A 54,460-nucleotide genomic window follows, 5' to 3' on the forward strand; every position below is an offset into this window, starting at 1 on the left:
CTAGCCTTCGGCCTTTCCCGGTATGAAAGGCCCCTATATTCCAAAACTCGATTGAGTCTTCGGACAAGACCTTGTTCGGCGCATAACTGGGCTTCGCCCGGTGTAAACTTCCCAACAAGCATTGTAGCTCTGGCTTCGACTTCAGACACCGACAAATCTGGAGAAGGTCAGGAAGCGTAAGCAAATGACAGTGAAGTTAAAATCCAAAAAAAATAATAGCAGAAAAATTTGTACCCGTGAAGCCGTGCACGGAAGGATGAGGACGGTAGAGCCCCTCAGGCCCTTTCTCCCCAAACTCTGGGATACTCCAGTCCCGGCTAAGGGGCCACATTCCACCGGCTACAAACTCCTCTACGAGGCCACGAGTGGATAAATACTTCGCATACCTGGCGAAGGCCTCGAGAGTTGTCCGCTGAGACACTTTCAAACGCACGTCTGGAGCGCGGTTTCCCTTTACTTACTCGCATTTTGAAACAAGGAATTCTTCTGGATCTACTTTGTGGTAGAACCACCACTGTATCCAGTCGTTCGGCCATTTGTTTTTGTACACAACGACAGGCGTGGATAACCCAGCACGGTAAGCAAAGTTCAGGCAACCATAATGCGCCTCGCTCTGGACGCCACGGGCGAACACTGGCTTTGGCTGGTGATGAAGCCGATGAGCAGCAGCGAAGACCTTGGCCGACGCTTTCGCTCCCTCAGACTGAGCGGCCCACACAAAAAGCTCCATCCTTACAATAGCATTGGGTGTGAGCTGGTGAAGGTAAACTTCGAATAGTTTCAGCACCTTAACAACCATGTCATTGCATGGCAAGCGAAGACCTGCTCGAAAATAATGAACAAATACAAACGCTTAGTCGTCAGAAGGCTCCGATGTCTCCTGATTCCCGGGGAGCCTGACTTTTGATACATCGCTGATCAATGCCTCTTTCACGAGGTTAACCAGCACTTCGTTGTCCACCTTAGACTACCCAATCCAGTATGTCTTTGGGCAAGTTGACTTGGCCTTCGGTGCCATTGGGATGAACAGAGAAGCCTTGGACGGGGAGATACTCAGAGGACAGTGAGGGGCTTCGTACGAGAGCAACAGCTTGAGCCACAGGCCGGTATTTATAGCAAAGAGGGCAGCGGTTAAAACGAGGTGCGTCAGAATTTGAATCGGCGAGGGAGATGATGTTTGGGTGCACATCGAAGGCATTAAATGCATGACAACAAAACAGTTACTTAGGGGCTGCATGGTCATACTGTAAAAAAAATTAATATGTGAATTGCCGAAGTGCATCCGCCCCCGCAAGTCTTCGACGGGCCGAAGGGGACAGCGTTGAGACGCATCTTGAAGACTACAGGTTCGGCCCATCGAAGATGAACCTTACCTGTAGGGGGCTGCTGTTGGGGATGATCTCCCACCCCCCCCCCCCCCTTCGGAGGATAGCTCAAAGTCTGCTGGAGGCTTCGCACTCTTGTCACTGCATGTTTGTTTTAAGGACTGCAAGTGAAGGTAACGAAGATCGCAAAGTACTCTCGATCGAAGGTTGTAGGCGTGCCCGCAGTCCCGGCTTCCCGTGTTGGCGAAGGCGGTGGCGAGCTTCCGGCAGAAAGCCGAAGGCTACACCAGCAGTTTTGTTGACTGGAGTGGGCGAAGATAGCAGTGTGTCTTTGACCTGGAGCCGAAGACCAGCTCGTGGCGCCGGAGTGGAGAACCCTTCGGTGGGTTTCGGGGGACCGAAGACCATGACTGGATAGCAGGACCCGCTTTAACTGTCTGGGGCAGAGTTGTGATTATGTAAATATACTTGATTGTACCATAATGCCCCCGAATATTTCAAGAATGTAACAGATAAGAGGGTAGAAACTATAAACCACGCATGGAGTGATTGAGTACAGGTTATAATAGGGTCATACTGTATCCGAGCGAGGAATCGAAAAACAGTTTTACCTCAAGCACGTGTCACCTCAAGAACCCTTCGATATTCTCTATAAGCGAAGGTCCACCTTATCTAGAGCTTCGGTCCCAACAGACGGCCGAAACTGGATGAACCTTTGCGCCCATGAAGATGACCAGACCATTTGCCAGCCCGGCCAGTTCACGTCGTGGCCCATCGCCGGCCCGCCGGCCCTGCTGCCCTTCAGATTCTTCAGGGTTGCCCTGACGGGCCCGGCCATCGGCATCTCCAACACTTGGAACCTCTGCATTTGCTTCCTCGAGCTCTACGGCTACTTCCGTTAGATGTCTGATATTATCGAGCAGGCTAGCTGCTTTTGTTATTACGAGTGACATCCTCCCATCCATATTTGGGTGATGGTACCGTTGCTTTGACCCTGACCCAATCACCAACCTGCAAATAGAAATCAAAGATGAGGATCCGGCTTATTTGCTGTGCTAACAGAAAAACTGAGAGTGGCTCCAAGAAAAATGTTAAGGTTTATACCTTAAAGTTTTCGATCTTTTACATGTCTGATGGATCTGCCTGCCATGGTGCAGACCGATTGGGGATATCAATGATGAGCAGACCATCACTCTCAATGTCAATTATTTTCCCCACACTGTGATGAGTCTCACCACCCCAGACATATCTGGGCTCTACAACAGATCTCTTTACACATACTTGATCACCAATCTGGAAAATTTACAGACACGACAACACCACACTAAGCAAAACCAAAACAGGCCACCAAGATGTCACAGAAGCATGAATATATGCAAGGCCAGTTCGTCACTTGATGGCAATAAGAGATTAAATGGTAGAGTAAAAAAAAAACCTTAAAGGGTTCAACATGTTCGACCTCCTCTGGTTCACACAGCCATGGGTTGGATAAATAGCAAAGACCCAATAGAAGACTCCTGTCAGGTCTGATGGAGTATACAATACCGACACTTCCAGGAGTAATAGACTCCATGCCATGTACAGCAACCGTCAGTGAGGGTCGAATCCGAACCCAGCTGCCAACCCTTATATTCTTCAACCCTTTCGATTTCAGCAGGATCGGCTCTCCATCCCCTAGAAGCTCCTGGAAAACCAACCCTCAAGATTCCATCATCATCAACACAGAGAACCGTCCCAATGCTATCCCGCGACTGACCGCACCATCCAAATCTGTCAAGAGGATATGAGATGGTGATTCAAAAATGGCAATTTTCAGTGCCAAACAGATAACCCGATAAGCTCACTGCAGTTATTGTTTCCGTGGATGTTTCACAAGTTATTAGGCTGGGCCACCACGCATGCAAGTGCCAGAAGCCGAGGTGCAGGGGCCTGAAGAAGGCTGTGGAGGTCGACATTCAGCTCGAGAGGGAGGAGTGCGTGCGTTGCCGTCCCTTGCCTGCGGCGCCATCGGCGCTTCTTGCGGCGGCGAGGCCGCGCCCCGTGGAGCTCGGGGACGAGCACCGGGACCTGGAGGTCCACCTCCACAAGATGGCGCCGCTGTACTTGTTGAGCTTGGGCTCATCGCAGACCGCGGTGGCGTGTACGTGTTGGTGGTCGGCTTGCGGCGTGGGGACGGAAGGCGGTGGGAGGTGCACGGGACCGTAACAGCATCTCCCGTGGCGCAATCGCTGCGTCAAGCCGGCAATGAAATCACATTTCTCCGCCGTCGATTTGTTTGTTGCCCTTTGCATCTGTGCTCTATAAACGGATCTGGCACATGTTGAGAATCCATACCTTGTGTTCTTATCTAACTCCGATTCTCCCGCTGATGTTCACGTGGTTCTCAAGTAGATTCGAGGTTTGGGGAGGCCTGTTTCGTTTTTTTCTCAGGGAAGTCGGCTGTTAGCTCGGGCAGAGCAGTGAGCGCACCGGTGTCGCCATTTGTGCGCGGCAGGGGCGAAGGCGAGAGGCTTCCTGAGCCTTCCAGGGCGCACGATGGGGTGCTCACCAGCCAATCCAGATCCAACGGTCTACGAATTATTGGTGACGTGGCTCAACCGTTGATCGGGAAAGCCACGCGCTTTAAGTTATAAGATATTATATTACACTACTACTGTACTTGCTCGATTGCTTTTCTTCTCATTACACACGTACAAGCTATACGACACTATTTTGGCAAATATTTGCACCCATATACGTGCGTATAATATATATATATATATATATATATATATATATATAAAGAGAAATAAAAAAGAAAAGAAAAGAGATCGAGCAAGTACATGAATAAATAGATTGATTGATCTCATGATATGATTAAGCATGCATGGCAGTAAGTACAATTAAGGAAGCAAATAATAATAAGCTACTCGCTTAATCGATCGATAGATCTCTGATACGGCGGCTCGAACTCGAATGGATATATGTAGGTGTCGGACTCGATATCTTGCATCATGTGATTTGTCGGAACGGATGGATTGGATCGCCGGCCGGAGTATTAAAACAAGAGTGGATTGAATCTAGTTGACGGTGATCTTGCCGACCATTCCCGCTCCTTGGTGCGGCTCGCAGTAGAAGCCGTACGTGCCTGGGACGGTGAGGGTGACGGAGTAGGTCTCGCCTGGGGCGTTGAGGTACTCCTCCTGCGAGATCTTGGAGGCTTCGACGCCGCTGGGCACTTCGTCGTCGTCGAAGACGACGTTGTGCGGGAAGCCGGCGTTGTTCTTGAAGGTGATGGTTTCGCCGGCCTTGACGCTGAACTCGCTGGGCTCGAAGACCAGGACGCCTCCGTTGGCGCCCAGCAGCACCTCCTGCGCCATGGCGCCGCCGGCCAGCAGGGCGCTGGCGGCCACGGCCACGGCGGCAGTGCCGGCGACCTTGCTGAGGGAGGCGCGCACGGTGAAAGAGGAGGAGGCCCTCCTGGGGACGGCGCGGGAGGGCGCCCGGACGGCGGCGAAGGAAGGGGCGGTGACGGCTGCAGAGGAAAGGGAGGCCATTGCTGCTATCAGCGAGCTCTACCTCTAAGGTAATTAACTAGCTAGTGTCAAAGGCCGGGCGGCAGGAGCTCTACATATATAATACTCCGTAGCAGCAGCAGCAGCAGCAGCTAGTCGAAGGAGGAGCTGCTGCGTGGATGAGACCATGAATCAGCTGCGTGGTCACGGAGCCATGCCACCTGATTCTCTTATCCCGTCCCATTGCCTTTGTGGCTGCGCATGCGTGCATCAGGATCAGATGTCTCGACTAATGTGTGGTGGAGATCGATCTGGACGTGTGGTGGACCAGGATTCGTCAAATGCTGATGATTTATGCACTTTCGAGAATTTCTTACGGTATTATATGTAGTCTGTGATAGGGACGGACTTGCATGTGTTTATCATCATATCATTGTGCCAAATTGAAGATATAATCTCTTGGGCCAAGACTGGAAAGGAAATAGTGGGCCAGCCTGCCCGCCCACTGAAGACGAACGAGGCCCATCCCGCCCGGCCAATTCCTGTCTACGTCCCTTCCTTCTTCCCATCTTCTTCCTCCCCTCTACCTGGCGGTTGGCTGGATTCAATTGGTGGCGATGGAGTCCCTGTTCGGGTTCTGGGAGGCTCAGTCGCAGCAGTGGAGGAGGGGCGGCTTTGACTCGCTCAACCACTTGGGCCACATCTCCCTCGCCGTGCAGTCCCACCTCAAGCACGTGAGTCCCTCTCCTCCTCCTCCTCCTCCTCCTCTCTTCCTTGCCCACGGATCGGGATTGGGGTTGGTGTCCCAACTTGACTCACCTCCAAAGGCTACTTGATTGAATTGCTGCAGGTGTACATGATCCTGTGCTCCGCACTGGCCTTCACCTCACTCGGCGCCTACCTTCACATCTCCCTCAACATCGGTGGCACCCTTTCAATGGATAAGGGCTTGTGAGAAGAGCTTCCAAGAACTAAAAAATAGACTAATCATAACCTCAATGCTAACCTTGCCAGATATTCACAAGGATTTCATGGTATTCTGTGATGGCTCTAGGCAAGGATTAGGATGTGTCCTAATGCAAGACGGTAAAGTAGTTGCCCACGCATCCAGACAGTTGAAAGAGCATGAGAAGAACTACCCAACCCATAATTTGGAACTAGCAGCCATGGTGTATGCCCCTAAGATTTGGAGACACTATTTAATTAGAAATAAGTGTGAGATATTCACGAATCACAAGAGTTTAAAGTATATCTTCACCCAACAGGATTTAAATCTAAGACAAAGAAGATGGTTGGAATTAATAAAGGACTATAACCTAGATATCCAGTATCATCCGAATAATACCAATGTCGTAGCAGATGCCCTTAGCAGGAAGGCTCATTGCTACAACCTCAAAAATAAAAAACAAAGGCGAGCTACTTGAGGAAATTTAACGACTAAACCTCTAAATAGTTAATTAAGGTTATGTCAATACCTTGATTGTCCAACCCAACTCCGAGAAGCTCAGGAAGAAGATGAAGAGCTATAGAGAATCAAGATCCAAACCGGAGAAAGTAAAGCACCTGGATTCCGAATAGATGACCAAGCAATTTTATGGTACAAGGATAGGATCTATGTTCTAAAAAGAAGAATTTAGGAAACTCATTATGGACAAAGCCCATAACTCTGCCTATTCAATTCACATGGATTGACAAAGATGTTCCTAGACTTAATATAGAAATACTAGTGGTCAAGAATGAAGAAGGATATTGCTAAATTCGTCGCATGTTGTGACATATACCAGAGAGTTAAGGCAGGACATCAGATGCCAGCATGATTGCTGCAACCACTCCCTATCCCAGTTTGGAAGTGGGATGAAATTGGATGGACTTTGTTGTTGGATTACCCCATACTAAGAGAGGACATAATTCCATATGGGTCATAGTAGACCGTCTGACCAAGGTAGCTCATTTTATACCAGTAAGAATAACTTATGGAGGAGACAAGCTAGCACAGTTATATGTTGACAATATCCTCAAACTTCATGGTGTCCGAAGTAGGTATCAGACTGCTGTCCTCAAATCACCGCAAGATTCTGGAAAAGCCTACATGCCATACTAGGAACCAAGTTGGACTATAGCTCAACCTATCACCCACAAACCGATGGTCAGACAGAAAGAGTGAACCAAATTCTAGAAGATATGCTAAGAGCTTGTGTGCTCACATATGAGAAAGATTGGGAGAAAAGTTTATCTTATGCGGAGTTCTCTTATAACAACAGCTATCAGACGAGTCTGAAGATGTCACCCTTCGAGGCGTTATACGGGAGAAAATGCAGAACCCCTTTTATGTGGTCTGAGGTCGGAGAACGCTGTATCTACGGACCAGCTCTGATAAAGGAAGTTGAAGAGCATGTAACTAGAGTAAGGGAAAATCTTAAAGCAGCTCAAAGCAGACAAAAGAGCTACACCGACACTAGGAGAAGGAATCTTGAGTTCGAGGTGGGAGATCATGTATATCTGAAGGTATCACCGATAAGAGGCACACGAAGATTTTGAATTCGAGGTAAACTAGCATCCTGGTATATTAGACCTTATAAGATACTAAACAGGATAGGTGCAGTGGCATATCGTCTCGAACTCCCAGAAGAAATGGCAGAGATTCACAATGTCTTCCTTATATCACAGTTGAAAAATTGCCTAAGGATTCCTGAAGAACAAGTACAGTTAGAAGTGATGGACCTTCAACCAGACCTACGGTACCAAGAGAGGCTAATAAAAATATTAGATACAACAGAACGACAAACCAGAAGATCAGTGGTCAGATTCTATCAGGTGCGATGGAGCAACCACACTAAGCCTGAAGCTACCTGGGAGCGTGAAGATGATCATAGAAAAGAGTTTCCCTATCTCTTCGAAGAAGAACTTCAAATCTTGAGGAAGACATTTTCCTAAGTAGGGTAGGTTTGTCACACCCGTATTCTCCCAGAAGGAAAAAGATTTTTTTCTCTCTCTCTATCTCTCTCTCTCTCCCCCGTGACCCGATGCCACTTCTTGCTCTGCGTTGCGCCGCGCCGCGCCGTCTCGTCGCCGTGCGTCGCAGGCAAACATCGCACCCCGCACCGCCTCCTCGTGCCCCGTGCCTCGCCTCACCTCGGGGCCTGCGCAGCCGCTATCGCCCCTCCTATAAGATGCACAGTGCTATTTCCTTCTCCCCCATCCGCACCATACCACCCCTCTCCCTCACCTCCCTCTCTTTCTCTCCGAGCACCGCCGCCGCCATCGCTCCGAAGCCGTCGTCGGTGAGCTCCACCGCATCCCCCCTCTCTGCCTTCCTCCCTAGAGAAGCGTACCTTAGCCACCTTCTTCATCGTCGCCAGCTGCCACTTCTTCGCTGTCGCCCCGACCCCTCGGCCAGATCCACCCCCACCTAGGCCGGATCCGGCCACCGGCACCTTGTTCCTCCAGTCAGCGGAGCATGCCAATGTCCTCTGTCGGTGCGCCACCGTCGTGCCATGCCGTTGCCTCTCTCCCTCTCGCCCTCTCGCTCTCCCTGTCAACTGCCAGGTCGGCTCCCCTCTCCCTCCCTTATTTTTCTCTCTCCCTCACTGACAGGTGAGCTGTTGAGTCGAGCCGACCCGAGCCAAGTTGATTCCAAAACCAGAATATTCCAGGAATATTATCTCATTTTCTTTTTTCCTGATTTTCTCTCCCGACAAAACTTCTGAAGTCCGTTTCTCCTCCATCCTAACTCTGTTTTCAACAATTCTTCCACCGATATTCATCTAAATTTGAAATATACCCAATCATGTCAATTCCATAACTTTTGTAATTTATTTAGTTTTAATATAATCATTTGATTGATTGTTTATGTGTGCGCTTTTGTCGTATGTTACGATTGTTAGAGTAAGTCGCATTTGAGGAAGACCCAAAGGATCCAAAGTTTGAAGAAGGAGCAAACGAGAACTTCAACAAAGGCAAGTCCTACACCATTGATCATGTTGATCCTATATTTTCAAATATAAACCGTAGAGCCATTGTTTGCAATTATAGGGATATGCATGCTTAAGTTAATGACTGTAATTTTGAAGAATGTGCTAATATACTTATGACCTAGCTTGTTTATGCCATACCTTGATATTGTTACCTTTATTCTGTTGAAACCCTAGAAGATCTCCAACATCAACTATAATGATTGTTTGGATGAATGATTATTTACTAGCATACTTAGGATTGCTTTGCTCAAAAGAAAGAACCAGGATATGTACATATGTTAATCATGTCTTTTCAAAAATATGAAGTGTTGTGTGCTTGATGTGTGTGCGTGTGAGATTTGTGTTCCTGGAGAACTCTAGTGTGTTGTTGATAGGGGGTGAGTAAGGTACCCCACAAAGGTGGGAACTACCTTGGAGCAAGGTTCGCCTTTTGTGGTGTTCTTGCTGGGAGACACTTGTCTCAGTCGTATAAGGATTAGTTCGTTGTGACATCCTACCTAATATCAAATCGTACAACCACATGACCTGAGTGGGCAGAACTTGACCCAACCCCTCCAACTTAGTTCGATACCCACTCGAAGGCCGTAGCAGCAATATGGACCAGAAGAAGACTTGGGTAGTACGTACCCTAAGGTCCGGCTAATGATATTGTTAAGGCTATGTCAAAGCATTGAGATTGCTAAGTAGTCCTTTCTGTGGATCTTCTAAGACCCCTGGTATCTTAGTGCCCCATGGGTGGATACTGTGACTACGTTGTGAGGTCGTTGCGTCTTGTTATGACAGTTTCACCAGTTGCTAAGGTTGGAGTCTGTGCATATCTTGCGGATAAAGTGTACAACATCTGCAGAGTGTTAAACCTATCCGGATAGCCATGTCCTCGGTCAAGGACATGCTATAGTTCAGTCACAATGATTAGCTTTTTGGCGTCAGTACCTCCTCGGCGTGTGAGTGGGCAGTATGCTCGTGCTTTCAAAAAGGGTTGGCTATGTGCCTTAAGTATCCTGGACTGTGTGTCCATCGACAAAAGAAGTGTGGGAACTGGTAGGATGTAAGTATCTCCCATAAGGCTGACGACCCCCATAAGCTCGACTTATGAGTTATCCTCAAAAATGCTTTTAAGATAGTCATTGCAAATTGAACCTTACATTAAAAACTAGCTTTCTGCAAAACCTAAAGACTCTACAGCCTTATCCTTGATCTACCTATATGCATCTAATATCTCCCTTTGAGGTAGGACTTGTTGAATACCTTATGTTCTCACTCTTGCTATTTGTGGACTCAGATGATCCAGAGGCTGACTTTGTCGAAGAAGAAGATGAAGAATAGAGAAGTTGATTTCGTCTGCACTCAAGTTGCAGGGCATGGGTCGTTTTTGTGTTATTTTCATTGTGCTGTGAGGCTTTATTTAATTATGCCTACAAGTCTTTATTGTAATGAACTCTGTGTTATCCTCAAATATCGTACTTAATCGTTGTATGCCTGTGATGTCTACTTCTGTTGAAAATATATGTGTACCTGCTACTGATTCAGGAACTGATATAAATTACATAAGGTGACCCGAAAGAGGGGTCTGACAAGTTATACCTATCCAGGTGAGGTCCGGAAAGAAGTGGAAGAGCTCGATCACCAGTCGTTGGCTCTCCTACAGCGGATGGCTGCTACGACGGCCATCTTCCTCCCAGTCCCAGCCAGCACGCTGCTCCGGCGGCCTCCTCCTCGTCTAGCCTTGCATGTGCACGGTCGTTGTCGTCATCGTCTGCCCGTACCCACCAGCGCCCGAGGCTATTAGAGCATCTCCAAGAAACTAGCTATCTCACCCTCCATCCATGCTGATCGTCAAAACGAGCTATTTCCCGTCCAACGTACACACCAAATTGATGGGTTCGCCATCCGCCTCCTCCCGCATGCCAAATTTGGCGTGCCTCCCTCCCACGCCATCCTCCGTATTCCTCTTTCTTCTCCTTGAGCTGCACCTCCTCTAAGAAATGCGCCGCCATAGGCAGTGCGGCCCCTCCTCTCCCCGGGCCATGCCCCCTTCGTTCCCGAGTCCGACCACTGGGTTAACCGGACCTTCCTCCTGGGCATCTGGTCAGAGAAGTCGACCCCGGTGGGGAAGGCGCTGAGCGGGGCGCCGGTGAGCGTGCTGCTTGGCCTGGCGGCCAGCAGCTCCGGCGTCGTGGCGGCGGATGGCCCGGCCTCCCGCGTGGTGCTCGACTACCAGGTGCCGCTCGCCATCCCGCTCCTGCTCTTTAGCGCCGACCTGCGCCACGTCCTCCGCTCCACCGGCGCCCTCCTCCTGGCCTTCTTGCTCGGATCTCGTACGCACGCATTCTCTTCTTGCATTCCTTTCATTCCCATCTGCTTCGCGAGTAGTTTGCTGATCATGATGCTCTGCTTGCTTTGCAGTGGCGACAACGATGGGCACAGTGGTGGCATTCCTGCTTGTCCCGATGCAGTCGCAGGGTCCAGATAATTGGAAGATCGCGGCAGCCACACTGGTGGAGGTAATCAGGATGTTGTTGCTCTGCCTTTCGTTCTCTCAGAACCTTACTGCATCATCGACCCATGTAAATTTTTTCTCGTTTGCCTCGTCAGCAGTCAACTACGTTGCTGTTTCAGAAGCTCTTGGGGTTTCTCCATCGGTGCTGGCAGCAGGGCTAGCTGCTGACAATATCATCTGTGCGCTCTACTTCACAAGCCTCTTTGCATTAGCTGCTAAGATTCCTGCAGAAGATTTGCGGACAACAGGTCCAAATTGTTTTCTTAATTCCCAGTTCCATATATACGCAGATTCGGACAGGGAAGTTAGTGCAATGCAAGGCTTACATCTTTGGCTTGATTCTCAAGAAAAAAAAATGAGGAAAAAAGGCATAGCTTTGCATTTTGTTGGGTCTAGGAACTTTGCTTTCATCCACCATGCGCATAGTCTGACATTCTACACATTTGAATTCTAAGGACCTTTTGATCCTCAGGACATGGTCAAGGGCGATCCCTATCGTTAGCTGGTGACAAGTTACCTGTTCTGCAAAGCGCCATGGCCATGGCGGCGGCATTTGCCATATGCAAAACAGGGAAATATGCGAAGTAGTTGTTATTGTCTGCATTTCACTGACCTCCCTGCATGGGATTCAATTCTATTGAATTGGCAGGTGTTCTTTGCTGTTGTTGGAGCTAAGAGCATCTCCAACTGAGCCCTCTTCTCACCCTCTATCCTATATTTGAGAAAAAAACGATGAAAATCGGTCTCTAACCGACCCCCCTATCCGACCCCCTTTATTTAAGGAGCCCTCAAATCTCCTCCATCATCCTCTACATCTAGGGACTCCTCATCCAACCCCTTATTTGGGAGAGAGGGGGAGAGAGAGGGGGGGAGAGAGAGGAGAGAGAGTTACCAGATATTAATAAAATAGAGGTGATTCGAATATAGGGGGTCAAATATGAGGGGTCGGTTGGAACACGTTGAGAAATAAGGGATGAAATCTGCATGAGGAACCCCTAAATAAGAGGAATAGGGGGTCAAATATGAGTAGTTGGTTGGAGATGCTCTAATGGAAGCATCGGCAATGTCATCAGCACAGCACCTAGCATATTTGCATTCGCATTTGTGCAAATCGCGGTACACCTCTTGTTGATTCTTGGCGCCGGGAAGCTGCTCAGATTTGGCAAGAAGCTGCTGCTGATAGCGTCAAACGCCAACGTGGGTGGCCCGACCACAGCCTGCGGGATGGCGACCGCCAAGGGCTGGAGTTCTTTGATGGTTCCAGGGATCCTTGCGGGCATTTTCGGAATCGCCATCGCCACCATCCTCGGAATCGGTTTTGGTGTGTTCGTCCTCAAATACATGTAGTAGGGATGACAATCGGATACAGTAATTGCTCATTCATACTCGTACATATCAGTTTTTGCTTAATGTCTACGGGTGAAGAGCGAAGAGCGAGGACCAAACCCATCGTCCGCAGGTATACCCATTTACCTATAGGGTGGCAGCGTGGCGCGGGGTGGCACGACAGAGCGGACGGTGGTGCGGGGCTATGCGACATGGCGGGAGCGGGGTGGTGGCACAGGGCGGCGAGGGCCATATAACACCCTGAATTTTAGTATTTTAGAAAATAGCAAAATTCGCTCTAAGTTAAAAAAAAATTAATTATTAAACTAGTATAAAATTAAGAAAATATATATTTGAATATGTATATACTTGTATGTGTGTATTCAAATATATTATTTGGACTAAGTATTCCAAATAGCACCAAGTTAATTTCTGAATTAATCATTGCAATAAATGGATCATATGCATTGTTGGTTTAGTTGTTCTTATGGTTTTTTGCGTGGTGATTTGAATTTGAACGTCTCTCAAATTCAAATCTATTTCTTAGATTCTTTTCAACTGAAGTTCAATTTGAATTCAATTCATTTTCATTCAAACCTCTCTCACATATCCCTTTTTGAATCAAACTAAATTCAAATACTCCTATTTGAATTTAATCTCAAATATCTCAAATCCTGATTCAATCAAATCTTTGTCAAATTCATCGATTTGGTATTCAAATGCAATTCGAATCATTCGAGTTATATTCGAATACTTTCCAGTTCATTCGCTTCGCCAATTCAATCCAGTTCGTTTCCATTCGATTCAATTTCTAAATTCGAGTTCGACTCTCTTAATTCAAATTCTCCTTCTAAGGTCATTTCGATTTCTAACTCAAATCCAATTTGAATCATCCAATTTCAATCCAATCCAGTTCAATTGAATCATCATGTATTCGAATTCAAGATTCGGGTACATTCATTCAATCGTCATACGTCTCAATTCAACTTCAATTACATACAATTCAAATACATCTATTTGAATCATCACACATTCCAATTACAACACCATGCATTCCAATTTGGTTTATCCGAAGCCATTTCAATTCAAATCATTCCTTTGAATCATTACATATTTACAAATTCAAATACATTGTTTGAATTCATCATCAAGATATTCTCTCTCTGCTGATCTCTCACTGTTGTCTCTCTCTCATCTCTCTCTATGCTAATCTCTCACTGTTGTCTCTCTCTCTCACTTTGATCACCGACCAAACCAGCCCATCCCCTCCCTCTGTGCTCTCTCCCTGATCCTCCCACCATGGGCAGCAGCCCATGCTCCCATGCTCCTCTCTCTCTCCCTCTGATCTTTCCACCGGGAGCCCAAAACCGAATTCCCCTCCTCCTCTCCTTGCTTCACCTGCAACCCATCCCCACGCCATATACAAACGAGCACACGCACAGCACAAGCACAGCAGCAACAGCACCGCATCGCCCTCAGCTCCTCCTCACGTCGCTGCCGCTGAGAATGCCATAGCCGCGTGCTGCTCCTCCCTGGTGAGCTCCGCCGATACCCCGGGCACGGTCGCCCTTCCCTGCTGAGCGCCACCCGTGCCGCCGTGCCGCGCTCAGCCACGGTGCCAGGCTGCCGTCGCCGCTGAGCTCCTCGCCTCGGCCCACCTTCCTGTTCTGCCCGGCCGTAAAGCCACCACGCCGTCCCGCCGCGGAGTTGCCGTCGCTTCTCCACTGCGCCGCTTCCCATCGCCGTGAGCTCAAGCCATCTTCGGTGAGCACCCCCTTCCCTTGCTCCTCCTTGCCCCGTCTTCCTCTGCTCTTGCGTCGCCACTGCATTGGCCCATGCCGCCAGCAGCTTGGCCGCACTCCAGCGCGTCGCGCCACCCCTTCACCACAGAGCCGCCGTCCCGACGCGCTCCTCTGCGGCGCACGCTCCTGCGCGCCGCGTGCGCCGGCGCCTCCCTCTCCCTCCCTCCCTCTCTCTCTCTCTCTGTGTCTCCGTGACCGTGAGCTGGCCATGGAAGCACCACAGGCCTCCTGCCTTATATCCTACACGCGAGCCCCACAAGTCCATGGCCTCTGTCCACCATGGACTGCCCACTGATGCTCCCCTCCGGTCCACGGGCTATGCACCATGTTCACAGCGCAATGCAGTCACGGTCCATGAATCCGGTTCATGGTAGACTCCACTAACAGCTCACTCCGGTTCACCAATCCCGTAGACCGAATCCGTGAAACAGTGACATTTTCCAATTTTCAGGATTTCTATTCCGGCAAATCTTCCGACGTCTATAACTCCTCCATTTTAATCCGATTTTGGCGATTCTTTTGCCGATATTCTTCTAAAATCATAATCTTCATCCCTGCCAAATCTTGTAATGTTTGGAGTTTATTTAATTTTCTCGTTCAATAATTATTTCGTGTCGCGGCGTTTAGTCTAGATTTAGATTTCATCTTTTAATAAATAAAGTGAGTTAGATAATTCCATAAATATGTTTAGGATATAATCATGTATAAGTTGCTTATATTAATCTAGCTTAAGTGTATATTAATCATCATATGAGTTAAAGGGTAGTTTTTAGATTAATCTTTTAATCAATGTTGCAATATATTGTTATTTCATGTGATAGGTTATAAATTAATCTTAGCTCAATTAAGGTAATTAATTAGCCCATGTAACTGATAAATAAATAGATATTAGTCATAGAATATGATAGAATAATTTAACATTGATAATTAATTAATTGAATAATCTTTTGATAATTAATTAATTAGATTCAAATGATAGATTAACTTAATTAATTAATTACATGCTTGCTTTTATGATATCAATAAATATAACTTAATTAGTGTGGCAATTAAATAACACTAAGTAATTAAGTTTAGTTGCTAAATAACCATATTTAGTGCTATAGATTAGAATGTTTAATCTGACACTTAAGCACTTATAGTTTAATCCCCTAGGGTTGTACTTACGTATATATGTATACATGCTCGTATACATATAAACGTAAGTATTACACATACATTCATGCATGTACACGTGCACTCATTTACACGTAGAAACCCTAATTGTCGCCTTCCGGCAGTTAAGCTAATAAATGCTCACCCAGTTAATCATGATTTGTTTAGGTTTTCTCTTAGATTAATAACACAACTAAGTTAATAGTTTAGCCTAGCTTCGCAAGATTATCCCCTTTTTCTCTGTGTATTAGCTTCGTGTTGCTTAAGAGTTGCCGATCGTCTTTCACTGGGTTTAGCTTTCGTCGTTTTCCCTCAGTCGTTCTTCTTCTACCTTGTTATTTCTTGATTTTATTTTGGTGTTCATTGCTTAGTCGTTGTGCGCTTTTCGTCGTTAATCTGCGTAGGCTCGAAGTCAAGGTTCTAAGCAAGAACGCGAGGAAGGAACTGAAGGCAAGATCTAGCGATGAAGAACCCCGGAAGATTTGAACGATAAGACCAATCATGAATTGACCCTTCAGGAAGGCAAGTCCTATCTCATTGATCATACTGAACCTATAGTTTTCAAATAATATACATGATCAACTAAAATTAGATTTATTATCGCATGTGCTATATATTGTGTTTTCTTTCAAACTACTTGTAGTAGTTAATCCTGTCAACACTGTCATGCTTTACATGTCATCATCCAGAATACATATCACCCTAAAAATACCTATTATTGAATATATTAACAATAGGTGACGCCTTGATATCTAGCATGCTAAGGATTGAATACATCTCCTCGGAGATGTTGCTTTTAAAATACGTATCTTCGGAGATATCGCTTTTAAAACACCTCTCCTCAGAGACAAGATTTATTGTTATCAATGACAACTCATATACCATGCCTCCCTGATGGTTGTGAATTCCATGATGGTCGTGAAATCCTTGATGCCATATGGGACATGGATGGTGATGTGTAAAAATGGGTGAAAACTGTTTTGGCACGGGCAGGTAGAGTGGTCCTCCGGGGAGGATACTCTTGGGGGCTTGAGTTACATGATGGTTTTTATTGCCCATGAAGATGCCTAGCCCGGTCGCTTAAGGACTGAGTCTTGCGCCATCATGCTTAGCCACCCCCGTGCAACCATACGTCCTGTATGGGTATGACTTGATTTTTCTTTTATTGGACTGAGTTGGGCATCATACCAGGAGGCTGAGAGCAACGAGCAGTCAAGGGTCCATATATCCCACTATTTGGAGGTTTCAGGGACTGGCTTAGGCTTAAAAAGGGATGCTGGCCTTCGGAACATGCAGCTCTGGGACTTGGTGTGTCTCGTGGAAAAGCTCGGCAGGAAAGGTGTTTGGAGAGTCTCGGTATGATTCACTCCTCCGCTAGCTATGGTTGGAGGCTGAGCATATCATATGGGTAAAGCTGTACAACCTCTGTAGAGTGTAAATCTATTCGAATAGCTGTATCCACGGTCATGGACATGCAAAGGCAGAACCTTTTTGACTAGACTCCAGGTGCGTGTGTCTTGATGAGTGAGTGTGTGGACTAGATGTCCGTGTGATGAGGTTTCTGGCTCGATCCGTCAGAAGCTGTGTGGTACTAGAGGTATACCAGATGTGATCAAAGGGACTGCGGAGTGAGGTGTAGCCCCTCCTAGGACAAAAAACCCCTAGATATAACTTGTTACCTTGATTCTGGTTTTAAAACTGTTTCGATAGCTTTGTTACCAGGTTACCTTCTAATACGTTGGGGACTTGAGGTGATACTCAGTACCAACAGAAGATGCCTGCAGTTGTTTTCAAAAGCTTCATTATATTTATTTCAAAAGGTTAACAGTGGAGAATATAATTGGATACCTGCATAAAACCTGTTTTACACTTAAAACTATACCGTAAAGCCTTATCCTTGAAATATCCATTATGCATCTATTAACCCCCTTGAAGTAGTATAGGACTTGTTGAGTACCTTCTGTACTCAGTCTTGTTGCTTTCAGATTGTTGAGATGGAGATCAATCTTAACCCAGATAAAGTCAAAGAGAAGAAGTCTAAGGTCGCGTCCGCACCCAAGTTGCCTGTGGCAATGGGTTGCATTGTCGTTTCGCTCCGCTATGCTGTAGGTTCTTCTATCTGGCTGGTCTGCTGTGGATTTTTGTCCACCAAACCATCTTTTCGCATTTTAGGTATTTATTTTACTTATTTGTATTCGAAGTATGTATTTGATATCATTCTGTTGAATTATGTGCGGATTAGCTACTTGATCCAGAGATTGATACAGGAGGCATAGGGGAACCCAGGTTTCGGGGTCCTGACAGGCCAGGGGATGGTTCTACTTATGGGCGACTGGGGGGGGGGGAGTTGGACAGCTGGCAATGGGTGTTTATATGGTGTGAATGTGGAATGTAGGATTTAGAGGAATGGGTCTATTTGTCATAGATTTATACAGGTAAACAACTGTGAGTATGTCTTATTCATACCCGTGTACCCGTCAGGTAATATTTTTCATCCATAAATATAGCCGTAAGTACCAAATACTATACATATCCGGTCCTATTAAGGGATTTACCTACGAGTAAATAGGTAATTGGGTAAAATTGCCATCCTAAGCACATGAAACCAGGATGTGTTCTTCTCTCATATGAAACTGGTACCACTTGAGCTCATTCACCTGTAGGCTGTTGCAGCAATCTGATCTTGCTCTGGCCCTCACTTTTTAGAATTCTCTGCAATTTGTCGTCTGGGGTCTGATTCTCTATGATATGAACCACTTACAATACGATTCCCGGGAGCAATAACATAGTCTATATTCTTTTGTTAGATATCCATCCATTAGTAAGAAAACATAACAACAATGTTTAATAAGCACAATGTTGACCTTTTTCTTCCAAGATGCAGTTCCTTCATCCAGCACAGAAACATCATTCCCATTTCTTACTTCATTCGATGTACCACCACTCTATCGTTGGCCTCCAATTTCCCAAAATTGTGACACAATTATATTGCCCTCTACCAATAGTATCAAACAATGAAATGTCAGTAATCATACCAAATGAGTTGAGTAATTGCACTTGGTACTGCCTATACAGGGTTCAATTTGAATTGCTCCTACCAAATTCCTTGTACATAATGGTAAAACAAGGTACACATCGTAAATGCACTAACATGTTCAACACATACTGGTCCATACGCAATCCTATATCATCTGCAGAGAACAAATGTCTTGTGTCCAGTCCATTTGCAGACCCTAAACCCGTCTGCAGTCCTGTAAAGCTCTGATTGGCAGCTACATTGCCCTACATAATGTACAATAAAAAAACAAAATTTTATATGTACTCAAAATAGTACACAATGATAGGGTGTTCAGGAAATTGAAACTTTCAAATGTGCCTACAACACGTCTTTGCGAACTCTACTTCTTCACCGGTCTCCAGTCAACCAGATGAATGGACACTTGAAGATGAATCCAGATCACAACAACCACCATGGACTGACAGCTGCCCATCATCATATTTCACCACGCTGCTATGACCACATGAACTGCACATCATTAGGTTGTACATTGCTCCAACTGTGTTTACAACCAACCAAATAATAAGTAAATGTACCTACGCTGATAAAAAACCCACCTGTAATAGTCCGACCCTCATCATCGTCATCTTGCTCATTAAAAAATTCGTCAAAACCTCCGGATCAAAATATTCTCTTTCTAACCAAAACACAAATAAGAAAAATATTGTAATGTGGTACATACCGCTCCTTCTATCATCAGTCACAAAAACACATACTTGGTGTTAGTTGCATTGTGAAGAAAACCATTACATTGCATACGTTGTGTTACCGTGCGTGAGCTTGATGGTGTTTCTTCCACTACCGGATGCCCCTCCAATCTTAACAATTGTTACCAATCTTAACGCACCACTACAATTTTGAATTGTTGTCACTAAAATAGAAGTTCATCTCTCATGTGAAAAATCTTACCTTGTCGCTGGATTATGAAACGAGGACACCTGGAAGGGGATTGGTGCTGTGACATGACGCCGGTCGCAAGGAATTGAGCTTTAAAGGAAAAATGTTTTGAAATCGACTGAGTTTCATGCATGGTAAACCATTACAAAACTAGCACATTGAGTTTCATTCAAGCTGTACCTCGATGAACCATAAGACGCATAGAGCGCTTCATCTCGCAAGATAGACCCGGTACAGTCTGTTCTAGATCTGATACAGTTGCAAGTGTCACTGTCACAAACACAAAATTGGTAAACAATCAACTGCAATAACAATGAACCGAAACGCCGCTCCACCTTACCAAAATAACACATAAGCATCATACTCACCTTCGCTCCACCAGTGAGCCGACTTCTCAGTGACCAAGCTTTGAAACTTCTCCACTTTGATGATGCTGAAAAAGAAGCAAGATCAAAAGGAACCGCGCTGCCGTCCACAGCCGGAGAAGTAGCGCCTCTGTCTTCCTTCCGTGGAGCACGCAAAGACCTTCGAACCCACTCGCTCCACGATAAAGTCTCCAAGAAGGCTGGACTGGAGTCCAAATGCTAGACAGATCGAAGCGAAATAGCCTCTTTGCGTCGCCATCGGTTGGAGAACGAACACTCATCCTACCTCTGCGATTAATATTTTGTTTCGAAATTCGAATATTCAGACCGGGAGAATGAAGCTTCGGCCAGGATGCAGGCGTTCGCATCCATACTCTTGGCACGGGAAACGATCCCATGCCTACCTTGATGCACCTCCGGTCATCAAACCATATACTATATATATGCTCCACTGTTCACTTATACATGATGGGATATAATTCCTGCCACCTGAACATGCCCCTTGACAATGGCTCACATCTTGTACCGCCCCTGGACGGGCAGGAATAGGATAGAGACATCCGCAGTTACCGGAAATAGAAAATCCTTACTAGACAAGGCAGCCCTCATCGCCAACATCTCTCGCCTTGAGTCAGAGATAATCTCCTGTTGAGTCGGATGTAAATCCCACACTCTTGCAAATCCGCTGTAGAGGCATGCCTTTTATGCAACTCAAAAATTGATGAACCAAGTGATTTGACTCTGCTGCAGTATTAGAACAGCTCTCTAAGCCAACCAAGATTAGTTCCAGTACAATCTCTGCATAGTTGTTTGTAGTGAGCACTTGAGCCATATTGTTGTATAATTATTTTCCTTAAGAATAATATATAAGGCACGGATGGATACCAACCGAGAAAGAAATTGTTGGTATACTATTAAAGTACAATACGAATGAATCTAAAGATAACATTATTAAAATTTATTTTTCTTTTTATATCATATAACCATCTTGGCTTTTAAATTCGGAACTGTAGTTTGCTTTCCAAATTCGGGCCTCTGTGGCGCTCTATCGATCGATCGATCTATCTATAAATAAATAATACTCCTAAATTGTGACAGCTGCTGTGCGGTTGAATCCGCGCCGTTGGAGATGGATCGCGGAATGAAATCGGGCCATACATGGTACCTACCCTCTCAACACAGGTGGCTAGCTGCATCCGATCCGTCAGCTCTTAAATTAAAATAAAATGCAGATGTGCCTGTAGGAGGATGAGCCACGAAACAAACCAACTACTCACTCACTCACTCAAGTAGTTCGGCTGGCCTCGAGCACGGGGCTCCCTCCTTGTTTTGTGTCGAGTATGCACGGGGATGGTAGGTGTCATGAGTGGTGTGCATTCCTCCTCCCCTCCCTGCCTTCACTTGGATATATACTTGGATTGACGAAACAGCAACGACCTGACAAGACCGAGAAATGGAGGGAGGCAGCAGAGTAGTTGTATTGACGAAGCCATAGAAGGCACCAACCACAGCAAGCTAGCTACCTCGCTCAACCCAACCAAGCCAAGCCAAGCCATAATAATTAATACAATAATGGAAGTGGCCGCCGGTACTAGCAGCAGCGACGCGGCCGTGCTCGTCGCCCTGGCCGCCGTCCTCCTCGTCCTCACGCTGTCGGTGCTCACCACCAAATTTCAATGGCCCCGAAGCAACAGCAAACTGCCCCCGAGCCCAATGGCACTCCCGCTCATCGGCCACCTGCACCTCATCCGCCCGCCACCGCACCGCGCCTTCGACCGCATCCTCGCCCGCTACGGGCCCCTCGTCTACCTCCGCCTCGGCCCCTCCACCCACTGCGTCGTCGCCGGCACCGCTGAGGCCGCGCGCGACCTCCTCAAGTTCGAGGCCAGCATCCCGGAGCGCCCGCTCACGGCCGTCACGCGCCACCTCGCCTACGACTCCGCGGGCTTCGCCTTCGCGCCCTATGGCCTGCACTGGCGTTTCATGAAGCGCCTCTGCATGTCCGAGCTGCTCGGTCCGCGCACCGTCGACCAGCTGCGCCCCGTGCGGGAGGCCGAGCTGGCCGCCGTGCTGGGGGCGCTGCGCGCCGCGGCGGAGCGGGCCGACCCCATCGACGTCAGCCGCCAGCTCATCCGCATGTCCAACAACGCCATCATGCGCATGGTGGCCAGCGCGCTGCCGGGCCACATGACGGAGGTGGCGCGGGACTGCGCTAAGCAGGTGGCCGAGGTCGTGGGGGCCTTCAACCTCGAGGACTACGTCGCACTCTGCCGCGGATGGGACCTGCAGGGGCTCACGCGGAGGACGCGCGAGGTGCGCGACAAGTTCGACGCGCTGCTCGAGATCATGATCACGGGCAAGGAGCAGGAACGGCGCTCGCCGACGACCGCCAAGGTAACCAAGGACTTGCTGGACATCCTCATGGACGCGGCGGAGGACGAGAACGCCGAGGTCAAGCTCACCAGGAAGAACATCAAGGCCTTCGTTCTCGTGAGTTCCTTCTAGTTGCATTGGCTTCTGTCTTCGATCTCTGCGAGATACTCCACTATATAATAGTGTCTGCATGCTTTAACTCTATATATGATCTATATATATCGCGCCTCACTGCAGGACATCTTCACCGCGGGGTCAGACACGACGGCCACCAGCGTGGAGTGGATGCTCGCGCACCTGATCAACCACCCGGCCTGCATGGACAAGCTGCGGGCGGAGCTGGACGCAGTGGTGGGCACGTCACGGCTGGTCGGCGAGAATGACGTCGCGCAGCTGCCGTACCTGCAGGCCGTGTTCAAGGAGACCCTGCGCCTGCAGCCGCCGGCGGTGTTCGCGCAGCGGGAGACCATCGAGCCGGTGCACGTCCGAGGCTACACCATCCCGCCCAAGACCTCCGTCTTCTTCAACATCTTCTCCATCGGGCGCGACCCGGGGTGGTGGGAGGAGCCCCTCGAGTTCCGACCGGAGCGCTTCATGCCCGGCGGCGCCGGCGCGACCGTGGACCCCAAGGGGCAGCACCTGCAGCTCATGCCGTTCGGGAGCGGCCGCCGAGCCTGCCCCGGCATGGGCCTCGCCATGCAGGCCGTGCCGGCGTTCCTGGCCGCGCTGGTGCAGTGCTTCGACTGGGCGGTGCCGCTCCCGCAGGGTCAATCCAAGGCGCCACCGTTGGACATGGAGGAGGCCGACGGGCTTGTCGCCGCCCGGAAGCAGCCGCTCGTGCTCATCCCCATCCCGCGCCTCAATCCGCTCCCCACAGCAACAGCTAGCTCCGTGAACTGATCGAGGGCCTCAGTGTCCTCCCCGGAAGACTCTTGCGCCATTATGGATTGAAAGCTGAATTATCACGAATTTTGCATTTGAATTTTGTGCAATTCGGAATAAAACCATATCTATAATCTAAAAAAAACTATATCTATATCACACCGGGAACCAGCCGGGTTCCGATCATAATTATAGTCATGGTTTGGATTTTTGCCCAAATCGGACATCAGCCTGAATGTATCATTTTCAACAGCACACGTGAGCAGCAAGCCAGCCACTGCCTTTTCAGATGATTTAGGCCCTGTTTTACGTCGGATTTAAGCTCTATTTTATACTAAAATGAAAACAGCTCTATAAATTTCTGAAGTTAGAAATACCTAATTATAAGAGTTCTTAGATCACTCCTAATGGTAATGTTTTTAGACATTAATTAGATGTCCACTAAATAAAAAAAGAATGTGGTAAATAATTTAAAGATAAAAGAAAATAAGATTATTTCTTATAGGAAAAACTAATTTTTTGAGCAATCCTAAATGATTATAAAACAATAAATTATTTTGAAAAACCTTAAGAAACTATCAAACACATGTCTACATTAAAAACTTATTTCTTAATATCAATTTCTTACTTAGACATCATCTAAGAAACAAAACCCTATGCAAACAGGCCCCTGTTTCGCATGGCCTGAGTTTCTGAGTCGTAGGGCAGAATTCAGAGCGAGTAGTGCTAGAAACTTTCTTCCAAAAAAACGAGAACAGTACCCAAAGACTTGTGTCTTATCGCAATACAATGCCAATGTCATTGCGAACTAAAGCAATCGAAAAAAAAAAATCAGACTAAAGCTGATTATAGATACACCGTTAAGCAACCAAATGCTCAGGCAGAAACTCTAGATATGTAACAATCAGCTTGTCATCAGATGGAACATTGCATAGTACTAATGTGACTGACAAGCACAACAGGTCCTAACAGGGTATAGCAGGCAGCGTCTCGACTAGTGCAGCAAGAGTGACTTGCCCCAGAGCTTCACAATCCCAACGCAGCACTGCATGATACAACATACAAGCCATCCATCAGACCTCTGTAGATAGTACAACAACATTTAGAGCGTAGAAAAATAGAAGATGTAATTGCCCCTAGGGGCATTTGCAACCCGTATCCACATCATTGAGGACATATCAGAATGCAGAACACTGCTTTTATTCGAATTCAAATGCCAAATAATGTAGCACACATCCCAATGCATTCCTCAATGGTGTTGATCAGAAGTTCACATGCCCCTGCGCCTGTAACTCCATATACTAAAGCCTATTTAACCCCGTAATCTTGTAAAATCAGAGACACCCCCCCCCCTTCTTTCCTCTACTCATTGATGCTGTCATGCAGGCGGTTTTGCCACCATGCACAACCACATGGTGCTTACTAAGCAAATAAAAAAATATAAAAACTTATTCATTGTCTCTCTATTTCTTCTCATAAGAAGTTAAATCCCTGCGTGGCCACCGGCTGCGTGCAGATGCCGTGCACAAGCAAGACAGTGCAAGAACATGGCGAGTTGGCTGGCATAGTATGGCAGTGCAGATGGCATGGATCGTCAGGTCGGGTAAAACCACTGCTGCTCAAGGTCCACAAAGCAAAGAAGACCATGGTTGGGCTCAGGCTGGACCAGTGAGAAGTTAAATTTCCACCGATAGTCAAGAATCAAGGGAGGAAACTACCAATTCGAGCTGGATTAGCGCCATATCGTCTGCTTAAAAGATTGGAGATGAGGTTCATAAAAACCAGCAGTCACTTGCTGATTAATACTTCTTAGTCCCAACTGGCATGCACAATACAGGTAGGCTTTTGGTCGAACTATATGCTATCTTGAATGTATTTGTGATTGCAAGCAAGAAGAAACACAACCGTAGGACAAAACAACAGGAAAAGGTTAATAACCATTAGAATTTTGACTTATTGGCAAGGACCGTGTGTTTCAAAAGAAAAAAAGGTCACAACTTGGGTTTATTATTTTTGCTTTCTTCTTTGGTTAGGATTTAAATAATTGACCACACAATGTGTCAGCTTCCCTCCATGGAATTATATTACAAAATGAACACCCAATATTTGCTACATGATAAAGTTGGAAATGATAAACCACTATATAGTGATGCAACATGCAAGAGACTAGTGTTCAGCCAAAGCAAGTAAAGGTTATATACTTATATGCATTTACAACTTATACACATGATAGAACATGGTCCGCAATTTGCTTAAAAGAACATTAAAAACCATGCTGAGGCACTATACTCCAGGTCCCCAGCATTTGTTTACAGCTAAGCTCATGTAGATTGGGAAGGAACTTACCATCTGCTGAGTTACCCTCGGTAGAGCCTAGCCTTACTTGTGAAGAATACTCTTCTTGGGCATTTTAGGCTTCCTCTGGATATGGTTCTGAAAAATGGAAAAGTATGAGCAAAATTAGAGGACACAAGGAGAGAAAAACATACTTATCTAAAGAAAGAAACAGAAAGGAACCTTTTGTCTTTCTAGAGCCTCAACATCTGTCCTCTCCTTCCAATTGCTCTTACGCAGTTTAATAGGGCGGTTCCCAACATATTTTCCTGAAAGAAGTTTGTTCAGAAGTAACAAGGGAAATTTTCAATCAAAATATGCAGATAAGTGGCAGCAACTGAATCTGTAGAACATATTATAATACAAACCATTCATTTCTTTTATTGCTGCAGCCAGGTCAGTAGGGTTTGAAAAGCTCACAAATCCATAACCTTTAGCTTTGCCAGTCCTCTTATCTCTAACAACCTGAAATTAAAGGGCAAATGCAAATTATGGCCATTGGAATCAAGAAACACATGTGAAATGCTGCATACGATGACCAGCATGAGCTGTGCTACGTATAACTCAGTAGCTGGGTCAATCATAAAACAGATAAGGAATTGAATCCAGTCGCTAGCTTCCGTCCCTCTAAAATTCCTCTCTTGTAGTTCGAATCTTTGCCTCCTAATCTCTTAGCTGCTCTCTCTGTAAATTTATGTGAACTAGTTTGGGTTTCTATACATGCAAAGATTTGAGCATGGAAGGAAGCAGACAACGAATTGAACAAACATTAGGTAGTCGATAGTTAGCTACTGATTTCTTCAAGATGAGTCCTTATACTTTTTTGTGTTATCGATTACCTAAAAAGTAGTTTTGGCAGATCTACACGATCTATGAATTTACTCCCTCCAGTCATAGAAAAGGACATATGGGACACCACTGATTTTATATTGTACTGTATTTATAAACTTAGGAAATGTATTATACTATGACAATACTCTTCAAGACAAATCTACACATCATTTTCACATGCCTAAACGAAAAATATATATATAGAGAAAATGATAGCAAAAGTTTAAAACAGCCGATTACACACATCCCACGAAGATTTTTTTGTGTGTGTGTGTGTGTGTGTGTGTGTGTGTGTGAAGGGGGAGTATGTTGCACGGAGTTGGTGCATGGTTCCACCAACAAGAAACTTTCTATTCAAATATTATGCTGTGCATATCATAATTCATGTGCAAAGATTAGTTCATTAATTACATTGGAGCTCATGCATGATATTGAATCTACTCAGGTTAATAATTTTTCGGGGTATAAGTTCCCACTGAATCTAGTCTAACCCATGAATTTGGTAATAAATTTTGCATCAGCCTTTGAAGCACCTCATGCAGGCTGTGAAAGTTATCTAGCCAGATTAATCATTTGAGGCCAGACTATGTGCATAAATTTTGAAGCAGAATACTTTGAAGAACATTTCAATGTTTTGAGCAGGTTGATCATAGGCCATGTGCTTAACAACCTTGTGCCAAAACTACAAACCTGAGTATTTTGTTAGCTTGAGTTCTGTACAATTCTCTTCTCAGAAAAAAAAGATAATCAGATTATAAAGTGCATTTCATTTCATCATTAAATATTAAAGAGCCTTTGTCATACAATTCTCACCATGAAGAGCATGAGAGAGAGAGAGAGAGAGAGAGAGAGAGAGAGAGAGAGAGAGAGAGAGAGAGAGAGCAAGCAGGTACCCTTGCCATGTTGAAGGAGGGGAATCGTGAGAATGCTTTGGAGAGAACATCATCATTAACTTCGTTACCCAGATCTCCACAGAACAACCGATAGTCATCTGTAAATAAATTGTAAAAAGAACATGAGAGAAGCGAGGCGTAGAATTGAAAGAAGTTGTCCGTGCGTACTCTCAGGCCAGTCGGCAAGGGTGGGGTCTTCCCAAGATTGTCCGGCTGCGCGGCGGGGGACGGACTTCTTGGTGGTGGAGGGGTCGGAGGGCCTGGCGGTGGAGGGGTCGAGGACGTCGCTGGTGGCGAGGGCAGCCTTGACGCTCTGCAGCGCCTCAGGGGTGATTGTCTGCGCGTCCCGCTGGAAGAGCTGCTGCGCCTGTTGCAGCTGTTGCTGGTACTGCTGGTAGCTGCTGGCCGCCATGGGCATCTGCGGCTGGTGCTGCTGCTGCTGCAGATGGAAAGGGAGCGGGAAGTAGTTGGCCCCCGCCGGAACCGACGAGGAAGACCCAGGCGGCGGAGGCGGAGGATTAGCAGGCATCCTGGCCTGGCCCTGGCTAGATTAAAAGAAGATCTTGCGCGCTGGAGAAGAGAAGAGGAAGAGCCTAATCAATCGAACCTAACCATGGATGGGTTGGGATTGCGTTAGATCTAGGGTTACTCACAAAATCCGCAGCAGGCAAGATAGATAAGGGTTACTCACCAATGAATGGATCCAAATCCGGATGGATGGATGGATCGAGGAGGCAACACTTGCGCGGAAGGAGTGGCTTCTTAATTCTTGTGCGCGTCGCCGGCGGACGACAGATTTTGTTGGTGTGGCGGCGGTACAACAGTAAAAGGGAAGGGAACCCTAATAATCAATCCAATTTTGCTTTCCACTTGCCCGTCCAAAAGAAAGCCAGATCCACGCCCCTCTCCCCCTCAAGGCCGCCGCCCGAACGCTCCTCCGCCCAGGGCCACCTGCCGTTGCACAGCACCGCCTCCCGTCGCCCTCCCCCACGCTGCCACAGCACTAATCCAAGCGAAGCACACCGGGAAGCAGAAAAGGCTTTACCTTTGCATCATTTGTGTGTTTTCAGTGCTCAACTTTCATGCGTGATTCGTTCTAGACTTGTAGTGGATGCCATATTTTCATTAGTTGTGCCTTCCGAATTTCTTTTCTTCCTTCTCAGTTGGTTGTGGATCTTACAAGAACCGAGGAATGCATACAGAGATATCACAATGCCTGGAAATTTTATTGCTCATTTTTTAAAGCCACCGCAAGTATATGAAAATTTGGTGTGAAAATTCCCAAGCATGCTTTGCTATATTAACAGTTCATTTGGTTGGAAGATGGTATTGAGGATCAAATCAGCGACGATGTAATACCTCGAGTTTGCGTGCTAATGAGATCGCTCAAGGATCAGATATTGCTTCAAGAGACAAATTCTGCTTCTGCCTAGGTGAACCAGGATCATTTATTGCAGATACTCATCGGATATTGTTTTAAGAGACATTCTGTTTCTGCCTAGGTGAAACAGTATTATGAATTTTTTTATGCCTCCCGACTGGTACAGCTGTAGCATTTGTTTAAATACCAATACACACAACACCCGACACATGCACACCTCTACACACGCTAAGTACACGACCAAACCTACAAACTACACACATCATCGAAGATGGCGTCCTTAGAGAGATCGACGAAATCAAAGCTCCGCAGGTGACGTGCACGTCACAATCTCCTTGCGGCATCACGCACGAGAGGTTGATCTAGAAAATATTGGGGACAAACCTGGTGAATACCCGCGTGAGCCACCGCTCGAACACGAGCTGGCTCGGGCGCACGCAAGCGCCCTTGCCAACCGAGCTACCGCTCAGATTCGCAGTATTGTGAAATTGAGATAACTAGATCGCACTGATTATCAAGCGCTGATCATTTGTTTGATTATTTCTTGCTTGTCTATTACAAATTAACTCCTTTTTTATATAGACGCTAAAGATTTTAAAATATGGAAAGTTTTATTTAGTAATAAATCCGATTTACACCCTCAAATTCTCACAGAAGTCTAATTTTCAATCCTGACCTATAAAACCAGACATCCTACAACTCACAAGTGATGAAATCGGATAAAATACCCCCCTACCCAAACCACCATAGTTTTTGCTGACGTGGTGGTGGTATCACACACGTGGTAGACCAGTTAGCAAAAAAAAAAAAGGAAAAAAAATCAGGAAAATGAAAAAATCAGAAAAAATCATGAAAAATAGAAGGAAAAACAGTTTTTTTTAAAAAAAATCAGAAAAACTAGAAAAAATAGAAAATATCAGGAAAAACCAAGAAATTAGGAAAAATAAAAATAAAAATAAAAAAAATAGAAAAAAAAAAATCTATTTTTGGTCTTTCAACCGTCACAAAAGTCTAACTATCAAGCGACTAAATTTAGCCATTGTTACAATTGATGCCTGAGTGTTCCGCGGATTCGAAACTTGCCATTCGAATTGCGTATTGTATGACTTTGATATATCAATATACGGGCGTGCCAGTATACTATCGTATACAAAAGGAACATGAGACAAGATGTAATTAAAACACTTAACTTTATTAATTTATTATCAAAATCATAAAGTACAGTTTAATTTATTACAATTTGTTCGCACATACATACAAACGCACACGCTATCTGACTAAACTTCCTGGAGATCATCAGTCCTGGTTCCCGAGGCCTCGTGAGGCCTCTAGTTAATTATATCCGACTTTCCGGACTACCTCCGATTAAACTGCTGCACTGGTCGTCATTAGTCGTCTCTGAGTCTGCAAAACTGTAGACACATGCATCAAAGACAAAGTAGAATGAGCGTTAGATAATAAATAAAAGCAAAAGACGGGACAAACAGTCTAGCGTGAGCTTTATGGACTGTTTATATATCCCGAGTCATCATTGCTGTAAGGAACCATCCAAACAGTATTCAAATTAATCATCAGGAGGATCATTATTCATAATCCAACCTCGACGATTAACCCGAATACCATTCCGGTAGTCCCAGCACGTGTTTTGTGCCCAAGATCGGAACGCATGCCTTTCCAACATATACATCACAACAAAGGTTAAGAAAGAGCGAGTAATTAACATTATATTACAAGTTCTTAAGCATGCAACAAGTTATCACAATTTACTGGAAAAAAGAGTTAGGAGGAGACTAAAATCTGCTCAACTCCTAACCAGCAAAAGAACTAAGCAGCGGAAGACTAAAAGCTATAAAAAAAGGGGATGGAGTCATATACCCTTAGGCTCCATCACAAAAGCACGATTACCCAGAGTAGGATGCACTACTCTTGCCCACCACCCTGATCGGCAGGCACAAAGTAACCGAACACCGCCCCCTCCTCAGCAGCTGGAGTACCTGCATCAACTTAAGGGCAGCACCCTGAGTACGAAGGTACTCGTAAGACTTACACAATATGGGTATATAATATCCCGACTCCAAGGATTATGCATTGAGTTGTTAGTAAGAATATAAACATGAGGTTAAGTTAATTAAAGAGGTAACTAACCTAGACATATGTGTGAGCAACTAACTTAACCAACATATATGAAATTACCCTGCAACTACCAACTGATCATATGAAACTGTAACCAACATGTGTATCAATAAGTAACAAGAACCAACATCACCATTTTCCACATACCGAACCACAAACCATACTCGAAACTCTACGACTGATGCAGATAAGCAATAGCATGCTCATGACCGAGAGTGCAGCAGCTCGAACTATTTATACACCCTGCAGGGGATACTCCTGGATCCACACGACTCAGGGACCATACGGCTTGTGCCACCTGCTAAAGTGCACACAAGGGGGTACCCGTGTCAACCTTTCCCAACCAGCCCCAACCGTGTGCGGCATACATCGCTCGGCGCGGCGGTAATAGAACTACTCCCGGAGCAAACTAGTACAACTTACAAGTCCACCCGCTTACACTGTCGATGTTCAGGCCCCATAAAAGCCACATCTGCGAAGGTATTTGGCTCGCCTTACCATTAGATCAGCATATGGTGAGTAAGGAAAGTGCTAAAGCCGACTACACCGACGATCGGTGCTTAACCAGTACAAAGCGGTCTATGGTGTCCGGTTTCCTCTACCGACCTACCCAGGGGAACTCCACATCCGGGCATGATAAACACCTCCTAGCACCGCTCACACCTCGCCTCATACTCACCACTCGACCAACCAACATCAACAACCCAACACGGTAACCATTGTGAAAGTAATTTAACCTATAGCTCGCGAACGATGGGACTGTCCACCGCTCGACTTTTACCGATGACCTATGCATTGCTAAGCATCTCGCATCACTTTTAAGTTAGACCTTATCATAAATAAACCCAGGTTATAAGGATATAGATCAACAATAATTCAAGGTAGAGACAATGCAATCAACATAGGTTTTACCCATAAAAGCCCGACATCGACTTCCAATACATGCAAACCTATACATAAGCATAATTTATCAATATTTAGACTTTATTCAATTCAACTGACATGGTGCAATATGTTAGATGTTTGCCTTGATGCACTAGCTCACAAAGGTAGGGTACCTCCAGATCGCCCTCGCTCGCCAGGATCGTCGGTTCGACGTTCTCTAAAAAGAATAACGCGTGCAATGCCATGAGTATGGATGAAATGAAACAATGTATGCCATAAGATGCGCAAAACATGTTAAAAGTGCAAACATGCGAGCTAGAACAAAATTGGGACTCAAATCAATTTGAAAAGTTGCCGAAAGTGCGGAACCTCCGGAGAATTCTCCGGAACCTCCGGACATATGCGGACTATCTGCAAAATTACGCGGAACATCCGGACATTGATAGGAAATGTGTTTTCGCCGATTCGTTGATCGATTCAACTTGAACACTAAACATACTCTACCTAAACGTGGTCATACACTATACCAAAGGGGTTTAGACTCAATTAATTACGAAATGTTAAAGATTAAAACCATTTCAATGCTCATTAAAACTCAGCACGTATTTCACTAACCATACTCTACCTAAACGTGGTCATACACTATACCAAAGGGGTTTAGACTCAATTAATTACGAAATGTTAAAGATTAAAACCATTTCAATGCTCATTAAAACTCAGCACGTATTTCACTAACCAAAGGAATTCAAATGCTCCTTTCATGGCTCGTAGCATTTCTAATGTGTAGAGTATGTTAATATAAGGCTAACAAAAGTGGTTTCAAAAAACGCAACTGGTCTCACATCATTTAAAGGTCGGATGAATTAATTACGAATTTTACAAGCCTCTATGCGCCTGATGAATAGTAACTACGGGCCCTCCGCACTTTTATGCAGAACCTCCGCATTTTCCACACTTTTTCGTGGATACTCCGCACTGTCCAGAACTTCTCTGATTTTGGGGAAAAATTTGCCAAATTGAATTGCGATCTTTTGCAAACTAAAGAGGGATATGTTTGGGAGAGTTTAGAACTCGACTAACCACCTAGCAACTCAATTCCTAAATCAAATCTCAACCAAATCCTCATTTTGATCCAAAACCTCAAAAACTCATGAACTTTGCTAAAACTCGAAATTGATCAACCAAATCATGAATTCTTGCCATGGAGAGCCTAAGAGACTTACCCAAGATGCTTGTGGAGGCTGGTGACCATCGGGAAGTGGAGGAAATGCTCGGGAAATGAAGAATTCCGGTGTTCTTCTCATTTTAACCCTAAACACCAAAATGAGCCAAGAAAGACTCAAATCCTCTGGGAATTCGAAAATGAATTGGATGGATGGATAGCTTACGAGCTCGTGATCGCAATGGTACCACATGCATACCTTCAATCCCTCTCTTGAGCTCGGATTTTGGAAGAAATGGGGAGAGGGAGTGAGAGCTTGAGTGGGAGGGGGAGGGAGCTCCTCCTTGTGGCCAGTTGAGCACATGAGTGAGGGTGGGAGCAGGTGGGAGAGAGAGAGAGGGCAGGTGGGGCCATATGTGGGGCCTACAGATAAGTGAAAAGGGTCCATTTTTGCTGCGAATTCAATCATTTTCTCTTCTAGATTTCTTTCTCTCATCCAAATAATTTCAAACGAATTGTATTAGTATTCCGAATTATAATTACACAAAATTAATCATAATGCTTAAAAAACATGATTATGCTTAATTGCGTGATTAAGAATTTGGGACGTGATAATCGACCATGCGGGCCTCATAATCTGTAGTCCCTCATCATCGGCTGTAGCCTCAGGTACTACAAGGAGATAGAGGGGGAGAGAGTCCAGCTACTCGATAGTTTCACCAGCTACAACCTCTCGGAAGCCCAGTGAACAACAACGTTTTTGAACTCCTATCTACAACCCCTAATCTCGACAACATCCCACAAGCAACTCAGCCACGAAGGCAAACACCACAAAGGCGAAAGGGTAATAACAATGGCATCCGAAGAGGCAACTGCACTGCTGGGCCTCACCGCATGTCATTGGCCACGACATACTCCCTCTGGTTGTAAATGTAGGTTGTTTTAGCCTCATCAACTATTCTCTAAATATAAGTCATTCTCGAACTTCTATGCATTTTTTCCTCTTTTGTTCCCATCTTGCCCTTGTTTAATAAATGCTACCACTCTCACAAATGAATGAGTTATATTTTCCAATGCAGAATAAATGAAGGGCAATAAGGTCATTTGATCTACTTTCTTAATCTTTGTGTACAAGTCTAAAACGACCTACATTTGCAATCGGAGGGAGTAATACCCAACTCAACGAGATCGTTAATCATCATTGACCCACTATGAGCATTACACTATCAACAACATCCAAGGGGGGATCAAATTAACACAAAACCATATCACAACATTCATAACAATAGGGCCACAACAGAAGGGCCTCAAGCATCATGGCCAAGCCGAACCCTCAACCACCAGGGGAGCCACAAAGGCATCAGTACAATGACCAAAGATCAAAAACAGTGCTCCATCATCCAGCACCATGTATATCAAGCTGCATATAACAAAGAGGTGCGGCAACAGATAGGGCATGATCGGTAAAGGGTGAGATCAAGCCACAAAATATACTAACAGTAAGGCAATATTAGCAGCATGGCTAGATCAGTGTCAGGAGCACCATGCCACCATTGCCCTACAAGCCACGACATGTGTTACTCATCCATCGATTGAACCAACAATAGATAACACTAGCTAGCAATTAGCTCAACAGGGGAGCCAATAGCACTGATCATGCAAGAGCAAGCTCCAGCACTTACTCAATGATGACAGATCAGAAGAAGAAAACAACAGAAGGGGCTCCATTAGAAGTCCAACAACACACTAATGAAGTCACTGCCTAGGACTACAAAAAGACCAGCTATATGGTCGGCATCAAGCAACACATGACTCGGTCACCATACAAACGAGGCCATGCCACTAGCAGCAATGTACTTAATAATTGCCAAAATAGCAGTACACATCACAGCCGAAATAAAGGGGGCACCAGCAGCAAGCAATAGGAGGGCGTAAACACCAGCCCGCCATACCTAGGCTAAAGGGGCGACAACAACTACGTCCAGCAACAACCCACACACATAGATCATGGCAATGACACACACACCGTTGGCGACGACACATATAAGCCAACTGCCGGCGTCCCGAGTACGATGGTGCTCAGATCAAACATCATATGGCGCTCAAACATGGCAACAGATCACTCAATCAACAATGCTCAAACGTAGCGACGTTCGGACACCCTACCGGCAAGTCGGTGGCTCTCTAATTCCTAGCCAACAACATATGAGCACTTCAGCAAACAAAAAGGAGGGGGACCAACACATACATGCCTACCAACTCATGACAGCCCGCATGCTTTCATGGCCATGGCGCAAAGCGCCGGCCAGCTCTCATCTTAGCACCAGAACAAACGACGACCAAAGCACGAGACTTTTCCATGGTCGCGGGAAAGCTAGTCGGATTTCATCACAGCACAAGGACTGTCGACAGCCAACTCACAACACCACCTCCTACGGCGCAAGGGCCGACCGGATTACCACAAGAACAAATCCGAACCAAACCACAACACCACCTCCTCAATCGCGGCACGAGGGCACCGGTCGGATCACCAATCACCCAAAACTGCTGCCACCACAAAGCAAAATAGCACGACATCACCTTCACAGTCACGGGCACGAGGGCACCGACCGGATCACCAATCACCCAAAAACAGTCGGCCACCACAACAAAGCAACACGACATCACCTTCACGGTCACGGGCACAAGGGCATCGACCGGATCACCACAAGAACAAAGAATAGCCGGCCACCCAACTCACAGCACGACACCACCTCCATAGCGATGAGGCCGGCCGGATCACAGAACAAAACACAGCCGAACCAAATCAAACACGCCACCATCTCCACGGTTGCGGCAACGAGACCGTCCGGGATTCAACACACCTGCACGCACGGATGTGATGCGAACCCCTGACGACTTCACCTATTATGCACAGACGCGGGCACGAAGTCTGGTCGGCCACCTGTAAAGTACGGACATTGTGCCGAAGTGCTGGCCGGCATCACCACGCACACGGCACGAGGGCCGCGACCCCTGTAGTAGCAAGAAGAAGGGGAGGGGTAGCTATTGCAGTGACCCAGCGGCAAAAGTTACAGCCATAGCGCTCCGGTGAGGCAAAATGCGATGGCAAAGTGTTGGATTGAAAAGGGGAAGAGCTTTACTCTCTCTCTCTCTCTCTCTCTCTCCTCTCTCTCTCTATCTCGCAGATCCGCCCCCTCCTCCACGGGCACCCCCGGCTGGGATATATAGCAGCAGCTAGGGGCTCCCCACGTGGAGAATTCAGATGGGGGGTTTAGATTCGGAGGGGAGAAGAGATAAGGATGGAGGAGATAAGCACGGGGGTGACCAGCTTGGGCGCCACAGCGGCGCGGCTCGAGTGTGGAAAGGTCGAGGCATGCGCTTGGACGCAAGGGCTCGGGAGCAGAAAAGGGGAAAGGAGAGAGCGAGGGAGGAGTGGGTCAGCTCGAGCACGCACGAGAGGCGGTCGAACCGGCTAGAGAGAGGTGGTGGCGCGCTTGGGAGAGGGAGCCGGCGGCGCGCTTGGGAAGGAGAGGAACAACGCCTGGCCGGGCGCCCTAGGGCAGCGAGGTGTGGAGATAAGGAGAGGGGGCGCCTGTGCTGGGCCGATTTGATTGGGCCGTGCCAGAAAAAGGGGAAGAGAGCCGGGCCGGACCAAAAAAGAGAGAGGCCGGTCGGGCCTCTCCTCTTTCTCCCTCTTTTTTTTCTTTTCTTTTCTCTTCCTTTTTTTTTTCTTTTTTTCACGTATATGTGTATGTGTATATGGGGATTGCGAATATACACGGCAGAATACCGTCGTACAAATGCCCCCCACCAAGTTGATCCTGCGTGAGAGCAAGGAGCGAGGGCTCGACTTGGTGCTCATAAACTTGAAGGAAAGAACACCAGCCTAGTATCACCCCGGAGCTTTTCGCTGCCTCCATCTTGTAGAGCTAGCTAGCGATGAACATCTTTGACTTGTGGCGGACAGACGCACCACTTCTCAATTGAAACATATCAACTCTACTGCGGTCTTGGGAGGCGTTAGCCAGTATCGTTGAAAAGGATTTGACTCTGCTGCGACCTTGGGAGGTATTAGCCAGCGTTGTCATGCAAGATAGAAGACTCCACTATGACCTTGGGAGGTGCCAGCCAGTGAAGGACCTCTTGAAAGATTTTATCAACTCTATTAAGACCATGTAGCAGCCATTGTGCCAGCCAATAGGGTTGAAGGGTGTCATAGCTCCACATGAACCACACTAGCACAATTCACTACTCCCGATAATCCTTAGTTGTGATGAAACTCAGCGCCACTTCCGAGGGGATCCTTGATTCCACTGCGACCTTGGGAGGTGTCAGCTAGTGAAGGTGAGGAATGATAAACTCTACTGCGACCTTGGGAAGTACCGGCCAGTGAAGGCATAAAAATAAATATAAGACTCCACTGTGACCTTGGGAGGTGCCAGCCAGTGAAGGCATAAAAATAAATATAAGACTCCACTACAACCATGGGAGGTGCCAGCCAGCGAAAGTAAAGACTTCACAGATCTGTAAACACAAAGATGGTGTACTTCTCTGCTTCATCAAGCTACAATAGCTATGAGAAAAATGGTTAAATGACAGTAACTGGGAAATGCATACTAACAACCCTGTTTGATGCATTTGATGTTTTAAAATATGGGCTTTCCTTTAATAGCGCCACCTCCTTCCTTGCTAATTGGACTTTGAGACCTGTCGGGCCCCCATGGGCCTGATGGTGGACAGGGACGCGAGGAATCATGCCCTATTGTCGAGGCCGGAGCTAAAGTTTGGGGGGGGGGGCGTTGGATGGTGGTGTGGACTGTGAAGGACAAAGTGATGGGCAATGACGATGGCTGGTGATGGTGCGAGAGCGGACAAGGGTAGACGATGGGTAGGGTTTGATACCTCGGTCGATAGCGCAACACGACAACAACTAATCCACTCTCTAGACAAAAAGGAAGAGAGGGAACAAGCAATTTTTTTTTCTGCAGCAGACATCCCTCGGCTACCTGAAATGCACATAGGACTTGAGGCAACCAGCGATTGCCTCAAGCTAACATCCAGGACCAACTTGTCTGCCTTTAGAGTAGGATTCCGAGGCAAACAACTATAATCAGTCTCAGACAGTTGCCTCCAATTCTACGATGTGGTGTAGTGATACAGCTAGTGCGCGACTAGCTCTGAGAGCTATTGAAGACGAGGTGGAGGAATGAGTGGATGAGGAAAAAGAGGAGAGCAAAAAGGGGAAGAAGAAAGTGCAGCAAAAAATGTCGGTTGACCGATATGATGCTAGCATTTGGTCTGACACATGGGTAGGAGGACTTCTGGCAAGTGATCTGATTGACACGACCCAACAATTAGTCATACAAATAGTTGGTGATTAGTTTGTATTAAGTGATTTAGTATATTCCTAAGTAGATTAAGGCTTAACAACGTAAACTAGGTGATATTGTAGTGTACTTAGGTAATGTCAAGATCATGGAAACAATGTGTGTGTGTGGTACTGTGGTATACGTATGAAATGTATCCTTTTAAAAAAACTTTGCTGCGCAAAGATATCAAAATTCCAACAAACGTATAAATATGTGAATTGCAACCACACCCGCAACAAAGAAAAATAAAAAGCTGAAGTTTTCTATACTTTGTCGCTGCGAACCAAAGTGACACCGAAAATACTCGACAAGAAAAGAAAATATATTCTTTGTCTGCCTTCATGTCTAGCGTTCATACTTGGCACCAAAATCCAGAAGAGGAATCTTGCGGCGCCTACTACTTTAGCAAACTGGAGATGCTCCGTGGACACAACTATGGAGTCAGCCGTGTTCAATAAAATGGACGTAATTTTTACATTAAAACTCTGATTTTGGTGTACTTTTTTTTCATGCATAGATAATTTCATGGCCGATGAGAAATAAGCAACTAGACTTTGTCCTGTTGCTCAGTTTGACACCAAAATCTAGAGATAGAGAACACTTTTTTTTGGAGTTTTTTAGTCCCCGGGACCCTAGAAGGTTCAGGCAATCAGGTGCTACGTGCTCTGGCTTAACTTGTCCTCGTAGTTGCGTGTCCTGTGTATCTACCTTCTAGGCTTTTAGTTGCATCAGGGAGTCCACACCTCCTGTCGCTCATTTAGTTATCTTTCACGTTTTTGGTAGTTTTAGTAGGCTATAGCACACGACTTTTCGGTAGTGTTCAGTAAAATGGGCGTAACTTTTGTATCGAAACTCTAGTTTTAGCATACTTTTTTTATAGAAAGATAATTTCGAGACTGATGAGAAAAAATCAACTAGACTTCATCTAGTTGCCCAGTTTGACCCAAAAATCTAGAGCCAGAGCACACTTCTTGGGGTTTTTGAGTCCCCGGGACCCTAAAAGGTTCGGATAATAAGGTGGTGCGTGCTCTATCTTAACTTATCCTCGTAGTTGCGTGTACTGTGTATCCACCTTCTACACTTTCAGATGCATTGAGAGATCCATGCCTCATGCCGCTCCTTTAGCTATTTTTCACATTTTTTACAGTTTTATTGGGCTATAGCACATGACTTTTCGGCTGTGTTCAGTAAAATGAGTGTAACTTTTGTATCGAAACTCCGGTTTTGGCGTACTTTTTTTACAGAAAGATAATTTTGAGGCTGACAAGAAAAAATCAACTAGACTTCATCTAGTTGCCCAGTTTTACCCAAAAATCTAGAGCCAAAGCATACTTCTTTGGGGGTTTTTGAGTCCCCGGGGCCCTGGAAGGCTCGGTAACAAGGTGGTGCATGCTCTGTCTTAACTTGTCCTCGTAGTTGCGTGTCTTGTGTATCCATCTTCTAGGCTTTTGGGTGCATCGAGAGATCCATGCCTCATGCCGCTCCTTTAGCTATTTTTCACATTTTTTTGCAGTTTTATTGGGCTATAGCACACGGCTTATTGGCCGTGTTTAGAAAAGTGGGTGTAACTTTTGCACATAAACTCCGATTTTGACGTACTTTTTTTTTCACGAAAAGGTAATTTTGATGCCGATGAGAAAAAAATCAATTAGACTTCGTCCTATTGCCCAGTTTGACCCTAAAATGCAGAGCCAGAGCACACTTTTTTGGGATTTTTTGGAGTCCACAGGGCCGTAGAAGGCTCGGGCAATCTGGTGCTGCGTGCTCTGTCTTAACTTGTCCTCATAGTTGTGTGTCATGTGTATCTACCTTCTAGGGTTTTAGGTGCATCGTGAGATCCACACCTCCTGACGCTCCATTGCTTGTTTTTCATTTTGGTTGTTTTAGTGGGCTATAGCACACGACTTTTCGAGTGTGTTTAGTAAAATGGGCGTAACTTTTGCATAGAAACTCCAATTTCGGCGTACTTTTTTTTTTCACAGAAAAAATCAACCAGACTTCGTCCCGTTGCCTAGTTTGAGCCAAAATACAGAGCTAAAGCATACTTGTTTGAGATTTTTTGAGTCAATGGGTCCCTGGAAGGCTCGGGCAATCAGGTCCTGCATGCTCCATCTTAACATGTCCTCGTAGTTACGTGTTCTGTGTATCTACCTTCTAGGCTTTCGGGTGCATCATGAGATTCACACCTCCTACCGCTCCATTGCCTGTTTTTCACGTTTTTAGCTGTTTTAGTGGGCTATAGCACACGACTATTCGTCTGTGTTCAGTAAAATGGGCGTAACTTTTGCATCGAAACTCCGATTTTGGTGTACTTTTTTTTCATGGAAAGATAATTCCAAGGCTGACGAGCAAAAACCAACTAAACTTCATCCTGTTGCCCAGTTTGACCGAAAAATCCAGAGCCAGAACATAATTTTTTGGGGTTTTTTTTGGAGTCCCCGAGGTCCTCAAAGGCTCGGGCAATCAGGTGTTGCGTGCTCCGTCATAACTTGTCCTCGTAGTTGCGTATCCTGTGTATTTACCTTCTAGGCTTTCAGGTGCATCAGGGAGTCCACGCATCCTACTGCTGCTTTATCTGTTTTTCACGTTTATAGCAGTTTTAGTGGGCTATAGCACACGACTTTTCGGCTATGTTGAGTAAAATGGGCGTAACTTTTCAATCGAAACTCCAGTTTTGGCATATCTTTTCACAGAAAGATAATTTCGAGACTGACAAGAAAAAATCAACTCAACTTCGTCATGTTGCCCAGTTTGACCCAAAAATTTAGAGCCAGAGCACACTTTTTTGTTGGTTTTTTGAGTCCCTGGGCCCTGTAAGGCTCGGGCAATCAAGTGATGCGTGCTCTATCTTAACATGCCCTCATAGTTGCGTGTCCTGTGTATCTACCTTCTTGGCTTTCAGGTGCATCAGGGAGATCCACGCCTCCTGCCACTCCTTTAGCTATTTTTCATGTTTTTGGCAGTTTTAGTGGGCTATGGCACACGACTATTCGGTTGCGTTCAATAAAATGTGCGTAATTTTTGCAATGAAACTCCGATTTTGGCGTACTTTTTTTTCACGAAAAGATAATTTTGAAGCTGATGAGTAGTAATCAACTAGACTTCATCTTGTTGCCTAGTTTGACACCAAAATCCAGAGACAGAGAACACTTTTCTGGGGTTTTTTGGAGTCCCTGGGACCCTGGAAGGCTCGGACAATCAGGTGCTGCGTGCTCCGTCTTAACTTGCTCTCGTTTAGCCACCTGCCACTCCTTTAGCTATTTTTTCACATATTTGGTAGTTTTAGTGGGCTATGGCACACGACTTTTTGGTTGTGTTCAATAAAATAGGCGTAACTTTTGCATAGAAACTTCGAGTTTAGCGTACTTTTTTTTCACAAAAAGATAATTTTGAGGCTGATGAGTAATAATCAAGTAGACTTCATCTTGTTGCCCAGTTTGACACCAAAATCCAAAGCCAGAGAGGTTTTTTGAGTCCCTGGGGCCCTGAAAGGCTCGGGCAATCAGGTGCTGCGTGCCCTGTCTTAACTTGCCCTTGTAGTTGCGTGTCCTGTGTATCTACCTTCTAAGCTTTCGGGTGCATCAGGGAGATCCACGCCTCTTGCCACTCCTTTAGCTATTTTTCACATTTTTGGCAGTTTTAGTGGGCTATAGCACACGACTTTTCAGCTATGTTCGGTAAAATGGTGTAACTTTTGTATCGAAACTCCGATTTTGGCGTACTTTTGTTTCACGAAAAGATAATTTTGAGGCCGTCGAGAAAAAATCAACTAGACTTCATCATGTTGCCCAGTTTGACCTAAAAATCTAGAGCCAGAGCACAGTATTTTGGGGTTTTTTTGGAGTCCCCAGGGCCCTGGAAGCCTCGGGCAATTAGGTGTTGCGTGCTCTATCGTAACTTGTCCTCATAGTTGCGTGTCCTACGTATCTACCTTCTAGGATTTCAGGTGCATCAGGGAGATCCACGCCTCCTGCCACTCCTTTAGCTGTTTTTCACATTTTTTGGCAGTTTTAATGGGCTATAGCACATGAATTTTTGGCTGTGTTCAGTAAAATGGGCGTAACTTTTGCATCAAAACTCTGATTTTGGCGTACTTTTATTTCACGGAAAGATAATTCCGAGCCCGACAAGCAAAAATCAACTAGACTTCGTCCTGTTACCCAGCTTGACCCAAAAATCCAGAGCACAATTATTTGGGGTTTTTTGAGTCCCCAGGGCCCTCGAAGGCTCGGGCAATCAGGTGATGCGTGCTCCGTCTTAACTTGTCCTCGCAATCAGGTGTTGCGTGCTTCGTCTTAACTTGTCCTCGTAGTTGTGTGTCCTGTGTATCTACCTTCAAGGATTTCGGGTGCATCAGGGAGTCCACGCCTCTTTCCATTGCTTCATCTGTTTTTCACATTTTTGGCAGTTTTAGTAGGCTATAGCACACGACTTTTCGGCTATGTTCAATAAAATTGGCGTAACTTTTGCATCGAAACTCCATTTTTGGCGTAATTTTTTTCACAAAAAGATAATTTCGAGACTAACGAGAAAAAATCAACTTGACTTTGTCCTGTTGCCCAGTTTGACCCAAAAATTTAGAGCCAGATCACACTTTTTTTTTTGAGATTTTTGAGTCCCCGGGGCCCTGGAAGGCTCGGGCAATCAAGTGATGCATGCTCCGTCTTAACTTTGGCTCATAGTTGTGTGTCCTGTGTATCTACCTTGTTGGCTTTCAGGTGCATAAGGGAGATCCATGCCTCCTGCAACTCCTTTAGCTGTTGTTCACATTTTTGGCAGTTTTAGTGGGCTATGGCACACGACTATTCGGCTGTATTCAATAAAATGGGCATAATTTTTGCATTAAAACTCTGATTTTGGCGTACTTTTTTTCACGGAAAGATAATTTCGAGGCCGATGAGAAAAAAATCAACTAGACTTCATTCTGTTGCCCTGTTTGACCCCAAAATTTAGAGCCACAACACACTTTTTGGGGTTTTTTTAGTCCCCAGGGCACTGATAGGCTCGGGCAATCATGTGCTGCATGCTCCATCTTAACTTGTCCTCGTAGTTGTGTGTCATGTTTATCTACCTTCTAGGCTTTCGATTGCATCAGGGAGATCCACACCTCCTGTCGCTCCATTGCCTATTTTTTACGTTTTTGGCTGTTTTAGTGGGCTATAGCACGCGACTTTTCGGCTCTGCTCGGTAAAATGGGCGTAACTTTTGCTCAAAACTCTGATTTTGGCATACTTTTTTTCACAGAAAAATAATTTTGAGGCTGATGAGAAAAAATCAACTAGACTTCATTCTGTTGCCCAGTTTGATCTAAAAATGTAGAGCCTGGGCACAATTTTTGGGGTTTCTTTGTGTCCCCGGGGTCTTGAAAGGCTCGGGCAATCAGGTGTTGCGTGCTTCGTCTTAACTTACCATCGTAGTTGCGTGTCCTGTGCATCTTCCTTCTTGGCTTTCGGGTGCATCAGGGAGATCCACGCCTCCTACCACTCCTTTAGCTGTTTTTCATGTGTTTTGGCAGTTTTACTGGGCTATAGCACACAACTTTTCGACTATATTCAGAAAAATGGGCGTAACTGTTGTATAGAAACTCTGATTTTGGCGTACTTTTTTTTCACAGAAAGATAATTTCGAGGCCAACGAGAAAAATCAACTAGATTTCATCCTGTTTGTTTGACCCCAAAATCCAGAGCCAAAGCACACTTTTTTGGGATTTTTTAGTCCCCAGGATCCTGGGAGGCTCGGGCAATCAGGTGCTGCGTGCTCCGTTTTAACTTGCCCTAGTAGTTGCGTGTCTTGTGTATCTACCTTCTAGGCTTTCAGGTGCATCAAATAGATCCACGCCACCTGCCACTCCTTTAGCTGTTTTTCATGTTTTTGGCAGTTTTAGTGGGCTACGGCACACGACTTTTCGGCTATGTTCAATAAAATGGGCGTAACTTTTGCATAGAAACTTCGAGTTTGGCATACTTTTTTTTTCACGGAAAGATAATTTCGAGGCCGATGAGTAATAATCAACTAGACTTCATCCTGTTGCCCAGTTTGACACCAAAATCCAAAGACAGAGAACACTTTTTTTTTTGGGTTTTTGGAGTCCTTGGGACCCTGGAAGGCTCAGGCAATCAGGTGCTGTGTGCTCCGGCTTAATTTGTCATCGTAGTTGCGTGTCCTGTGTATCTACCTTCTAGGCTTTCGAGTGCATCGGGGAGTCGATGCTTGCTGTCGCTCCTTTAGCTGTTTTTCACGTTTTTGGCGGTTTTAGTGGGGACAGAGCACGCACCACCTTATTACGTGAAAAACAGCTAAAAGAGCGACAGGAAGCATCGACTCCCCGATGCACTCGAAAGCCTAGAAGGTAGATACACAGGACACGCAACTACGATGACAAATTAAGCCGGAGCACACAGCACCTGATTGCCTGAGCCTTCCAGGATCCCAAGGACTCCAAAAACCAAAAAAAAAAAAGTGTTCTCTGTCTTTGGATTTTGGTGTCAAACTGGGCAACAGGATGAAGTCTAGTTGATTATTACTCATCGGCCTCGAAATTATCTTTCCGTGAAAAAAAAGTATGCCAAACTCGGAGTTTCTATGCAAAAGTTACGCCCATTTTATTGAACATAGCCGAAAAGTCGTGTGCCGTAGCCCACTAAAACTGCCAAAAATATGAAAAACAGCTAAAGGAGTGGCAGGTGGCGTGGATCTATTTGATGCACCTGAAAGCCTAGAAGGTAGATACACAAGACACGCAACTACTAGGGCAAGTTAAAACGGAGCACGCAGCACCTGATTGCCCGAGCCTCCCAGGGTCCTGGGGACTAAAAAATCCCAAAAAAGTGTGCTTTGGCTCTGGATTTTGGGGTCAAACAAACAGGATGAAATCTAGTTGATTTTTCTCGTTGGCCTCGAAATTATCTTTCTGTGAAAAAAAAGTACGCCAAAATCAGAGTTTCTATACAACAGTTACGCCCATTTTTCTGAATATAGTCGAAAAGTTGTGTGCTATAGCCCAGTAAAACTGCCAAAACACATGAAAAACAGCTAAAGGAGTGGCAGGAGGCGTGGATCTCCCTGATGCACCCGAAAGCCAAGAAGGAAGATGCACAGGACACGCAACTACGATGGTAAGTTAAGACGAAGCACGCAACACCTGATTGCCCGAGCCTTTCAAGACCCCGGGGACAAAAAAAACCCCAAAAACTGTGCCCTGGCTCTACATTTTTAGATCAAACTGGGCAACAGAATGAAGTCTAGTTGATTTTTTCTCATCAGCCTCAAAATTATTTTTCTGTGAAAAAAAGTATGCCAAAATCAGAGTTTTGAGCAAAAGTTACGCCCATTTTACTGAACAGAGCCGAAAAGTCGCGTGCTATAGCCCACTAAAACAGCCAAAAATGTAAAAAATAGGCAATGGAGCGACAGGAGGTGTGGATCTCCCTGATGCAATCGAAAGCCTAGAAGGTAGATAAACATGACACACAACTACGAGGACAAGTTAAGATGGAGCATGCAGCACATGATTGCCCGAGCCTATCAGTGCCCTGGGGACTAAAAAAACCCCAAAAAGTGTGTTGTGGCTCTAAATTTTGGGGTCAAACAGGGCAACAGAATGAAGTCTAGTTGATTTTTTTCTCATCGGCCTCGAAATTATCTTTCCGTGAAAAAAAGTACGCCAAAATCAGAGTTTTAATGCAAAAATTATGCCCATTTTATTGAATACAGCCGAATAGTCGTGTGCCATAGCCCACTAAAACTGCCAAAAATGTGAACAACAGCTAAAGGAGTTGCAGGAGGCATGGATCTCCCTTATGCACCTGAAAGCCAACAAGGTAGATACACAGGACACACAACTATGAGCCAAAGTTAAGACGGAGCATGCATCACTTGATTGCCCGAGCCTTCCAGGGCCCCGGGGACTCAAAAATCTCAAAAAAAAAAGTGTGATCTGGCTCTAAATTTTTGGGTCAAACTGGGCAACAGGACAAAGTCAAGTTGATTTTTTCTCGTTAGTCTCAAAATTATCTTTTTGTGAAAAAAATTACGCCAAAAATGGAGTTTCGATGCAAAAGTTACGCAAATTTTATTGAACATAGCCGAAAAGTCGTGTGCTATAGCATACTAAAACTGCCAAAAATGTGAAAAACAGATAAAGCAATGGAAAGAGGCGTGGACTCCCTGATGCACCCGAAATCCTTGAAGGTAGATACACAGGACACACAACTACGAGGACAAGTTAAGACGAAGCACGCAACACCTGATTGCGAGGACAAGTTAAGACGGAGCACGTATCACCTGATTGCCCGAGCCTTCGAGGGCCCTGGGGACTCAAAAAACCCCAAATAATTGTGCTCTGGATTTTTGGGTCAAGCTGGGTAACAGGACGAAGTCTAGTTGATTTTTGCTTGTCGGGCTCGGAATTATCTTTCCGTGAAATAAAAGTACGCCAAAATCAGAGTTTTGATGCAAAAGTTACGCCCATTTTACTGAACACAGCCAAAAATTCATGTGCTATAGCCCATTAAAACTGCCAAAAAATGTGAAAAACAGCTAAAGGAGTGGCAGGAGGCGTGGATCTCCCTGATGCACCTGAAATCCTAGAAGGTAGATACGTAGGACACGCAACTATGAGGACAAGTTACGATAGAGCACGCAACACCTAATTGCCCGAGGCTTCCAGGGCCCTGGGGACTCCAAAAAACCCCAAAATACTGTGCTCTGGCTCTAGATTTTTAGGTCAAACTGGGCAACATGATGAAGTCTAGTTGATTTTTTCTCGACGGCCTCAAAATTATCTTTTCGTGAAAAAAAAGTACGCCAAAATCGGAGTTTCGATACAAAAGTTACACCATTTTACCGAACATAGCTGAAAAGTCGTGTGCTATAGCCCACTAAAACTGCCAAAAATGTGAAAAATAGCTAAAGGAGTGGCAAGAGGCGTGGATCTCCCTGATGCACCCGAAAGCTTAGAAGGTAGATACACAGGACACGCAACTACAAGGGCAAGTTAAGACAGGGCACGCAGCACCTGATTGCCCGAGCCTTTCAGGGCCCCAGGGACTCAAAAAACCTCTCTGGCTTTGGATTTTGGTGTCAAACTGGGCAACAAGATGAAGTCTACTTGATTATTACTCATCAGCCTCAAAATTATCTTTTTGTGAAAAAAAAGTACGCTAAACTCGAAGTTTCTATGCAAAAGTTACGCCTATTTTATTGAACACAACCAAAAAGTCGTGTGCCATAGCCCACTAAAACTACCAAATATGTGAAAAAATAGCTAAAGGAGTGGCAGGTGGCTAAACGAGAGCAAGTTAAGACGGAGCACGCAGCACCTGATTGTCCGAGCCTTCCAGGGTCCCGGGGACTCCAAAAAACCCCAGAAAAGTGTTCTCTGTCTCTGGATTTTGGTGTCAAACTAGGCAACAAGATGAAGTCTAGTTGATTACTACTCATCAGCTTCAAAATTATCTTTTCGTGAAAAAAAAGTACGCCAAAATCGGAGTTTCATTGCAAAAATTACGCCCATTTTATTGAACGCAACCGAATAGTCGTGTGCCATAGCCCACTAAAACTGCCAAAAACATGAAAAATAGCTAAAGGAGTGGCAGGAGGCGTGGATCTCCCTGATGCACCTGAAAGCCAAGAAGGTAGATACACAGGACACGCAACTATGAGGGCATGTTAAGATAGAGCACGCATCACTTGATTGCCCGAGCCTTACAGGGCCCAGGGACTCAAAAAACCAACAAAAAAGTGTGCTCTGGCTCTAAATTTTTGGGTCAAACTGGGCAACATGACGAAGTTGAGTTGATTTTTTCTTGTCAGTCTCGAAATTATCTTTCTGTGAAAAGATATGCCAAAACAGGAGTTTCGATTGAAAAGTTACGCCCATTTTACTCAACATAGCCGAAAAGTCGTGTGCTATAGCCCACTAAAACTGCTATAAACGTGAAAAACAGATAAAGCAGCAGTAGGATGCGTGGACTCCCGGATGCACCCGAAAGCCTAGAAGGTAAATACACAGGATACGCAACTACGAGGACAAGTTATGACGGAGCACGCAACACCTGATTGCCCGAGCCTTTGAGGACCTCGGGGACTCCAAAAAAACCCCCAAAAAATTATGTTCTGGCTCTGGATTTTTCGGTCAAACTGGGCAACAGGATGAAGTTTAGTTGGTTTTTGCTCGTCAGCCTTGGAATTATCTTTCCATGAAAAAAAAGTACACCAAAATCGGAGTTTCGATGCAAAAGTTACGCCCATTTTACTGAACACAAACGAATAGTCGTGTGCTATAGCCCACTAAAACAGCTAAAAACGTGAAAAACAGGCAATGGAGCGGTAGGAGGCGTGAATCTCATGATGCACCCGAAAGCCTAGAAGGTAGATACACAGAACACGTAACTACGAGGACATGTTAAGATGGAGCATGCAGGACCTGATTGCCCGAGCCTTCCAGGGACCCATTGACTCAAAAAATCTCAAACAAGTATGCTTTAGCTCTGTATTTTGGCTCAAACTAGGCAACGGGACGAAGTCTGGCTGATTTTTTCTGTGAAAAAAAAAGTACGCCAAAATTGGAGTTTCTATGCAAAAATTACGCCCATTTTACTAAACACACTCGAAAAGTCGTGTGCTATAGCCCACTAAAACAACCAAAATGAAAAACAAGCAATGGAGCGTCAGGAGGTGTGGATCTCACGATGCACCTAAAACCCTAGAAGGTAGATACACATGACACACAACTATGAGGACAAGTTAAGACAGAGCACGCAGCACCAGATTGCCCGAGCCTTCTACGGCCCTGTGGACTCCAAAAAATCCCAAAAAAGTGTGCTCTGGCTCTGCATTTTAGGGTCAAACTGGGCAATAGGACGAAGTCTAATTGATTTTTTTCTCATCGGCATCAAAATTACCTTTTCGTGAAAAAAAAAGTACGTCAAAATCGGAGTTTATGTGCAAAAGTTACACCCACTTTTCTAAACACGGCCAATAAGCCGTGTGCTATAGCCCAATAAAACTGCAAAAAAATGTGAAAAATAGCTAAAGGAGCGGCATGAGGCATGGATCTCTCGATGCACCCAAAAGCCTAGAAGATGGATACACAAGACACGCAACTACGAGGACAAGTTAAGACAGAGCACGCACCACCTTATTACCGAGCCTTCCAGGGCCCCGGGGACTCAAAAACCCCCAAAGAAGTATGCTTTGGCTCTAGATTTTTGGGTAAAACTGGGCAACTAGATGAAGTCTAGTTGATTTTTTCTTGTCAGCCTCAAAATTATCTTTCTGTGAAAAAAGTACGCCAAAACCGGAGTTTCGATACAAAAGTTACACCCATTTTACTGAACACAGCCGAAAAGTCATGTGCTATAGCCCAATAAAACTGTAAAAAATGTGAAAAATAGCTAAAGGAGCGGCATGAGGCATGGATCTCTCAATGCATCTGAAAGTGTAGAAGGTGGATACACAGTACACGCAACTACGAGGATAAGTTAAGATAGAGCACGCACCACCTTATTATCCGAACCTTTTAGGGTCCCGGGGACTCAAAAACCCCAAGAAGTGTGCTCTGGCTCTAGATTTTTGGGTCAAACTGGGCAACTAGATGAAGTCTAGTTGATTTTTTCTCATCAGTCTCGAAATTATCTTTCTATAAAAAAAGTATGCTAAAACTAGAGTTTCGATACAAAAGTTACGCCCATTTTACTGAACACTACCGAAAAGTCGTGTGCTATAGCCTACTAAAACTACCAAAAACGTGAAAGATAACTAAATGAGCGACAGGAGGCGTGGACTCCCTGATGCAACTAAAAGCCTAGAAGGTAGATACACAGGACACGCAACTACGAGGACAAGTTAAGCCAGAGCACGTAGCACCTGATTGCCTGAACCTTCTAGGGTCCCGGGGACTAAAAAACTCCAAAAAAAAGTGTTCTCTATCTCTAGATTTTGGTGTCAAACTGAGCAACAGGACAAAGTCTAGTTGCTTATTTCTCATCGGCCATGAAATTATCTTTGCATGAAAAAAAAAGTACACCAAAATCAGAGTTTTAATGTAAAAATTACGTCCATTTTATTGAACACGGCTGACTCCATAGTTGTGTCCACGGAGCATCTCCAGTTTGCTAAAGTAGTAGGCGCCGCAAGATTCCTCTTCTGGATTTTGGTGCCAAGTATGAACGCTAGACATGAAGGCAGACAAAGAATATATTTTCTTTTCTTGTCGAGTATTTTCGGTGTCACTTTGGTTCGCAGCGACAAAGTATAGAAAACTTTAGCTTTTTATTTTTCTTTGTTGCTGGTGTGGTTGCAATTCACATATTTATACGTTTGTTGGAATTTTGATATCTTTACGCAGCAAAGTTTTTTTAAAAGGATACATTTCATACGTATACCACAGTACCACACACACACATTGTTTCCATGATCTTGACATTACCTAAGTACACTACAATATCACCTTGTTTACGTTGTTAAGCCTTAATCTACTTAGGAATATACTAAATCACTTAATACAAACTAATCACCAACTATTTGTATGACTAATTGTTGGGTCGTGTCAATCAGATCACTTGCCAGAAGGCCTCCTACCCATGTGTCAGACCAAATGCTAGCATCATATCGGTCAACCGACATTTTTTGCTGCACTTTCTTCTTCCCCTTTTTGCTCTCCTCTTTTTCCTCATCCACTCATTCCTCCACCTCGTCTTCAATAGCTCTCAGAGCTAGTCGCGCACTAGCTGTATCACTACACCACATCGTAGAATTGGAGGCAACTGTCTGAGACTGATTATAGTTGTTTGCCTCGGAATCCTACTCTAAAGGCAGACAAGTTGGTCCTGGATGTTAGCTTGAGGCAATCGCTGGTTGCCTCAAGTCCTATGTGCATTTCAGGTAGCCGAGGGATGTCTGCTGCAGAAAAAAAAATTTGCTTGTTCCCTCTCTTCCTTTTTGTCTAGAGAGTGGATTAGTTGTTGTCGTGTTGCGCTATCGACCGAGGTATCAAACCCTACCCATCGTCTACCCTTGTCCGCTCTCGCACCATCACCAGCCATCGTCATTGCCCATCACTTTGTCCTTCACAGTCCACACCACCATCCAACGCCCCCCCCAAACTTTAGCTCCGGCCTCGACAATAGGGCATGATTCCTCGCGTCCCTGTCCAACATCAGGCCCATGGGGGCCCGACAGGTCTCAAAGTCCAATTAGCAAGGAAGGCGGTGGCGCTATTAAAGAAAAGCCCATATTTTAAAACATCAAATGCATCAAACAGGGTTGTTAGTATGCATTTCCCAGTTACTGTCATTTAACAATTTTTCTCATAGCTATTGTAGCTTGATGAAGCAGAGAAGTACACCATCTTTGTGTTTACGGATCTGTGAAGTCTTTACTTTCACTGGCTGGCACCTCCCATGGTTGCAGTGGAGTCTTATATTTATTTTTATGCCTTCACTGGCTGGCACCTCCCAAGGTCACAGTGGAGTCTTATATTTATTTTTATGCCTTCACTGGCCGGTACTTCCCAAGGTCGCAGTAGAGTTTATCATTCCTCACCTTCACTAGCTGACACCTCCCAAGGTCGCAGTGGAATCAAGGATCCCCTCGGAAGTGGCGCTGAGTTTCATCACAACTAAGGATTATCGGGAGTAGTGAATTGTGCTAGTGTGGTTCATGTGGAGCTATGACACCCTTCAACCCTATTGGCTGGCACAATGGCTGCTACATGGTCGTAATAGAGTTGATAAAATCTTTCAAGAGGTCCTTCACTGGCTGGCACCTCCCAAGGTCATAGTGGAGTCTTCTATCTTGCATGACAACGCTGGCTGATACCTCCCAAGGTCGCAGCGGAGTCAAATCCTTTTCAACGATACTGGCTAACGCCTCCCAAGACCGCAGTAGAGTTGATATGTTTCAATTGAGGAGTGGTGCGTCTGTCCGCCACAAGTCAAAGATGTTCATCGCTGGCTAGCTCTACAAGATGAAGGCAGCGAAAAGCTCCGGGGTGATACTAGGCTGGTGTTCTTTCCTTCAAGTTTATGAGCACCAAGTCGAGCCCTCGCTCCTTGCTCTCGCGCAGGCTCAACTTGGTGGGGGGCATTTGTACGACGGTATTCTGCCGTGTATATTCGCAATCCCCATATACACATACACATATACGTGAAAAAAAGAAAAAAAAGGAAGAGAAAAGAAAAGAAAAAAAAAGAGGGAGAAAGAGGAGAGGCCCGACTGGCCTCTCTATTTTTTGGGCCGGCCCGGCTCTCTTCCCCTTTTTCTGGCACAGCCCAATCAAATCGGCCCAGCACAGGCGCCCCCTCTCCTTATCTCCACACCTCGCTGCCCAAGGGCGCGCGGCCAGGCGTTGTTCCTCTCCTTCCCAAGCGCGCTGCCGCCTCCCTCTCCAAAGCGCGCCACCAAAAAGGGTTTAGGGTTTAGGTTTTAGGGTTTGGGGTTTAGGGTTTGGGGTTTAGGGTTTGGGGTTTAGGGTTTGGGTTTAGGGTTTGGGGTTAGGGTTTTGGGTTTAGGGTTTTGGGTTTAGGGTTTGGGGTTTAGGGTTTGGGGTTTTGGGTTTGGGGTTTAGGGTTTGGGGTTTAGGGTTTTGGGGTTAGGGTTTAGGGTTTAGGGTTTAGGGTTTAGGGTTTAGGGTTTAGGGTTTAGGGTTTAGGGTTTAGGGTTTAGGGTTTAGGGTTTAGGGTTTAGGGTTTAGGGTTTAGGGTTTAGGGTTTAGGGTTTAGGGTTTAGGGTTTAGGGTTTAGGGTTTAGGGTTTAGGGTTTAGGGTTTAGGGTTTAGGGTTTAGGGTTTAGGGTTTAGGGTTTAGGGTTTAGGGTTTAGGGTTTAGGGTTTAGGGTTTAGGGTTTAGGGTTTAGGGTTTAGGGTTTAGGGTTTAGGGTTTAGGGTTTAGGGTTTAGGGTTTAGGGTTTAGGGTTTAGGGTTTAGGGTTTAGGGTTTAGGGTTTAGGGTTTAGGGTTTAGGGTTTAGGGTTTAGGGTTTAGGGTTTAGGGTTTAGGGTTTAGGGTTTAGGGTTTAGGGTTTAGGGTTTAGGGTTTAGGGTTTAGGGTTTAGGGTTTAGGGTTTAGGGTTTAGGGTTTAGGGTTTAGGGTTTAGGGTTTAGGGTTTAGGGTTTAGGGTTTAGGGTTTAGGGTTTAGGGTTTAGGGTTTAGGGTTTAGGGTTTAGGGTTTAGGGTTTAGGGTTTAGGGTTTAGGGTTTAGGGTTTAGGGTTTAGGGTTTAGGGTTTAGGGTTTAGGGTTTAGGGTTTAGGGTTTAGGGTTTAGGGTTTAGGGTTTAGGGTTTAGGGTTTAGGGTTTAGGGTTTAGGGTTTAGGGTTTAGGGTTTAGGGTTTAGGGTTTAGGGTTTAGGGTTTAGGGTTTAGGGTTTAGGGTTTAGGGTTTAGGGTTTAGGGTTTAGGGTTTAGGGTTTAGGGTTTAGGGTTTAGGGTTTAGGGTTTAGGGTTTAGGGTTTAGGGTTTAGGGTTTAGGGTTTAGGGTTTAGGGTTTAGGGTTTAGGGTTTAGGGTTTAGGGTTTAGGGTTTAGGGTTTAGGGTTTAGGGTTTAGGGTTTAGGGTTTAGGGTTTAGGGTTTAGGGTTTAGGGTTTAGGGTTTAGGGTTTAGGGTTTAGGGTTTAGGGTTTAGGGTTTAGGGTTTAGGGTTTAGGGTTTAGGGTTTAGGGTTTAGGGTTTAGGGTTTAGGGTTTAGGGTTTAGGGTTTAGGGTTTAGGGTTTAGGGTTTAGGGTTTAGGGTTTAGGGTTTAGGGTTTAGGGTTTAGGGTTTAGGGTTTAGGGTTTAGGGTTTAGGGTTTAGGGTTTAGGGTTTAGGGTTTAGGGTTTAGGGTTTAGGGTTTAGGGTTTAGGGTTTAGGGTTTAGGGTTTAGGGTTTAGGGTTTAGGGTTTAGGGTTTAGGGTTTAGGGTTTAGGGTTTAGGGTTTAGGGTTTAGGGTTTAGGGTTTAGGGTTTAGGGTTTAGGGTTTAGGGTTTAGGGTTTAGGGTTTAGGGTTTAGGGTTTAGGGTTTAGGGTTTAGGGTTTAGGGTTTAGGGTTTAGGGTTTAGGGTTTAGGGTTTAGGGTTTAGGGTTTAGGGTTTAGGGTTTAGGGTTTAGGGTTTAGGGTTTAGGGTTTAGGGTTTAGGGTTTAGGGTTTAGGGTTTAGGGTTTAGGGTTTAGGGTTTAGGGTTTAGGGTTTAGGGTTTAGGGTTTAGGGTTTAGGGTTTAGGGTTTAGGGTTTAGGGTTTAGGGTTTAGGGTTTAGGGTTTAGGGTTTAGGGTTTAGGGTTTAGGGTTTAGGGTTTAGGGTTTAGGGTTTAGGGTTTAGGGTTTAGGGTTTAGGGTTTAGGGTTTA

The 54,460-nt window shown here is 45.5% G+C and overlaps 3 protein-coding genes and 1 pseudogene across 4 annotated transcripts; 2 read left to right on the forward strand and 2 right to left on the reverse strand.

Moving 5' to 3' along the window:
* Positions 1-4,144: 4,144 nt before the first annotated feature.
* LOC133931055 (plastocyanin, chloroplastic-like) lies at positions 4,145-4,937 on the reverse strand. The gene has a single exon (XM_062377889.1). It carries the CDS (start codon positions 4,859-4,861, stop codon positions 4,385-4,387), a length of 477 nt encoding a protein of 158 aa, XP_062233873.1. The 5' UTR covers positions 4,862-4,937; the 3' UTR covers positions 4,145-4,384.
* Positions 4,938-9,524: 4,587 nt separating this feature from the next.
* LOC133930299 (uncharacterized) lies at positions 9,525-12,640 on the forward strand (annotated as a pseudogene).
* An 8,516-nt stretch (positions 12,641-21,156) lies between these two features.
* On the forward strand, positions 21,157-23,406 carry LOC133931056 (cytochrome P450 93G2-like). The gene is made up of 2 exons (XM_062377890.1): positions 21,157-22,386; positions 22,507-23,406. The coding sequence occupies exons 1-2, from the start codon at positions 21,469-21,471 to the stop codon at positions 23,167-23,169; spliced, it is 1,581 nt and encodes a 526-aa protein (XP_062233874.1). The 5' UTR covers positions 21,157-21,468; the 3' UTR covers positions 23,170-23,406.
* Positions 23,407-23,872: 466 nt separating this feature from the next.
* Positions 23,873-28,389, reverse strand: LOC133931057 (uncharacterized). 2 transcript variants are annotated; one of them, XM_062377892.1, is made up of 7 exons: positions 27,901-28,389; positions 27,378-27,779; positions 27,210-27,307; positions 25,854-25,950; positions 25,669-25,754; positions 25,498-25,584; positions 23,873-24,196 (listed from the first exon to the last, which is right to left on the reverse strand). In XM_062377892.1, exons 2-6 carry the CDS (start codon positions 27,736-27,738, stop codon positions 25,531-25,533), a joined length of 696 nt encoding a protein of 231 aa, XP_062233876.1. In that variant the 5' UTR covers positions 27,739-27,779; positions 27,901-28,389; the 3' UTR covers positions 23,873-24,196; positions 25,498-25,530. The 2 variants fall into 2 exon arrangements, with proteins under 2 accessions (XP_062233876.1, XP_062233875.1); XM_062377891.1 differs by having other exon boundaries at positions 27,378-27,816.
* Between the last annotated feature and the right edge of the window lie 26,071 nt (positions 28,390-54,460).

The sequence above is a fragment of the Phragmites australis genome, chromosome 10, assembly GCF_958298935.1.
Source record: "Phragmites australis chromosome 10, lpPhrAust1.1, whole genome shotgun sequence".
In the NCBI taxonomy this organism is placed as follows: domain Eukaryota; kingdom Viridiplantae; phylum Streptophyta; class Magnoliopsida; order Poales; family Poaceae; genus Phragmites; species Phragmites australis.

Coding starts and splice junctions, on each gene's coding strand:
- LOC133931055 (XM_062377889.1), bottom strand. CDS start 4,861: ATGGCCTCCCTTTCCTCTGCAGCCGTCACCGCCCCTTCCTTCGCCGCC.
- LOC133931057 (XM_062377892.1), bottom strand. CDS start 27,738: ATGCCTGCTAATCCTCCGCCTCCGCCGCCTGGGTCTTCCTCGTCGGTT. Junction 27,308..27,377: donor CCTTGCCGACTGGCCTGAGA/GTACGCACGGAC, acceptor ATTTATTTACAG/ATGACTATCGGTTGTTCTGT. Junction 25,585..25,668: donor AGGCTCTAGAAAGACAAAAG/GTTCCTTTCTGT, acceptor TCCATTTTTCAG/AACCATATCCAGAGGAAGCC.
- LOC133931056 (XM_062377890.1), top strand. CDS start 21,469: ATGGAAGTGGCCGCCGGTACTAGCAGCAGCGACGCGGCCGTGCTCGTC. Junction 22,387..22,506: donor ACATCAAGGCCTTCGTTCTC/GTGAGTTCCTTC, acceptor GCCTCACTGCAG/GACATCTTCACCGCGGGGTC.